This window comes from Morchella sextelata, assembly GCF_020137385.1.
Source record: "Morchella sextelata strain SCLS chromosome Unknown scls_28, whole genome shotgun sequence".
Taxonomy (NCBI): Eukaryota; Fungi; Ascomycota; class Pezizomycetes; order Pezizales; family Morchellaceae; genus Morchella; species Morchella sextelata.
In genome coordinates, this window is record NW_025408643.1 from 424,005 (window position 1) to 494,041 (window position 70,037).

Consider the following 70,037-nt stretch of genomic DNA (forward strand, 5'->3'; position numbering starts at 1 on the left):
TCATAGCCGAGATATCGCTTGAACCCCCATTGAAGGGATAAACATTTGAAGTCGGGGATGACCGAGGCCAAGATCATTGTCCCTGCTAGGGTTTGAGATTCAACCCAACCAGAGAGTACGTGCTGTGATCATGGCATATATTGCAATTAACTGGGACTCTTGAGGAAGTATCCACTCCACCCAGGAAACTTGCGTTCAAGGGGCCGATTTGAGGATACCCGTCCCGACCTGAAAGTCTAGCTAGATTCAAAGGTTGGAAGTGTGTGTAATGGGTTTTTTTTTTATATCAGAGTTTCATTTATTTCTGGGTACAAGAATATCGCATGGAGCCAAGGCTATGGTGTGAACAACACCCCTCCCCAACCTTACCGCTGAAAGAAAGTAAACAAAGGGAAGATATGAACATGAAGAAATAACTCAAAAGAAATCCTGACATTCCCTCCGCAGAAAAGCAAACTTAGAAATTCGGTCATCCTGTTCCTTGGGCCTTATACTTTCTTACCAGCTATGCATATTTTATGTCAGGACATAGGAAAAAAAAGAGGGGGACAATTTGGTTGTAATAGTTGTAGTTTTTACCGGCCTTGCAGTGTACCGCTGTTTATGTTGTAGAGGGGTCCGAGCTTGATGGGATCGAGGTGAGGTCAGAGTCGGATGAGAGATCGTATAGTGGAGATTTGGGGGGGCCATCCGGGAGGGGGAACACTGTCTTGGTGGCTCTGATATATGAGGAGAGGGCTGCAAGGGAGGTAGCAGGTAACCGCTGGTTGAGGTCTTCAAGTGATGTAGCGAATAGTAGTTGGGCGGCCCTTTGGGGGGCACGTTCAGGGCAGTAGAAGATGGCATACTCAAAGTCTTGGTCTTCGAAGAGGCATCTGGGGCAGGTAGAGGGGTGGTCTGGACATATTCATGAGGGGAGGGTGGCGAGGTAGCTTTTGTGATCGCGAATCTTGCATATATGGCCTCCGATGAAGCGATGTAGGGAGAGGTGGGAGTGGAGTGGAGTGTTGATCTCGAAGATGTAGTAGTCTGGGAGGGGGCTATTTCGCCAGAGCTGGAAGGTGTCTTTCTTAATGGACAGCCCTAAGCTTGAGTGGATGGTGTTGAGGTCCTAGCTGAATGTAGGGGAGTTAGTGAGAAGGGAGTTGCAAAGGTCATCGATGTGGAGACGGGCTACACCTCTTCTACTGGAGTTCCAGTTGACGGGTGAGTTGAGTTTTCCGCGCAGGAGGTGTCGGTGAGAGGGTTCCCTGTAGTTGGAGAAAGTGTGAAAGATTTCCGGGATGCGTGAAGTAATGGTATTGTAGGATGGTGATGCGGCTTGAATTCAGGTGGTGTATCGTAAGCGGAGGGAGGGAATGTATAAAGCGAGAGGCGGGAAGAATGCCTCTGCCTGTAGTACTATGAGTGGTGTGGATCTGAAAAAGTTCGTTACCATCTCGAGGAAGAAGTGCCAGGTGGTTTCAAGGCATTTAAGGGCTCGTGACGTAGGTATGAGAACTGATGCGCCGTAGGTGAGTATTGGGAGTATGGCCATGACTGCTAGTCTTCGGCAGTTGAGTGGTTTGAGGCCCTTGCCTGCTGAGGCGAACCCTCATATGATTGCGAAGGAAGCTTGGGCAGAGGAGCATATTTTGGAAAAGTGGTTGAAGGTGTTGAAGTTGTCAGTGAGTTGGAGTCTGAGCTATCTGATTTCTCGCTTGGGAGGGAGGGGGAGGCGGTTGAGGGTGATAGGAAGGTTTAAGAGGGTGCCTCTACCTGTGCTGGTGCGCCAGTGGATCAGGTCCATCTTGGAGAGTGAGAAGTGGATGTTTCGGGTGGAGCCTATAGTTGTTGCATCAACAAACCTGCAGCCTTCACCAGACGCCCGAGGCGCTCAGGGCACTCAGGGCGCTCGGTACATAAACTACCTCTCCAGAGATACGGCAAGTGCTCCTGGCGCAGTCTGGCGCGCATCTTTCCGCCCCGGCGCATCCTAGTTCGCCCCGGCATACACTAGCCCTCCGACCCCGCCTGGGCACTGAGCGCGAGCGCCCGGCGCTACCCCGACGCTAGTCCCCTCGCCTGAGAGCGCCAGTTGGGCGCTCGTATCTCCTGACTGCTCCTGGAGCACTCCTGACTGCTCCTGGAGCACCCCCGCAGCTCCTGGAATACTCTGACTGCTCCTGGAGCCTTCCTGACTGCTCCTGGAGCACTCCCGCAGCTCCTGGAGTACTCCGACTGCTCCAGCGGTGCCTGGGATCGGGTCTTTGAACCTGGCGCACCCCCGACGCCCTTTTCTCTCCAGGCATACCCTTACGATCTCTACTGTTTACAGAGCACTCGAGACTGTTTACAGACCACTCGAGACTGTTTACAGAGCACTCAAGACTGTGATCCCCTGTCTATTACTAAATACTAACGACAATACCTCCTTGAACTCCCTTACTGGATATAATACAAAATATCAATCGGAACAAATCTCCAGCTATCCCCGACGCACTCGGGAGTGTTCTCCCCACGCATTTGCGAGTATTCTCCCAAAGCACTCGCGAGTGTTCTAGACATCTTCCTCCCCGCCCCCTTCGCAATCCCCCGCTACTGGTAGTTCTTGCTCCTCTTCTTCCTCCTCTCCCTCCTCTTCACTATCAATGCCGCGAAGTTGGGCATGAATCACCTCGTCCTGGCCGTTGTCAGAACTTGAAGGACCTCCTGGAGCACCCCTGAGTGCTCTCCGAGTATCTCAGAATGCGGCAAGATCCGCAGCCAAAGCTTCATCGTCCGCTCTAAACCCATCCTCCGGTATCACCTCAATCGTTACACCCTTCTTTTCTCGTATCTATCAAGGTAAGTATTTAGAATAGAACACCCATTGCCTGCATACTAGCATACCTTTTCTCGAAGGTTATCCTTGATTACCTCCAAAGTTGCCTCCTAATTCTGTCTACTCCTCCCCTTCCATGTGTTACTCATCCTGTTGAACGTTTCTACTCGAGTGGTGATGTCAGCTCGGCAATTCAGTATAGCTCTGAAAGCATCCGTCACTGCTCTCAAAGCACTTGGGAGTCCGCAGAGTTCTGAGAGCATCCGTCACTGCTCCCAAAGCACCCGTCATACCAGTGAGGGCATTGGGCAATACTTACTAACAACGCTCTCATTCTGCGACTGAAAATGATCAGGCTTAACATAAGTCCCTGTCGACCACACCCGAATGCCGTGCCAGATCGCCGTCGATATCAAGCAAATAGGTGTAGGGGTTATCCGCTCTAGGAATTCGGGGTCCCTAACCCCTCGCATCCTGACGCCATCAAAGTATTTAAAATACAATATATCGACAATTTCCGGGGCAAGGAAGCGCAGTCGGTAGGTCTAGTATCTGTTAGCAGCTTTCCCGAGTGCTCTCTGAGCATTTCCGGGTGCTATGTGGGCATTCCAGGTGCTCTCTGGCCATTGATCATACCTCGTAATGCTGCTGGGGGCTCAAGAAACGATCATTCTTCAAAAGATATTCGACTTGAGCCGCCCTTGCCTCAGGCCCCACAAGATTTCCAAGCCCGTATATCGTAGAGTCCACCAGGCTCCCTTTCACCTCGTGCATCAAGTGGGAATGGACACGGGAGTGCAGACTTCTGACCTATCGTTCTCAATTATGCTTCCAGAGCACTCGTAATCGTTTCAGGGGCACTCACCTGTTTAATTACGACCTCATCAAAGTCTACTCTACACCCCACTCGGCGGCTTGCAGTTGCCCACATGCTCACTACCAGTATCGAAAGTCTTGCTGCAGGTGGAAACGGCTCATGTACAAGCGTATGCTCCCCGATTAATATGCTGCACTCTTTCTCAATCCTCTGTGCTTGCATTGAGAGTACATTTGCACTCCTCGAGTTGGGTAACAAAGACCTCTGAGTCAATTGGCTCGAAAGAATGTCGCCAGTGTTCTCAAAGACGTCGTGAGTGCTCTCTGGAATATGAACCTCGCGTTCCGCCATCAGAGCATTCTCGTTCTCCCTGGATGAGGGAAGATAGTCGATTTCGTAGACTCCTTGCGATCGAATTTGGCTGTGAGGTTGGGCTGAAGGAATTTGAGGGCTTGAAGGAATCCGAGGACTGCTCACAGAGCTCTCGCCAATTCCGTCAATAGGAGGTGAAGAACGATATGGCCGCTAAGTAGGTGAGGACTCCCCGTATCGAGAGCGCATTGAGGAAAGATCGATATGGCGCGTCGAAGAGCTGTAATCATGATAATAAACAGGTTCAGAAGGCCTAGACTGTGTAGGTATTGGCGGTGCTCTCTGGGATGCCGGGAGTGGTCTCTGAGATGCATTTTGGCTTGGTGCCGAAGTGGGTGCTCTCTGGGATGCCGGCAGTGCTCTCTGGGATGCCGGGAGTGCTCTCTGAGATGCATTCTCACTGGGTTCCGAAATGGGTGCTGCTCTACCCTGACCTTGTTTCCGGATTACATTTGTGCCCAGTCGAGCTCCCCTCTGAACCGTTAGCCTCCGAGTCTATTGAATAAAACCAATGAAATGAGCAGAATAGAGTCAAACCTATATCAAGTCCACTGACACGTCGGAGGAAGCAATTACCTCCGCTACTGCGCCAGTTGCTTTCCTCCGAGCATTGCCCAGTGCTTTGGCAGTAGTCGGCGGAGCTGTGCGAGGTCTCTTTCCGACAGTCTGAGACCTCTGAGTGGAGGCTTGAGGTTCATCCTCCGGTTCATCCTCATTCTCCTCAGAACTCTCGGACTCTTTCTCTGGAGAATCATCATACTCTGAGTGGCTGGTATCAACTATTTCCTCCACCTCTGACGCCTCTATTACTTGAGCCTGCTCCTGCGCTTCAACAAGGTCAGTATGGTCGCCGGGGAGATGAAATTCTACCCTTCTAGGACTGCTTCTTCCAGTGGGAGTTTCGGAAGAACGGAGAATGCCTTTACGAGCTATTTGGGCGGCGGTGGTCGATTGACTACTCCGAGTGCGGGCTGGCAGTGGAGTCAATGGTCGGCAAGGTATCTCAGACTCGTCAGTCAGTAAATCTTCATGTTCTTCAGGTCGTCTTGGGAGTCGTGGGTGCTTTGGGGCAAGAGGTGCTGAACCGGAGGAGCGCTTAGTGGGATCCATTCTGATGGCTAGCAGGAATATCCTCAGTGCTCTAGGAGCACTCGCGGTATCTTTGATTAGAAATCAATTCTTGGCGAGAAAATTTGCGCCGCTAATCAAGAAGAATTTGCACGGCTAATCCTCCTACGGCAGGGATCCGCTCAACCGCAACATTTGTAATCACTCGTTTTACTGCACTTTGCACTTTCTGAAGCAATACCGAGTGCTCTGAGAGCAATCTAGGAGTTTGAGTCGACTCTGAAATAAAAGCAATGCAATTACGACACGGAATAATCTAATCTCATCTAATCTCATCTAATCTCATCTAATACGACAAAACACATCCATTGATATATGCTCGCAAGATAAAGGAAATCCAAAACATCAAATCGTACAGCATGTCCATCTCAGTAGCACTCGCGAGTGCTCAGAGAGCACTCCATACTGCTATTCAAAAACCCATCAATTCATATATGCTCGCAAGACAAAGGAAATCCAAAACATAAAATCGTACCGCACTTCCTCCATCTCAGTAGCAGTCGCGAGTGCTCGGAGAGCAATCTGTACAGATTTTCAAAGGTTAGTAGTGAGAAATCCGCAGGAATAGTGGCGAGAGACTATACCAAAGGAGACTAATGATGCCCACCACCATCACCACCACCACCGCCTCCACCGCCTCCAGCTGGCCGACCACCTCCACCACCACCACCACCACCACCACCATCGCCTCCAGAAGGTCCACCACCACCACCACCACCACCACCGCCCGGAGGTCCACCCGGAGGAGGAGGAGGAGGAGGAGGAGGAGGAGGAGGAGGAGGAGGTCCGCCCGGAGGAGGATTACCACCACCACCACCACCACCACCACCGCCCGGAGGAGGATTACCACCACCACCACCACCACCACCGCCGCGCGGAGGAGGATTACCACCACCATCACCGCCCGGAGGAGGATTGCCACCACCACCACCACCACCACCACCACCTCCAGCAGCAGCCGCGAGTGCGTCAGCAGCTCTCTTGGCTGCTATCCCGGCAGGTGTCCAGATTACTCCCTGTGCAAAGTTTGCGTCAGCAACCCCTACACCCAGAGGATACTTCCTCAGGTATTTGGGGTCTAAGTCGTCGATAGCATCCTGCTGTCTATCGCGACGTCTAACAAGAGTCTGGATTAGCCTTTGATTACTGGCATCAGTTCTGAGCAAATATACCCTCAGTCCTTTAGCATTTATGCGGTGATTTCCCTCCTCGTAATCAGAGTCCTCTGCTGGAATATCGATCATGGTGTAATCGTCTTCCTCGATATGAGGGAATGCTCGTGTCAGCGGCGGTGTTTCAGCACCACCCAAATTAGCACCCGCACCCGCTCTGTGGAGGACCGCCAGTATCCCCCGAGGCCTGCCAACGCTATTCTTCAACCAACCCTCGACCTCTTCCGAATCAGTGATCTGCACCTCCATCGGCCGAACAGGAGGATTGGATGCCGGTGGAACGTTATCGAGTGCTCTCCAGATACTCCTGATTGCTCTGTCGGGTGGGGTGTGCTTCAGGATCAAATTGCAGAGCTCTGGAAACGTTATCTTGGTCAGAACTCCAATGAACGAATTCTGATTTCGTCGATGGTTCCAGTCATAGATAGGGGGCGGGGCAACCCTGGAGAATGCTCCTAGAGCATCCGGGTCTACCACCGTAACCATTATGGAAGGTCTATCGAGATCTGCAGACACTGGGTCCCGTTTACGCTTCTTAGAGCGTTGGGCGGGCAGACCACCGTCCTCATCATCATCGCTATCGTCAGCAACTTCTTTATACTCGCGATTTCCCTGCCCCCTTGATAGCTTTTCCTTCTGCCCAACATCAGCGATGAGCCACTTCAAAGCGTCCGCGAGTGCTCTGTGGGTTGCGGAATCGCCTCCGTTCCACATAGGCAGGAAACCACTGAGAGGGCGTATGTTCAACACATGGAGGCATAGAGCATTGAACGCTGCTGCTCCGGAAACGGTTTTGTTGACCCAACCGGTGTTCTGCATCTCCGCTTTGAGGCTGTTGCGGATGTTAGTGTACGATTTAGGGAGGTTGATCAAACCTAAAGCCATCTTTGCTGTATTTGCCTGAGTCATTTTCCCGGTGTATCGGGCTTGAGAGATTGGGGATGATGCTTCTGGAGCACTGGGGTATGCTTCTGGAGGACTGGCGTATGCTACCTGAGCACGTGGGGGAGTTTCTGGGGCACAAGGGGGAGTTTCTGGGGCACGATCTCTGCTGCTTTGCCTCTGCTCTGCCGGTAGAGGGGAACTAGGTATTGGTAGCCGACGGCGACGTCGGGATTGAGAGCTCTGTGAAGCACTGGCGACTGCTTCTGGAGCAGGGGTATGAACTGGGAGTACGGTTCTACGGACAGGGGCAGATGGTTGTGGCGGCGAGCTGCCCAATTCTGGGGAAGTGCTGGAGACTCGTTGAAGTGCTCGTCCTCTTTGGAGTCTTGGGCCTGCTGCTGGGCCTGCTGCTGTCCCTGCTGCTGGTCACTTTGCGGAGTGTGTTGCTGGGCCTGCTGGGCCTGCTGCTGTGCGTGCTGCGGAACCTTCGCTGTCGGACTCGACTTCAGATTGCACTGATTCCCACTCTTTTGGGAAGAGTCTCGAGTGCCGAGTGGGCGGTGACGAGTGCTGAAGAGACGGTGACGAGTGCTGAGGGGGCGGTGACGAGTGCTGTCGGGAGCTTGAAACCACTCGGGGATGCTTCCGGGAAGAGGATGACTGCGGCGGGGGTGTCTCTTCTATCTCTTCTGGGATAGGCTGGAGGCTTTTCATCTCTTTGCGAGACGAGGAAGGGGAGGACTTCTCGTTCTTCTTCTGCTCCTTCTTCTTCTCCTTCTTCTTCTCCTTCTTCTCCTTCTTCTTTTCCTTCTTCTTCTCCTTCCTTTCCTTCCTTCGGCGTTTTTTGCTATCTGATTCGTCGGTGTCTGGATTGCGATCTCGCTTCTTCTGTGAGCGCTCTGGAGTGCCCTGAGGGGAGGATGAAGGCTATAGTGAATATGTGATGAGTATGGTTCTGAAAGCAATAGGATTAAGGAGGATATACCATCTTATATATGATCGCTAGGTGTGCAGCTTGAAAGCTTGAACTTGAAACGAAACTTGAAACTTCAAGTTGAAGCCTAAACTTGAAACGTGAGCTGAATGCGCTTTCAAGAGGTATCTTGAGAGCTTAGATAGCAGGGAGGGGCTTGAAGTGATAGGTAGCGCTGGAAGATGGTTAGGAAGCTCTCACGATCTGGAAGGAGGAGAAGGGTGCTCTTACACCGAATACAATCAGCTATTCCAGGGCTCATCATGCTTCCGAGAGCACCCCCGTGTGCTATACGAGCATCCTCCGGATCCTCGGGTGCTGTACGAGCACCTCCGGGCGCTCCCACCAGTGCTGCATATGGTGCTCCAAGCCATGCTGAATGTTTGCTCCAATACATGACGTAGATCAATGCTCTAGGCGCACTCGAAGATTCTACTCTGGAGGTTTGATTCAATTGAATGACGTAGATGAATGCTCTAGGCGTACTCGGGAATGCTCTGACGGTAGTATCAACAGTGGTGTCGATTGGATTCCTATGTTGGGTTGGTGTTTGTGTTCTTGTTGGTGTCGGGCTCTGTGCGCTATGAAGCTGAGTCGGAGAGTGTGTATCCTCTGAGCGCATATCCGATATTAGTATCGAATTTGGCAGTGAGAATGGTCTCTCCATGATCTGAATAGCATCCGCGAGTGCTCAGAGAGAGAGAGCGAATGCTGAGAGGGTAGAACGGAGCATCGTTGGCGGCATGATTGTGGTGATTGTTGTTTCTTCTCGTTGTATGCTTGTGTTTGTGTTTGCATTATTCCGTTGGAGATGTATGACGTCAAAATCAGCCTCGATATGGTGGAGGTGCGAGCGCAAGGCTCACAATCACTTGGCGAGCGCTCTGCAGCGAGCACTCTGTAGAGCACTCTGCACAACCGCTTGGCGGCGAGAGCCTCATTGGATGACAAATCGTTCGTAGAGCACTCTGCACCGCCTGCAGGAAAGAGCCTCCGCCTTGGCAGACTGCAAATTCTCGAGTCCAATGAAATCGTCTTGCCCTTTTTGCAGCAAGAGGTACAGCTCCTCCGCGAATTTTGACAGACATCTTCGAACGATCCATCCTTTGGAAGCAGATGAATGGCTGGGAAATCAATATTCACTGCTGGAGCACGATCAACCTGCAGAGACCCCCGACAACACTGACGAGAGCCCAGAGTGCATTCCCGATTACTATTCAGACACGCATTACGATTCAGAGTCGGACATTTTCGACCAAGATTCGGGTAACAATTCGGACCTTGAATCCGAATCATATTTCGTGATGGAAGAGGCAGATGGCGATTCAAATGGGCATAGTAGGGCATCTACGACAGTTTACGAGGGTGCTGGGGAGCCACTTTACCGCTCGGAGGACCACGACGAGTGCTCACAGAGCCTTCTCCAATACCCATGGCACCCATTCCGGTCAGCATACGAGTTCAGAATGGCACGCTATTTCACACTGTCCAAAGCCTCACAGGGGAACATCGACAGCTTCTTTCTACACGCTCCGCCGAGTAGTGGCGAGTGCTCCTACAGCACTGGGCGGGGTTTTATCAAGAAGTTGGAGGAAATGAACGATATACTGGGAAAGGCGAGCTGGAATCATTCGGAGGTGGATATTGGGGGGGAGAAGATCTCTTACTACTACCGGGATCCAATGGTAGTCGTCCGATATCTTCTAGGGCAACGTGCCTTCCGGGAGTCATTGGTGTATTCGCCCGTGGTGGAGCATAATGAATTCGGCGAGCGAATGTACGGGGAAATGCATACGGGAGATTGGTGGTGGGAGATACAGGTCCGTAAACTTCACCCTGTCAACTTGAGGTGCTCTATGAGCTGTCGATGATGCTACAGGAGCAGTCGCTAATGTTTTCTCGACAGAATACGTTACCGGAGGGGTCCACTGTCGTACCAATTATCTGCGCGTCGGATGGAACACATCTGACAAATTTCAGCGGGGACAAGAAAGCCTGGCCAATCTATCTTACCATCGGGAACATCAAGTCGTCGGTGCGCAACAAGCCTACAGGGCATTCATTCATTCTCCTAGGGCTGCTACCAGTGCCACCGAAGCTCGGAAAGAATACAACACTCGTTAACTCCGTTTTAAGACGTCAGAGTCAAATGGCACTGCATCGTGCCCTTGGGGAGATCTTTCAAAGCATTCGCGAGTGCTCTCAGGAGGGCGAGCTAATCAAATGCGCCGACGGCTACGAACGACTATGCTTTCCGGTGCTCTCGGGCTGGATCGCTGATCAACCCGAGCATTCAAACTTGCAAAACATTAGCACTAGTGCTTGCCCGAGATGCGAGGTGGAGTTTCACAATCTTGGGAGCACTCGTCGAAGCTCTATGCGCAATCACAAGGACTACAGGGAGAGGGTACAGCTATTTGGCGAGAACCCGGGCAATCTAGAACCGGTAGAATACCTTATTGCGAGATCCGTCAAAACACTCTTCAATGCTTTCTGGGGTATGCCGAGGGTTAATCCGTACGATCTCAATAAACCGGACATACTGCACAATATTTACCTAGGGATGTTGAAGCACATGATGGAGTGGATTCAGGGTTTCTTGAAGAAGCATCATCGATTGGAGGAATTCGACAAAGCTTGGGCTTCGATTGCGCCTTACCCTGGACTAGCAGTACCAAACAAGGCATATCGTTCTACCACCCAATGGCAAGGGAAAGAGATGCGGAATCTGGGGCGGGTCATTCTAGAAGCACTCGCGGCTGCTCTGAGAAACCCGGGAGTGGCTGTCAGGAGCGACTTCGCAAAAGCTTTGAAATGCGTTCGAAGCCTAATAGACTTACACTTAATGGCGCAATATGGGAGTCATACAACGAGCACACTGGACTATATGGAGAGCTATCTCGAGGATTTCTATAAATACAAGGATATCTTTTTAGACTTCAGGGCGTACAAGAAGACGTTAAAGGATGCGAGAAATCGAACGAAAGCAATTAGTGGCTCCCAGAGCACCCAGCGAGGCTTGGAGGAGATCCGGGAGATTCGGGAAAGATCGCACTTCAACTTCATCAAATTGCACGTCTTAATGCACTACCGGTAGCACGTTGAGCGCTTTGGTAGCATTCCTCAATACTCCACGGATGTCAGCGAGCTTGCCCATGTACGGCAGGTAAAAGAAGCTTACAGAGCGTCCAACAAGGTTGATGCTGCGACGCAGATACTGGACTATGGAGGGAGACGATTGGCGTTAGAGATTCGAATTCTGAATCTGAAAGACATCGTCGGAGGTTCTGAGAGCACTGACGATATCCTCTGGAGCCATCGGGATAACCTCAAGGAGTTGCTCGACATTTTCAAGATCGAGGACCGCAAGAAAACGCCAAATGAACGCTCAATAGTAGAAAGCGGACTGCCCCTGAAGCGTCTTTGCAACCCCTCCGCGAAATCGGAAAGACTTTTCAACGTGGCAGACGGACTGCAAATGAGCCATATCACGCTATATCGCCTGATAAAGGAGTATGCCAAGGATACGGGATGCTCTCAGAGCTTTGCCGGAAGCTCTGAGAGCATGTTGGAGCGCCGGGTGGAGGTTTTCACATGCTTGCAGGTTCCGATACCAATCTTCCAAAGGCCTGACGTATACGAGGTTCACAACATCAGGTGTACGGGAACAGCATCTTTTAGGAAGGGGAAAATAAGAAAGGATTGGGCATGGGTATCGGTAGGTTCCTCAGAGCAGTGGGGAGTGTTTCGGGGACGCTTACCAGGACGTGTGGAGGCTCTGTTCAAGGTGCGGGATAGCACAGGGCACGCACATAGACTATGTGTAGTTGAGCTGCTTGAGGCGAAGGATCGTGGCATCGCTGATAGCTCACATGGGCTGCTGAAGGTCTGTAGGAGGAGGAGGAAGAGGATGTGGGTCGTGAATATTCGGAGTATGTTAGGAATGGCCCATTTGTTCGAGGTGGATGCTGGCAATTGGCTGGTAAATACTAGGATACATTTGCGTACGTGGAATGAATTCAGTTGAATGCTGTAAAGCATTCCCGAGTGCTATGCAGTGATATGGGAGGATTACCGAGTGCTATGCAGTGATGTGAGAGGATCACCGAGTGCTATCCAGTGATGTGAGAGGCTTACTGGGTGCTATCCAGTGAGAGCATTACCGAGTGCTATCCAGTGATATGAGAAGCTTACCGGGTGCTATCCAGTGAGAGCATTACCGAGTGCTATCCAGTGATTTGAGAGGATTACCGAGTGCTATGCAGTGATATGAGAGGATTACCGAGTGCTATCTAGTGATGTGAGCGGATTACCGAGTGCTATCCAGTGATATGAGAGGAATACCGACTGCTATCCAGTGATATGAGAGAAATACCGGGTGCTATTCAGTGAATGCTCTGAGGGCAGTGGTGAGTGCTCTACGAGTGGAATGTTAGACCCAATAGGACCGTCTAATTCAAAATTCGTGTCGTTCTGCTAGTACGCATGCGGATTGGAAGAGGGAGGTGAGTATCGGCCGCTCAGTATCTGAGTCTGACTATCCAGCAAGCCAGCTCCAGGAGGGCGCGGTAGGCAGGCATTGGTCTTCCGACCAGTAAAGTCATCCTGCACCTTTTTCCAGTCCATGTTTGCTGCTTATGCATGGATATTGAGCTTTTCAGACGAGTAGTACCATGGCCTCAACCTCAAGGCTTATGCCTTTCACGAATCGACAGATACATATACGTTCGTCAAAGGTTTGGTAGCCATCTCCAGTATACATGACAGTGCCCGTATCAGTATTCCGCAACTGACCGTTCAGCGGCGTGAAGAATACCCAAGTGAGATATCGTTTGAGAGACCGGCGATGCCTACCTTGCCTTTGAAGAAAGCGTATCGATTCATATGGGTCTAAGTGGGGGGTGTCCCACCTTGAATAGTATTATTAAAGATGTTTCCGCAGCTCTACGAGCATTGGTCAGTGCTATGGAAGCATTCGTGGTGCTCTCCGGACGTGAGCAATATCTCTTGGCAGTGCCTGGAAAAACTCGTTGTGATTTGATCTCCTGGTGCAGATATTACTGACGAGTGCTGTCAGCGCGCTGACGCTGTCTCCTGGCGGGCCCCGAGATGTCCGTGATTCGTTGCCAGTCCCTGGGCGGAAACTCATTAGTTGATCATTCTCCAGACGCAGGAGGCATACCCAGGCGTGTCATGGCGGAGAGAGCATCACCGGGTGCTCTCAGGACGAGCACCATATCGCCTGGAGGTGCATCCCGCGTGAAAGTGCACGACGCGCCTAGAGAAGATTGCGGAGAGAGCATTGCTGGGTGCTCTATGGATGTAGGTGATATGGCTCAGAGTACTCTGTAGACAGTGGCATTAGCGAGTGCAAAGAAGCTCATTAGGGAGTGCGAATATGCTGCTCTGACAGCGGACTGCTTGGAGCGAGTACTCTGCTTGGATCGAGTGCTCTGCTGGAGCGAGTGCTCGAGTTGCAGTCGTGAAAAGCTCTCTTCTCTGACGTCGTCAGATGATTGGCACTGCGCTCTGGCGGAGTGTATAGACGATTATGCACCCTGGTGCTGCCAGACAGAGAACATACTGCTCTGGGGGCATCGGGCTCGGATGCTAGCATCGCCTGGCGCGAGCACCCTGCTGTTGCGACGCCTGGTGCGAGCACCCTGCTGTGGCGACGCCTGGCGTGCCTGGCGCCCAGGGCGTAGGCACTGCGCCCTGAGGAATAGCAGAGTTTGCTGATGTGCTTGTAGTTAGGCAGCCTCAAGTGGGGTGATGTTCTGTTGGTAGGGCAGGGAGGCCACTGTGAAGGCGAATTCACCTATTTAGGAGAGAGTTATACCTAGGGATGGGTCGATGTTAATAGGGGGAACGTAGATGCAGAAAGGGATTGAGGAGATAGGGGAGCCCTGTAACGGCGTAGTACGAGTAAGGAAGAAGTTCAGGAAGGAGAGTGATTAGTAATCGGGATTTCATTTGTCATTTCTCTTTTGGGCTTTCGGTCACGTTTGGGTTTTTCTTTTTATGGTTTACATTATGCGAATTGGTTATCCGCTTCTGGAGGATATATGTATGGCTGTATTTTCCTTTTGTCCTCTCTTTCTGTTCTCGTTATCCGAACTTCTTGTTATATAGGAATATATTCTATTTTCTGTCTTCGAAACCCTATGAACTCAAGTCACGTAACCTAGTGGTTGGGCGCCTTGGTCCCTGTCCTAGTCCTCGCTCTCGCTTCGCGTAATGTGAAGCGTTTGATCCTGTTACTCTTTGTTTCCTTCGATATTCTATCATTAGGAAACTTTGTCTAGTACCTATCGGCATCAAGACAGATAATCCCAAACCCTGACCCTGACTCCACACGAGGCAAACGTTTTCACCTACGTGACTCTGACTCAGTTTCTACTGTTCTCTTACCGAACACTCTCGAACCCTGTTCTAGTTTCTCCGAGTCGGCCCGTAACAAGCCCTGAGGTACCCCTACTGCCACCGGCAAGGACGCCTTAGGGGATCCTGGGAAGAGGAGGGTGCATTTGCTGTCGGAGAGGAAGGAGAGGACCCATTGGATCATGTATGGGGGGGTATTTTTGCTGCGGAGGGTGTCTGCCAGGATGGATAGGACGATATGGTCGAAGCCTCCTTTGACGTCTAGGAAGAGGGAGGAGACTTTCAGGCCTGCTCTTCGGAGGAGTCTGGTTTCGTGAATGAGGGTGGTGGCGGCATCTGCCGTTGAGAGGCCTTTGATGGATCCGCATTGGTGGAGGTGTATGAGGCGTGAGGTGGAAGTGTGTGTAATGAGTACTGTCGCATAAATTGAATGGGTGCCGCAAAATCCTACCCTTCCATTGATTAGTTGCCGCTGAGCCTCATCGAGAGCTTGACTTTTGATCGCCTTGGCCAACGAGAATAGGAAATTTCAGTGCACTTCGATTCGTTATTCCCGAAGTTCTGCGGTAGTGCACGTGGAATGATTAATTAATTTGAGTACGAGAGGGTATTTCTGTGTTTGAACTAGAGTACTTGCTGTGAGAATAAGTTTCCACCAGCACTTTTGTATTGCAACCGCATTTCAAGTACACACTTGTTGGAAACTTATTCTTGCCGCAAGTAGGTGTTTAGTGGAAATATTTGATTGACTTTGAGATCGGCACCAGTCAGACGGTAATTACCGGAATATGGGACTGGCTCCATTCGCTAAAAGTCTCTTTTCTGGTAACTTTAGCGAAAGTTATCGTATTCGTTGCGCACAATATCCTCCAATTACATATATAAGTTATCCCTTAAGCTGTCGCGAAAATGCTGACCCACCAAAAAGAAGCAAATTTGGTGTGGCATTACTAATAGATCTCGTTATCTCTCTTATCAAATAATAGATCTCCCATACAAATCTAATTCCTCTGTTATGGGGGGTCAGCATCGACAGCTTAAGGAATAGCTAGATGTCTCTCATTACGAAACATCTCTACAAACTCGATCATAAGACCCTACTGCCTCCAAGCCTCACTAGTTGAATGAAGATCATTAAAATGTGACGTATCATTAAATATATCCAGGGCTTACAGCCCAGCTTTCGATGTCACTACATGTCAATTCGTGCGGAAGACAACCAAATTAGCCGGTATGTAGTAGATATCGCGAAGTCGTCGTATCTAGCGACAGTTTTCATTTAGATCCAGTTCATGAGTAAAATCTTTGAAATTGACATCCTTCGCTCGATAATATTGACGAATTTCATATGTTTTGATTATCCCGAAATTCGCACTGAGTTATCATTACGCTAGCAAGTAAAACTGGTTAGTGGCAACAGGGCATCCAGCGCCATACCTATCTCAACTCGAGTGGCTACTATTAGTGTATACAAGTGGTTTCCGGCCTTCGGCCGGTTAGGACAATGAAATCAGCTAGTCTCGTCCAAATGTGACAGGTCGTCTTGGAAATGTGATATATTGACAGAAAGTGATATATTACATGTACGCTAGGCTGACTGAGGACTAGCGTGCAGCATTGCTGGGTGAGGATCCCCAACTCCACCGCCACCTCTACCTCTACCTCTAGCTCTACCTCCACCTCTACCTCTACCTCTACCCTTACCCCTACCTCCACCTCCGCCCCTCCTACCTGCCTCCATATTGACACCTATGCTAATGTCTATATAGACTCCTAATTCGACACCTAATTCACGCCCAAATCGACGCCCAAATCGACGCCTAGGAGGCATCAAACCGAGCACTGCACCGAGCACCGCACCTAGCACCGCACCGAGCACCGCACCGAGCACCGTTTCGAGCACCTTTTCGAGCACCGTTTCGAGCACCGCACCGAGCACCGTTTCGAGCACCTTTTCGAGCACCGTTTCGAGCACCGTTTCGAGCACCTTTTCGAGCACCGTTTCGAGCACCGTTTCGAGCACCTTTTCGAGCACCGTTTCGAGCACCGTTTCGAGCACCGTATCGACCACTGGCGCAGGCGTAAGTAGAGGTACAGGCGCAGGCAGGAACCAGGCGCTGGGTGGTAGGCGCGGTGTTACAGGAAATACGAGTACTGTTCTCAGTCGAGGAAATAGGAAGAATACGAGTAATGGGTTGTGATGCGGGTACGGCCGGGTAGCGGAAGAACAAGCATAGAAAGGAACCGAGGGGTGTGGGAGCACCGGGTGCAACCACACGAGTATTAGGCTATTGTGAGGACACGCTTACTATTGGGTGTCTCACCCGAAACGGAATAGAAGCGGGGTTCATGGCTGCAGGCCATTCTACTTAAGGAAGTAGCTCTAGGACAATAGTATGATACAGCTCGGTTACTGGCAATTGCGGGGTTCATGGTTACTTGTTAAGATTAGAATGGAGGAACGGAACTATGCGGGGGCGCTTTTCTATCGGGGTTATCTTCGGGTTGATTGTCTTATTCTATTATCGTGGTATTAGTAGTATTAGAAAGCGGGCCTTGGCATAGGTTCCAATATGTATAAATAGGGAAGGATTCTGCCTCGTCTTAGTGGCATCATCAGTCAATCAGCGAGCGGAATCCGGTTTACAATATTACAAGTTTAAAAGCTATAGAATTATCGCTTAGCATTGGCATTTCCCCAAACACTATATTGTACCTTATCCACTACGCTATCATTTTATCGATCGCATATTATCAACGTCCCGATAAGACAACTACTTGCTTAGACCAATACTTGGGAGTATTTTGTGTGGCGGATAGTCACCGTGCGCTCAGGTAAAAGAATAAGAAAGTAGTCTATTAGAAGGGCTTTTTGATACCTTATGCATCCCCGAGTAGCAACAGCAGCTATCAACAACTTTACTTGCACTACTTCCTTCATCGTTCGCAGAGGCAGTGCCGAACATCTCTATTGCGGATACCTCGAGTACGCCGGGTTTTTTATCGAAGCAGGTACTACTTGCACGTTCGAAGAACACGACCCGGAGATCCTCAACTACCCTGAACTCTTCCCTATCAAAGTCACCCTCAGACAGCAATCCTACGGATTAGCTCACTCCGTCCCTTGGTTCGTCGTTCAACCCTGGTGCAGAAGACAGCCGCAGCTCAGAATCGAGCAACTTAGCAATGTCAAGGGGTCATCAGCAACGAGCGGAAGAAGACTACAACATGGAGAGTTCAATCACAGTGAGAGATCGAGGTATAGTCGAGACCCAGGCGAGACAGCGCCACAGGAGGGATCTGGACATGCCGATCAGCGACCTCTTCAGATCGACTCAGCCGGCCGAATCCTATGGCCAACCCCGCTCACGCAGGCAAGGGGACTATCGAGACTATTCCCAGTACAAAACGCCAATCAGAGAGAGGTCTTCTATTCCGAGGCCCTCGGTCCTCAGGGTAACGGACGAAGACGAAGACACGAATGTGGATGTGGAGGAACGCCGTATCGAGCACCCATTTGGAGAAATCATCGGGCAGGAAATCGAACGGAGAGGAGCCCCAGTAGTTCAGCAGCTGAGTCGCGGACTTGGAGATCTCGCTGTGAGCGTCCAAGACCTCCCTATAATCAGGGACATCACTCGGCAGCACTCCGCGCAGCTCGCCCAGCAACACGAAGAGCAGACCAAACTCATCGGCGAACTGCAGATGAAGTTCAATCAGGACCAAGAAGAACGGGAGCGCAAGGAAGGGTTTATCCTCGCGCAAGTGCGGGCAGAGACAGCCGCAACTACAGCGAATCTCGGCCAAGTCTTGGAGCAAATCGTCACCACTACTAGGGCCCACCAACAACGGCAGGAAGAGCAGGCCCAGCATATAACCATGCTGGCCGACTGGATCCAAAGGTTGCCGAAAGAAGGCCCAGCCCAAGTCCCAGAAGGTGTAGCAGCCACGCTAGCACAATTGGAGAGGACCATGCAGCAGCAGGCCTCACTAGTAGATGGGTTCTCCGGAACAAAGACGGCTCTAGAAGAAATGATAGAGCAAATGAAGGAAACAGCCCATAAAACGGCTGCGGAATGACCATTGGCCCCAGAGACAGGTGGCGGCGGATCAGGCCCACCTCCCCAACCACCTCCCCAAACACCAGTCACCCCTCCAGCTGGCTCCGAATCCAGTGAAGACCCCGAAGACCAAAGCCTAGCATCAAAAAGCAACCCTAAGCGTAGTAGCCAACAAGGGAAGCAAGGAGGTCAAGGAGCACAAGGGGGAGGTAATGGGAATGGTAATAAGGGGGGTAATGCCCCTGGTGGACCGGAATCTCCAGGATCATCCTCATCGGACTCCTCAGATTTAGAAAATGAACGTCGCAGGCGGCTGGAACGTAAAAAACGAAAAAAAGAAAGAAGGCGCCAACGAGAAGTAGAACTCTCACACCCCCTTCATGCCACCGTAGGTGATGCACCAAAAAAGGCCAACATTCCCTTCTCCGGAAAAGCCGATCAAGACGTAAGACTCTGGATCGACCAGATGGAGATCCTAATCAGTCTCCAGAAGAAGGTTCAATGGGATAATGGCACTAAGATTATGTGGGCATCCCTCGAGTTTACCGGTAGTGCGGCGAATTTTTGGCGGAATTTTACGGAGAGGTTAGCCTTGGACAGCAGCATCGGAATCTGGGAACGGTTCAAGCAAGAACTCCGTACCTAATATGGCAACCGAACGAGTCAGGAACAGGCCAAGCAGAAGATGGATAAACTCCGGCAAACTGGCCCGATCGACGACTATATCAATGAAATGCAGAACCTAGAATGGGATGCACGAGTTGGACCAGTTGTCATGAGATCCATGATCCTAACAGGAATAAACTCCTCGCTGGAACAACGGCTCTCCAATGCGATTGAGGAACCTGGGGATTTCGTGGACTGGTTAGCCTGGGTACAAAAAGTCGGACGTAAGGACCACGAGGTGAAGGCTCGGAAAGAAATCCTGCGAGGTAAAGATACGGTTAAACCTCGCGAGGAGAAAACGGAACGGCGGAAATCGCGCAACAACGCAAATCCTCGGAAAACTTTCCTCACATCAGCCAACCACTCCAAGACCTCGGATGACTTAGGTGTCACCAAGGAAGAGAAGGAGAAATGGCAGAAGGAAGGAAAATGTTTCCGTTGTGGTAGAGATAACCACTTCGTGAAGGATTGCGTGGCAACGAGTAAGGTCAGGTTAACGAACCTGAAGAGGAAAGAGCCTCCTTCCGGGAGAAAGGACCTCGGAAGGGAGGGTGATAAGAAACGGAAATTGGGGCCACAAAATGAGGCATTTAGGGCAAGGATTACGAATTTGGAGGACTAAAAATTGATTGGGTATTTCTATGTTTACGGTTGTTTATTACATGTTGTGTTATGGGTTTTTCCATGTTTGCTTTTTATAAGGAATCGGGTTATGCTCTATCGGTTGTTATTTCGCGCAATTTAATTCTCTTTACACACACTCCGAGAAACGGGGTCACACCCCGAAACGCCTGGCGCGTAAGTGTTGTACTATGATCTTCATCAACGCTCGAATTTTCTATATAAGCCCCCTCGCTCCGCGATCAAAACAAGAACCACCAACGTCAAAACTTACTCATATCTGAAAAACAACATACCTTTACCTTATACATACGAATATGTCTTTACACAACCAAGAAACCCGCCTCGAGATTGAGATCTCCTGGGCACATCCTGCAACTAGTACTCTCTATGCAGAAATGGTCAATGCACTCCTAGACAGCGGAACAGAGGACTGGGTTATGTCCTGGAACTGTATCCATCGTCTCAAGATCCCAACTCAACCTCGACCTAAGCCTCTCATCATCAGACAGGCCGATGGTACCCCTATGCCTAACTCCGGAACCCACATCACTCAATCTCTTACCCTCCGCATCGGCAACCATCTAGACAGAGACATCGTCTGTGAGGTTGGCTCGTTTGCAGAAGAAGACCTCGTCATACCACATCGATGGCTCAAGGAGCATCAACCTACCATACATTGGGGACAGAATAAGGTCACCTTCGACAACATTCATTGTCAGATTAAGGGATGCTTCATGACCATGTATGATACATACGAGGAAGACCCAGAAGAGCTCATCATCAGGCTGTTGAGGTCGTCAACCCAGACACAGATGATGATCGAGGAACACCCATTCTGGGCAAGAGCATTGGTAAACGAGGCTCTCGTTAGTGCTATACCAATGGAGTATCAGGACTTTGTCAACGTCTTCTCCAAGGAGGGAGCCGATCGATTACCTGATCACTCTGAATGGGACCACACCATTCCCCTTATGGAAGGAAAGCAGCCTCCATGGGGACCGATCTATGCGCTCTCCCCAGTGGAACAGAAGGCACTCCGGGAGTACTTGGACGAAATGCTAGCCTCTGGCAAAATAGTGCCCTCCACTAGCCCGGCAGCAGCACCCATTCTGTTCGTTCGCAAGGCCAACGGGAAATTAAGGTTATGCGTAGACTTTCGTGGCTTAAACGCCATCAAAGTCAAGAATCGCTATCCTCTCCCACTTATGACAGAGTTGGCCGATGCGACGAAAGGAGCAGAGCACTTCACCAAATTAGACCTGAAAAATGGCTACAATTTGATTAGAATCGCTGCTGGCGAGGAATGGAAAACAGATTTCAGAACGAAATACGGCCACTTCGAATATCGGGTAATGCCTTTTGGCTTAACCAATGCACCAGCGTCGTTCCAGGTCATGGTTAATACCATATTCAAGGATCTATTGGATCAAGGCGTAGTAGTCTACTTGGATGATATCCTAATATATTCAAAGACTAGAGAAGAGCATACGACTCTTGTGCGAAAAGTATTGTAGCGACTGCAACAAAACCACCTATACGGGAACCTCGAGAAAACGGAGTGGTACAAACAGGAGGTAGAATTCCTGGGATTTGTACTATCAGGAAAAGGGAACCAGGTGTCGCCTAAAAAGGTGAAAGTAATCACAGAATGGTTGGCACCCACCAAGGTTAAGGAACTTCAATGTTCCCTCGGGTTCGCCAATTTCCTACGACGGTTCATCCACAGGTACTCTGAAATTTGTCGACCAATGACCGACCTCTTGAAGAAGGGTTCCATATGGCGATGGAGCAGGGAACAGCAAAGCGCTTTCGACGAACTCAAGAAGAGATTTACGTCTGCTCCAATACTACGACACTATGACGAACACCACGAAGCAATCATAGAAACTGATGCGAGTGACTGGGCCGAGGCCGCAGTACTCTCTCAGGTGTTCGAGGACGGTATTCTACACCCGGTAGCTTACCACTCTCGCAAGTTCAACGAGGCAGAGGTTAACTACGAGATCTATGACAAGGAGATGCTCGCTATAGTTTCTGCTCTCTTGGCTTGGAGACATTGGCTGGAAGGAACGGACATTCCTATCTAGATATATTCGGATCATCAGAACCTACAGTATTTCACAACGACCAAGAAGTTGTCGAGAAGACAAGCCAGATGGGCCGAAAGATAGCACCTTTTCGCTTCAGGATCCATTACCGCCCAGGCGAAAAGAATGGCAAGCCAGATGCACTTACAAGGCGCCCAGAGTTCGCTATGGAAGGGGGAGTGATGCGTGAACAACCCGTAAAACAGTTGCTCAGCAGCAGAACAGTTTGTCCGAAAATCACGGACCAGTGTAGAAACTGGACCTGAAATTATCGACAGCCCCGAAGAAGGATGGACTCCGTTGGATCAGTGGTACGACATACCAGGCGTAGAGTTGCCTCAGCTACTACAAGACTGGTATGAACAGGACAGACAATGGGTTCGGAGAGTGTTCCGGGATGAACCTCTCCCTGATACAAACCTTGAAGTCTTCGGGTCAGCAGAAGCTGCTGCCGTAGTAGCAGAGCGGACTACTGAATGGACCCCGGGATCGAATGAGGCCACCCACGATGGTCGTTGGGTAGTGCCAGGATACGCGGTCAAGCAAGTCATTGAGGATCATCATGACAGACCCGTAGCGGGGCATCTAGGAAGGGATAAAACCCTCGAGTTGATCGATAGGAACTACTGGTGGCCAGGAATGTCCACGGATGTAGCCAACTTCGTCAAGACTTGCGATGTATGCCAGAGAGCCAAACAACGTCGGAGATACTTGTCACTCCCTCAACCCCTAGAGTTAGCCACCACCCCTTGGACTGATATCTCAATGGATTTTGTGGTAGAAATGCCAAAGGAGAAATCAGGATTCCGTAACGTATTGGTAGTCGTGGACCGTTTTACGGAAATGGCTCACTTCATTCCAATGACGGGAATCAATGCGGAACAGACCGCTAACGCATTTGTCAAAGACATCTGGCGTTTTCACGGACTTCCCAGGAGCATTGTCTCTGACAGAGGAACACAGTTCGTATCGGCATTCTGGACGGCGGTTACAGAACGACTTGGGATTCGTAGAAGACTCTCAACCTCGTTCCACCCGCAGACAGATGGCCAAACGGAAAAAACCAACCAGCACCTCGAATTCTACCTTCGAGCCTACACCGCAGGTACAGGGAAGAAATGGAAGGACCTGCTACCAATCTGCGAGTATGCCTATAACAATGCGAAACACTCATCTACAGGACAATCGCCGTTCTATAGTAACTACGGTTTCCACCCACGAACGGATTGGCCAACAGATGTGGATATCGATCGGCTGGACGTCAATGGGAACAACTACTTGGACAACCTCCTTCAAGCTCACGAGTCAGCGAGAGATACGCTGCAGAAGACCTTTGACAGAATGGCGTCAAGACCAGGGCCAGCAGTTCAGCGGTTCGCAATCGGTCAAAAGGTCTTGCTGGATACTCGGAACCTCGGGGGATACGACAACTGGTCGGATAAGTTCACTGGACCCTTTGAAGTCGCCGCAGCTATAGGAAATAGGGCTTATCGGTTGAATCTTCCGGTAGAATGGAAGGTTCACGATGTATTCTACGAAATGCTGCTACGACCTTATCGAGAGGACCCTAATCCAGGTAGACAACAGAATACCCGGAAACGACTCGCAACACCCGATCCTCAAGAAGCGCTCTTAGATGAGAACTTCAAACCAAGTACGAATACTCGACCCCATAGGCGGAGTCAAGGGCCAGTCACCGATTCGAGACGGCCTCCAAAGCGACAACGGACTGGGAAAGACTAGCTCGATACCTTTCCTACTCTATGACTTTTCCCACAGGGTTTTTATCATAGAGAGGTTTTTACGGTCGAGGGCGACGTCTAGGAAGGGGGAGTAGTGTTACAGGAAATACGAGTACTGTTCTAAGTCGAGGAAATAGGAAGAATACGAGTAATGGGTTGTGATGCGGGTACGGCCGGGTAGCGGAAGAACAAGCATAGAAAGGAACCGAGGGGTGTGGGAGCACCGGGTGCAACCACACGGGTATTAGGCTATTGTGAGGACACGCTTACTATTGGGTGTCTCACCCGAAACGGAATAGAAGCGGGGTTTATGGCTGCAGGCCATTCTACTTAAGGAAGTAGCTCTAGGACAATAGTATGATACAGCTCGGTTACTGGCAATTGCGGGGTTCATGGTTACGTGTCGAAATTAGAATGGAGGAACGGAACTATGCGGGGGCGCTTTTCTATCGGGGTTATCTTCGGGTTGATTGTCTTATTCTATTATCGTGGTATTAGTAGTATTAGAAAGCGGGCCTTGGCATAGGTTCCAATATGGATAAATAGGGAAGGATTCTGCCTCGTCTTAGTGGCATCATCAGTCACTCAGCGAGCGGAATCCGGTTTACAATATTACAAGTTTAAAAGCTATAGAATTATCGCTTAGCATTGGCATTTCCCCAAACACGCGGGTGCGGGCGCGGGTGCGGGGGCGGGTGTAGACATATGTACATAGCATTATATTACTATTATTACTCCGCATGGTTCTTATTCAGTGCTGTCATTGGTGATAGCGGGTGAGAATCCTAGGAGGGTAGCGATTGACATTGAAAGATTCTTAGGAGGACAACGATGGACATTGGGAGGACAACGATGGACATTGGGAGGCCTCTGAGAGGGCAGCGAAGAGTGCTTAAAGGATAGTGAGAGGTATTGTTAGGGCTCTGATAGGCAATAAGAGAATTCTATGAGGGTAGCGATGGACATTCGGAGATTCATGGGAGGATAGCGATGGACATTGGGTGTTCCAGGGTGTAACGGAGCCATTTCAACTGTCTGGTGTATGAGTACACACAGGGCCCGGTTACATGCTGAGAGTTATTGTTAGAAGGCAGTTGCACGGTGATATGCAAGTACCGGCAGTGTGGTTAGCTACCAGCTGTTAGAGTAACTACATTCCGGGCGCTAGGAAGGGGATCTATTCACGGGAGCAATGACTGACGAGTCTATGCCTCGCCAGTGACTAGAAGACCGGCCAGAGTGAAGCTCTGATAGCCCGGTGATCCTCTGTATCCTCTAAGCATTATGAGCCCGCCGAAAGGCAGGGACTTGGCTAGGGAAATCTACAATAAGCGAAGGCTCTACAGCAATAATTAAGCTTACACCTGAGCAGCAGCTCATTCATGCAGGTCCTCGGTTGTGTGGCAACCAAGGCTGCAGGTGTTACAAAGGCTTTGACTAAGGGTGGTTGCCTTGGGTATCGGAAACACCTGCTGACGCTTAGAGAAAAGTGGGGTAGTGGTGGTATTGTTTCCGGCACCGAGGAAAGGGCCCACCGAATCTTAGTAAGGAGTTAGGAGCAGAGAATAGAGGCCTTCGGAGTATAAGTACTCAGGTTCATTCTCGCCCTTCAGTCCAATTCTCTCCAGTCTTCATCAGAAAGAAAACCAAGTTCTTATCGGTAGCAGAGTCCTTAAAGATTATTGAGTTCTAGCGATAGTATCTTTGAATAATCTGCAACCTGATTGTCTATCTTGCACGGCCGTCTCTAATCTATCCAATTCTATTTCTCTTAGAAAGGACCCCCGTTACACAGGGTGCGTAGATGCTGGGGCTGGAAGCGGATGCTGGGGCTGGAAGCGGGTGTTGGTAGCGGATGCTGGTGCTGGGAGCGGGCGCTGGGGTGACGCGGATGCTGGGGCTGGGAGCGGGTGCGGGCGCGGGCGTTGGGGTGACGCGGATGCTGGGGCTGGGAGCGGGTGCGGGCGCGGGCGTTGGGGTGACGTGGATGCAGGAGCTGGAAGCGGGTGCTGGTAGCGGATGTTGGGGCTGGGAGCGGGTGCAGGCGCGGGCGCTGGGGTGACGCGGATGCTGGTGCTGGAAGCGGGTACTTGAAGCGGATGCTGGTAGCGGATGCTGGTGCTGAGAGCAGGTGCTGGTGCTGGTAGCGGGTGCGGGCACTGGGGTGACGCGGATGCTGGGGCTGGAAGCGGGTGCGGGCGCTGGGGTGACGCGGATGCTGGTGTTGGAATCGGATGCTGAAAGCGGATGCTGGGGCTGGGAGCGGGTGCGGGCCCGGGCGCTGGGGTGACGCGGATGCTGGGGCTGGAAGCGGGTGCTGGTAGCGGATGCTGGGGCTGGGAGCGGGTGCGGGCGCGGGCGCTGGGGTGATGCGGATGCTGGGGCTGGAACCGGGTGCTGGTAGCGGATGCTGGTGCTGGGAGCAGGTGCTGGTGCTGGGAGCGGGTGCGGGCACTGGGGTGACGCGGATGCTGGGGCTGGAAGCGGGTGCTGGTAGCGGATGCTGGTGCTAGGAGCGGGTGCTGTTGCTGAGAGCAAGTGCTGGTTCAGGTAGGGTAAGGCTGCTAATATTCGGGCTCGTCGCTGTCGTTGCGTTTCCCCTCTTCCCCTCTTCCCCTTTTCCCTTGCACAACAACACTTCATAACATCATTCGCTTGCGAGTTCAAACACACAACACATGAGAGAGAGTTCAAATAAGATAGAAAGTCAAATATTTAGGTGCTTTGCCCTTGATATCCTTCTATACTTAGGAGTACAATCACTTGTTGTTGTTGTTGTTGTTGTTGTTGTTGTTGTTGATATCCTGACTCACCTACAGCTTCTACAAACCCGATCCACAAAAATGCCTCCTATCCGATCCAAAAGAATACCACCCCCCAAAGCGTACAAAAAGGCCATCAATGAAATTGCTATATATATAGCTAGCAAACCCTCTCTTCTGCAGAAAATCAGAGATAATAAAATTGATTCTCTTGTTTCTTCTATTAAGAGAGAGTTCTGTAATGTTGCCGATGGAGTTAACGATGGCATTTTCAATGATCTTGCTGCCTTCCTCAACCACCCCAAACAAATGAAGGAGCCGAATAGCTATGCAGAATTAAGAGAATCGATGAAGCAGAGGAAGGAGGAGAAGGAAAGAATTAAAAGAATTAAAGCTTTATTTGTGGAGGAGTGTAACCTCAAGGAGGACGATGCAAGGAGAGACAAATATTTGGAACAGTTTACGATTGTGGAGGTAACCCGATATCAAACACCTTACCGTCCACCCAGTAATTGGGTGTATGAGTCCGAGCAAATTCATGACATTTGGCAAGACCACCTACAGCTTGGTAAACCAAAGAACAAAAGACTAAAAGTACCACCCATGCTACTTTTGGAACCACAATATCTCCAGCTAGATGTTGACGAGGACCAAAACTGCATTTTTATCGATTCCAAAACCAAAGAGATTGTTGGGTTGGTTGCTAGGAATTGGATGGCCGAGGACAGAAAAGAAACTCTAGATTGGGTAAATGAGATTATTATCAAGGAATGTCAGATCAGGAAATCAATCCGGGTAAGTATTATTTCTCTTCAAATTTTATTCTTGCGAGTACTAATTATTTCTTAGCTTGAAGATACTGGCAAACTTTGTCAAATGGGGTACTCAGCTGGTTCCAGAAGCAAAGCCAGTTTCGATTGGGTTAGAAATATCACCTCCAAGAAAAACCGAATGGAAGACTTTGAGCACTTGGGCAGCTATATTTTTGCTCTTCTTTGGAACATGAGTAAGGGTAGATTGCCGAAGCCGATTATTGAGGATATAACTGGGTTTTGTAATTCTACCTTAATTCCGAGAATGAATTATGCTGCTAAAGACAGAGCTACTTCTCAAATCTGCGGGAACTATACTGTGAGGGTGCAGGACGATGACATTGAGTTTGACTGTGTTCTGATGGCACCTCCTTCTGGATTTATGGCATATAATTATGCAAGGTAATATTCACTCCGAGTACTTATTTATCATTATTACTAATTAATAATAGGGGTACTCATAATGAAAAGTGCCCTCATAAGTATGCATTGTTCTGGACTACAGCTAGGACATATGGGTCCGAGGAGGGGGGACACTTCTTCATTGCCGATTATGGAATCAGAATCAAACAATCAGCCAACTCAGTAGTAGTTTGGAAGCCGACTGACTTTCATGGGACTACTTTATCAGTAAAGGGTCCCACCAATGAGTCTGATTCCCATCAAATTGGTATGAGTATTGTCACTCCTGTCCAATTGATAAAGTTGTGGGAAAAATATCAACAGGATCAAATTACTGCCGATAATATTGAAGCTATTTTGGTTGAGTCCGATGAATCCGAGGAGGAATAAATTGTTATTTCCTATATTATGTAGTATTATTATTGATGTTACTAAAAATCTCCACTCCTGTATTAAGTACCGATAGTTATTTCAGCTGCCAGTTAGCAATAATAACTATCAATTATTGTGTACCGATTGTTTTAAAAAATAGCTTTAAAAATAAAAAAAAATAAGAAAAAAATTTTTATAACAAAAGGCTTCTATATACAATATTTTTAACTTTGTTTTTATCCCCAATATCACTAATTGAAATATCATGATCCAATAAACACCTAATATTGTCTCTATTTCTGACTCGGGAAATACTTGTATACAGTTGACCATGTGCAAATACAGGAGTTCTGAGATCGATGACAGCTCTATCGAGTGTTAAGCCTTGATAACTATTGAAGGTTGTCGAGTATGCTAGCCGTAAAGGGAATTGTCTTCTCTGTACTGTCCAAGAGCAATATTTTGGTTGAAACTCAAATACGATTCGGGGGAGACAGAAAACAGTTGTATCTCGTCGAATATTTTCTGCAGTAGATATCAATTCAACTTTGACAAATCTTTCATGTAGCTCTTTAATAACTACTCGGGAATTCTTAACCAAGCCATTCTCCAGTGATAGATTTCGCATAATCGAACAAACACACCCGACCTTCAAAATCAATTTGTGTGTAGGCACACCAGGCTCCTTCAACATAGATAGAAAATCTAGAATCTCCCCTGATGGTAGAATGTTGATAGCCGAGGATGTGAAGTTAGGGTCCTCTTTGATACAATCATGGCTGTAGTATATTCTTTCTGTAATAAATAATTATATCAGTATATTATAATTTTTAATTGGAAGGAAAATAAATATACATACCCTCCATTGTCGGGAATCTTTCAAGAATCGCAAGGTTAAATTGATCTACATTGATATTCAAAGGACTAAGGAAAGCATGATGGGAAACAATCGCTGGATTTTGCAATACTTCTGTGGGAAATAGAAAGTCAATTGCCTCTTCGATTGAGTCTAAAGACTCAATTAAATCCAGATTGACAAACGATTCATTTGATTCTTGACAGCCATCTCCAATTTGATCTACCCACTCGGCATATTCCAAATCAGAGGCATTTCTTATAGCTGTATCCAATCGTAAAATTTTGAATTGTTCCCAAAGATAGGATGATCGTATAGATGCTTCGAGTGTAGCTGTTGGTCCTGCAGATTTAACCACTGGTGCTACCTGTCGAAAGTCCCCTAAGCCAAGAAATACTTTGCCACCAAATGGTTTGCCATTTGCAAGCACGAGTTGCAAGAACTCATCTGCACATTCAATTGCTGCTTTGTTGGCCATAGGCATCTCCTCCCATATAATTAAGCTTGACTTCGATAGTAATTTGGCCCGATCTGATCTGATACTCAAAGTCGATTGTAGCTCCATATTATTCTAATATCGTAATGTCAGTAGCTGTCTTTACTAAAACCCCCTCATAGGATAGCTTTACTTCAACGACAGGAATACCAAATGCAGAATATGCAGTATGACCTCTCTCATATAGTGTAACACTCAAAGCTGTCAAACCAGTAATAACAACAATGTCTCCTTGCCCTCTTAGATAATTTACGATCGTATTTACAACATATGTTTTGCCCCGACCAGCTTTTCCATCCAGAAAGAAACATGTATGTTCAGGAATCTCTCCGATAGCTATTTTATCGATATTATTCATGATAGTATCAAAAGCATCTAGCTGTTGGGGTAATAACTGTTCCTGAGATGCTATTGCCATCTCAGTAAGTTTGGTTCTACGATGATCAAATGCAAGAGCCTCCATAGATATTTCATCTATGGGGTTTTGAGGTTGAGGTAATCCAAAATCAGTCAACCTACTGCCTTGAGCAGCAAGGTGTTTTGCAATCCCCTCCAAACATTTATTCATAACCATTATCGGAGAATCGTATTGGTCAAGATAATCTGCCGAAAGAGCCTCCTGATATTCCTCGAACAACTCAATAGCTGTAACTGGAATATTCATCAGGAGATGTGCAAACAGGAATCGTAGCTGATTAGGACTGCAAAAGCTTTGGACTGCTTCTGCCATAATTTCTTTACCTTCCGACTGGTTTTCGAAGAGACCTAATGCTGCTGCTGCCTCTTGAAATGTTGAGTATGTAATTCGATTGACAGTTTTTAGGTCCCCGAAACTATAAGCTGATCGATGCAGTAGGAGAGCTCATAGGTAGAATAATTCTCCAGTTCTAGGGGAGACTGTATCGATCCGGGCTATTGCTTCATTTCTTCTCCTAGCTCTTACAATAAACTGTGGATAACTATTGCATATCTCTTCAAGGAAATCGTTATCTTTGAAAATGGTTGACGACTTCGAGTAGGGAATCCACTTCTCGTAGTATTGAACATATGTCAAATCTTGGAATACTGTATTTCGGGGCCTAGAGAAATATCTAAGCAAAGTCGATGCTGTAGATTCCCCACCATCCTTTCGGTACATTTGATGCATGTTTCTTCCAGGTAGATGAACTGTAAGCGATTTGACTGCAGGCGATCGTTCTGTTATATGGTATTGCAGGATCCTCCATGCTGCCTCCGAGGCACACAGATACCTCGCATTGATATAGTCATTGATCTCGTCAACCTCATGCTGTCCTTCAACATTGAAAGAAAATAATGTTCGATCGGGTCCTTTAAACAAATACTTATACAGATACATGAAAATATTAACTGTAAAACATATATCGACATTAACATGACATTCTAGTAGCTTAGTAAGAAATGGCATATATGATGCTATCCATCGATCTTCTTCCTTTCTTCTTCTATACTGTACTTGACCATATTGATTAAGCTCTGTAGTTTCCTGAATCGCTTGTGGGTATCCCCAAATACAGGATCCATTTTTGTTACACCGACTGTTGAGAGAATTTAAATGTGTTTGGGGGTGTTGATTGAATCGTAGAACCAATTCTCGCAGGACAGGATCTTCCTCTTCTGTAGGTACTTCGGCAGAGACGATGGAATCAATACCTGAGAAAGGTAACTCGGGATTCACCTAATAATTTTTAGCATCAACCTCAATTGGGTTTTCGATTATCTTACTTTAATAACAATATGTGCATGTGGTAACCCCCTCTTTTGGAATTCTATAACCCGAACAATGTAAACCATCGTTCCTAAATGGCTCCGAATTTTGGCAATAGCATTCTCTAGCTTTGCTTTAAATACCCGACAAACAATAATTGGTATATCTGAAGCATTCTGTCCTGGATTCAACGGTACTTTAATTTCTGGCCAGTTAGGATTTGTTGTAATCGTGATAAAAAATGAGGGTTTGCCTCTTGACCGACAGATAGCAAGAGAGTCGGCAACCTCATTTGATGCCCATGCTCGGGAACCTAGGAAAGAGTTGGGTAGTGTCGTGCCTTTCTCGATAGGTAAATCTCCTTCTGCCTCTGCATTTGCAAATTGCTGAATGTATTGTCTCTCTCGCCCTTTTCATATATAGTCCAATCTTTCATCTTCCACTCTCGAGTGCATATCCACCAAGTATTCTCCACACAATCTACCAAACCTCATAAATCGGTTCTCTGTTGTGAGTCTGGCTCTATACCATCGAATTTGACTGATATCGGATTTGCAGTCCCAACCAGGTGTACCATGAGGAAAGAAAACAGGATATTGTAATGGCTCGTAAAGGGGACTTAATATACTGATAGCTTTTGGACGATCGAGGATATTGTTGTAAACCAATACACTCCGAGGATAGACTTTCTGTATATTATTGGCATGTATAATCGCACCAATTTCCCCACCACTTGTTGGTGTATATAACTCTAGTGCAAGTGGGGTATCTGTTGCAGTGGTAAATGCTGCTCGGAGATGGTAAACAAAAGGATTGATGTCTTCTAGTAGGTTTCGAAAGCTGTTAACTAGGGAGGAGGGTACACCAAGCTCAAAAGCTAGTGAGTCTCTTGAATCCTCATCGTGAAGGAACCATCGAATTGAATGTTGACCTCGATTGGAATCCAATAACTGATGGTATACTCGTCCTGTTATAGCAACATTTGAAGGTGTCGGTAACTGTCGAAATCCACCTGTAACTCCCAAAATTGAAAATGAAAAAATGTTATTGAGCTTGCGGCTGATCCTACTCAACTGAGAGTCATATTGCTCAAATTCAGTTTCAGTATCGGGTGGATATACTGGTAGGGGGGGTAATCGATATTTTCCATTAGTGCAACACCAACCATTATTTTCACTAGTTAATAAGGCTGCACAACAATAAGTGCATTGTTTTGACCAACTAATAATATATGGGCGGAGATGGGTTGTTTTTGTAGGTAAAATATCCCACCAATTGTTAGATATTGAATTTGTTTCTATATTGCTTTGGTTTTGTGTAGTTTGTCGGCGATTTGTGATTTCATGTTCAGCTCGGGAATTTAATCGCATCTCAATTCAGTCTAATTGTGAGCTGGAGGCTTGGGAGTTTCTATTTCTTCTTGCTCGGATCCGACTCGAAATCCTGAAATCGTCGGTTGATTGTCTGGAATTGGTTCTTGGCATTTTTGCAATAAAAATTGTATTTAATATAGAAATCTGTTCGATAAATTTCTAAAGAGAATACCCGATAGTTATATATATCCTTGGTAATAATACACTCTCCCGACTAAAATAAAATAGCTAACAATGACTCAGAAACCTATATATCTAATACTAAACTTATTCTACTCAGAACCAACATCCCCAATAATGTCATCCCCAATCTCTTCAAACTCGTCATCGACAGAACAGTCATTAGATACACTCAAAGCTTTCTTTTTGGCTGGTGTAGTAGGTTTGGAAATAGAAGATAAGCTAACAGTAATTTTTGGAGGGGGGGGAGAACTTGAATACAAACTTGAATCATCCATCGCAGATCTTTTCTGATCCCGAGCACCCCAAGATCTTCCAACATTTTTAGACTCCGATCTACTTGAGGTTTCTCCAACAGACCCACCCCCCAATCCCGATTGCATTACTGAAATATAATTTAATGACGACACTATACAACCAAGAAAAGAATGTGACGATGCATTATCAACGATGACTCTACCAACTAATTTCCCAGTGATTTGGATTACACTATCGATTTGGGGTAATTTTGTGCTCTCCCACCTCTTTCCTGCTGGTATGTACCACCTAATAACAAAATACTTTCGGGAAGCTGATTTGGAGGCAGCCTCTAAATCGTAATAGGAGGATCGTAAATCAAAGGATCTCCAACCAATAGGGAGAGACTTGATAGTACCCTTAGGTTGTCCTACAACCTTTCCGACTGAGTATATAGTGGCACAGGAGGGTGCAGGGGCTATATCATCAAATCGTGGATGTGTCGGGTCACCAGCAAATCTAAGTGGAAAATTATTAGTTCTAATATATTAGACAGTACATCAATTACTTACTCGCTCTTATTCAGTAAAGAAATAACAACTGGTTTGTCTTTACCCATATCGCAGAATCTGCCTGAACATATTCCAAAAGAGTTTTCGGTGGATTCTGTAAGAGAATCGCTGACAAAACAAATAATTCGGCATGGTATATCTTCCTCGTCGATTACTGAATTTGGTAGATCTTCGCTCCAGCAAAATAAAGTAGAATCGTAAATTTTGAGATAGCCAGTTTTGTCTGACTTGTTAGTGAATTCAAGCATGCAGTGAATTTCGGTAGAGGCATTCTCGTTGAATATTTGAGGCATCGTATCATAAAATATTGTAGGCAGAGAGTTTTGGAATTGATTGATTAAGCTAAAAAATAATGTGCGATCAAGAGTAACTTTAAACTAAAACTCTAACAATCAAACCTTTGACTAACCCTAATATCAATACCAACATTTAATAATATTTTGATTTGTTATCAATACCAATTCACGCACAAAGTAAATTTGCAGGAATCATTAAAAGAAAAAAGCAAAGTTCCCGATTTCAATAGAAAGAATAAGCAAAATACCCGAATCGCCACTAACATCATTAGCGGGAAGAAGCAATCGCCACTAACATCAATAGGGGGAAGAAGCAATATCTCCAAATTCAATAGAAGGAAAAAGTAAGGTCCTTGAATCGCCACTAACAATAATAGAGGGAAAAGAAAGATTCCCGAATCGCCACTAACATCAATAAGGGGAAGAAGCAATGTCTCCGAATTCAATAGAAGGAAAAAGTAAGGTCCTTGAATCGCCACTAACAATAATGGAGGGAAAAGCAAGATTCCCGAATCGCCACTAACATCAATAGGGGGAAGAAGCAATGTCTCCGATTTCAATAGAAGGAAAAAGTAAGGTCCTTGAATCGGCACTAACAATAATAGAGGGAAAAGCAAGATTCCCGAATCGCCACTAACATCAATAAGGGGAAGAAGCAATGTCTCCGAATTCAATAGAAGGAAAAAGTAAGGTCCTTGAATCGCCACTAACATCAATAGGGGGAAGAAGCAATGTCTCCGAATTCAATAGAAGGAAAAAGTAAGGTCCCCGAATCGCAAATTACATCAATACAGAAAAAAAAAATCTGGTCCCCGATTTGTTGCTTATATCAACAAAAAATATTATCAAAATATTACTAATCAAAATATTACTAATCAAAATATTACTAATCAAAATATTACTAATCAAACTACCAAGAAAAAGCAATCTAATACCTGGCCAATCAAAACCTTTAAATAACACATTGCATATCGGTATATCTATATACTTATTAGCTAACCGTAAATCATGAACCCTGACCAATAGGACCGAAAACAGTCAGATTGGCTATAAAATAATGCCCCCAATCAAACCCTCAGAACCAAAAATAGTGAAATTAGCTATTCAATAATGCCCCTAATCAACCCCATAGGACTAAAAACAGTGTGATTAGGTATTCAATAATGCCCCTAGTCAACCCCGCCCATGATGTTGGTTCAGACTTCATTATCTTTGCGAGCCCCGCTGTTTCCCTCGCTGGCCTGGATGATAACCGGTGATATATCACTTATACTTCACCTTCATAATAGGAGTAGCGTACCTACATTAGGCCTTCTGCTGCTCACCTCGTACATCCCCTTCTGTTGAGCTATTCGCTTCCGTTTCAGTTTCCTTCAGGTATAATCGAAATATTCTGCCTCTGTCAACCTTGAGCTGAATAACCTACATGCGTCCGTATCTCAACCAAACACCGCCGTAACGACCCTCGAAAATGAAGACATATCGTATATTCAATATTCCCAGGCAGTTAGAGGAGAATGACCTTAAAGACCTCCTTGGAGAACATACGATCGTCGATGTATTGGCGCCAGCTGCAAATATTACGGGCGCGGAAACAAAGAAGGTAGCGTTGGTATCGTTTGGGCATTCTCATGATCCTCTGTTGGACAAAAGGTTGATCGCACTTCCAAACGCACTTTTGACCAAGATTGGGTTAGACAGGTGGGATCTTGGGATAGATACTGACTTTCTGGTGTAAAAATATGGCATTGCGACATCGGTTATGTATGGTAATTACTCATGTATAAGGGATGACTCATAGTTGGAATAAGGAGGCTTAGCGCTAGGATTATGTAATCAGGGGATCACGTGGTACTAAGAACTATCTGTATATAAGGAGTAACAAACTCCCAACAACTGTCGCTGGAACTCAGCGGCGCAATAGTATCTTCTTTGCACTATAAACATATTCCTCACAAAGGTCACGTGTTCAAACCCTCCTCAAGTCGTCTATTCTCCCACACTCCAATTCACAGGTTATGAGCCCGGGTTCTGCCAAATAAGAATCCGCACTACACCATCGCCACCTCGCTTAACTCAACAACACTTCATACAACATCATGTCTACACATGGAGAATCGTCATCCAAGGCTGATGAGACTAAACCCTCAGAAACCACAGCCACCAGTAACATTCGTCTCAAGTTTGATGGACTTCCTAAACTACAAGGGCAATCCAACTACCAAACTTGGGCGAGTGCCTGGAGGATAACGTTCGATGCTGTAGACTGGTGGGAAGCGTTGAGCATCGAGAACCCTGACGAGAATGACACCGAACTCAGCAAAACCGAGATAAAGAAAGCTCGTAAACAAATGCACAGCCTTCTCATCTCTGCTGTATGTGAAGAAATACAACCAACAGTCGTCTCCGCCGAAAATGCATTCTACGCATGGAAGGCGCTCAAAGACCTCTACGATCGTGTCTCACCCAACACCACGATCACCCTCCTCAGCCGCGTCCTAGACACGAAGATGCAAGAAGGCGGATCACTGACCGAGCATCTCGCAAACTTCGATGCGAACTGGAATACTCTCAAGTCCAGATGCCAAAGCGCAGACCACAAACTCGCTCAGGCCCTCCTACCCCTCACCAAATCTAACGAAGCCATGGCGGCATTCCTCCTAAGCTCGCTACCCAAATCGATGAGCAACGTTGTCGACAACATCCAGACCAAACAGGATGTTACCTACGAAGACGTTCGCCAACGACTACAGAACCTGGATGAGGTAGCCCCTCAAACAGGAAACAAAGTGCTCCATACCAGGAGTACTACAAGCGACAAGGAATGCACCTGGTGCAAGAAAAGGGGTCAGCCTTACAAAGGCCACGAGTACACGGAGTGCAGAAAGCTCAAGGAACAGAACAAGAACAGGAAGGGAAGAAGAAAGGACAACTCGGCATCGGTTGTAGTAAATGACACTACAACCACTATCTGTATGGTACGCCACGACAACTCCCAACCCCTTACTTGGATCCTTGATTCTGGAGCAACCTCTCACGTCACACCCTTCCAAGACCAACTCATCAACATCCAACCTCACACCGGCAATGTCCGAACAGCTGATCGAACCAACCACGCTGTCACCGGAATGGGAAGCGCTAGTTTCAGCTGCCACCTTCCCGATGGAAGCAGATCTTCCATACTCCTCACCGATGTGCTGTTGGTCCCAACCTTGGGAAATGTGGGATTGGTCTCCGAAACCGTGCTCGACAAAAAGGGATTTAGAACGGAGTCAGGAGGAGGAAGCAAGTTGGTTACAAAAGAAAAGAAAGGAATAATTTGGGCAAAATTGGAGAAGGGACTTTGGAATGTACAAGTAGTTAGCAATACAGTTCGTTTGACCACTTATGATGAATGGCATCAAGCGTTAGGCCACCCTGCGACACTAGAAAACTTGTATCACGACATTCAAAGGCTGCCTCCCAAACCAGAAATTTTCCACTGCAGTCAATGTGCACTATCAAAGAGCGTACATAAGAACCCTGCACCAATTAGTACTAGATCCAAACGACCATTCGAACTGATCCACTCAGATCTATCTGGAAAGTTCAGCATACAGTCACAAGGAAAAGCTCAGTACTATATGTCCTTCATCGATGATTTCACCCGCTTCGCTTGGATATATCTCCTGAAACAGAAAGAAGACGCAAAGAAGGCCATCAAGGACTACGTTACCAGAATCGAGAAACAGTATAGTACAACAATACTGAGATTCAGAACGGATGGTGGTGGTGAATACATCAACAAGGACATAACGAACTACTTCGACACACAAGGAATAGTTCATGAACAGACTCCCCCATACACTCCTGAGTCTAATGGAGTTGCAGAACGATTCAACAGGACGGTAACCACAATGGTCAGGTGCATGATCATGGACCATCCTAAGTCGTTATGGGGAGAAGCATACACAACAGCTGTCTACCTTAAAAACAGGCTACCACACAGTACGCTTAAGGGAAAGACCCCCTTTGAAGCCCTGAAAGGAACCAAGCCAAGTATACAACACCTTCAACCATTCGGTAAAAAATGCTATGTCCACATCCCAGAAAACTCTAGGCCAGCAGGAAGCAAACTAGCACCCCGAGCGTATGAAGGAATTATAGTTGGATACTCAGACAGTAGTAAAATATACCGTATCTGGATAGGAACACAACATAGGGTAATTGAAAGTCGGGACGTCACATTCCCCCCTCCTGAATCAGGGGAAGTCTCAGTAAAACTCGACTTCATCCCCAGCCTGAAACCAGAAACGGCAAATGCACCATCAGACGACGGATACGAATCAGAAGACAGGTCTGATCCAGAACCCGAGTCAAATGCAATTGAAGAGAACCGTACAGAAATGCCAGGATTGTTCCCGGAATCACCGGAACAGGTTAGACAACCACCACCGGCTAAACCACACAAGGGAAAAGAACCTGCCATACCTATGGGACAACCGCGAGACCCAAGAGATAACTGGGAGACAATTCCAGCACCAGTTATACCATTCAAAGGTTTCAAAGGAAAACCACTTGCGTCAACGACACCCAAAGGTACACCACCACAACCTCCAAGACGATCGAATCGCGTCCGTAAGAAAATAGATTATGAACTTGATAAGGAAATAAGAAGGAAGGAATACAACAACAAGGTAATACAGCTACAGGAGCAACAAAAGGGGTACATTGAATCAGTAAGAGAGGACGGTCCAATGGATGAAGGCGAATGTCAAGCAATGATTGAAGAATTCAAAGCCGACATTATAAAAGCCAGAAAGGATCTGGACCTAGAATACCAAGATGTATCCAATGAACCTGCGATCTACCGTGTACACCTTGTAACCGAACCTTCAACCTATCATCAAGCCATGAACAGCGACGATCAACACCTATGGAAAAAGGCGATACAGACTGAGAAAGACGCGCTTCACAAAGCCCATACCTGGGACATTGTCAACCGACCATCCAACCGAGCAGTAGTCCAAGGGAAATGGGTATTCAAAGTGAAACACAATGCGGACGGAACAATCGAGCGGTACAAAGCAAGGTACGTTGCTAAAGGCTTCACCCAAGTACAGTACCAAGACTACCATGAGACCTTCGCCCCCGTTGCACGATATGATTCTCTACGACTCCTACTGGCACTAGCTGCACACAACGGTTGGATACCACAACAAATGGACGTCAAGTCAGCCTTCCTGTATGGTGTACTCAAGGAGGAAATCTACATGGAACTGCCTGAAGGCTACAGGCAGGACAACAAGGTTTGTAAACTTCGAAAATGCATATAAGGACTAAAGCAATCACCCCGTGAATGGTATGCTTGCCTAGCAGACTCCCTTCAACGGAAAGGATTCGTCCCAGCCAAATTCAACCCATGCATCTTCATACATAAGGATCACCATCTATATATATCGGTGTATTTAGACGATATCATGATATTCGGACCCGACTCCCCATTCAGAAAAGAAATCAGACAACTACTCAAGGCAGATTTCGAATGTACGGATCTCGGTAACTCGAAGTTCATACTGGGAATAGAAATAACGGTAACCAACAACGGTATCACGCTATCGCAACGCGCATACATCAACAAGATCCTGGATAAATTTGGAATGAGTAACTGTAAACCAGTTGGCACACCTCTCGAACCGAACCTCAACCTTCACAAAGGCGAACCGGAAGACCAAATCGAGAAACCAACTGAGTACCAATCCATAATAGGATCACTGATGTACGCGAGTATAGCTACCAGACCTGATATCACCCATGCCGTTACCGCTCTCTCTCAGTACTCCTCATGCCCAACCGAGGACCACCTATGAGCAGCCAAGCGAACTCTCCGATATCTCAACGGAACCAAAGATTGGAACCTGTTCTACCCGAAGGGGAATACTAGAACACTCGACGGATTCTCAGACAGTTCCTACGCTTCAGACCTAGATGACAGAAAATCGTTCTCAGGATACGTGTTCAGACTAGGGAAGTCAGCCATTAGCTGGAGAAGCCGGAAGCAGAAATCAGTCGCAGTCTCAACAACAGAAGCCGAATACATGGCCCTGTCCCTCGCAGCTCGACAACTGGTATAGATTCGTAATGCCTTGCACGAACTCCAACAACAATACCAGTACTTCATACACGCCGACAATACAGGTTCTATTGAACTCTGTCGGAACCCACTATAACGTGGGTCTATGAACGATGAACTATAGTGCCAAGGAATACAACCGAGACGAAGACGTAGTAGAAGATGTTCGTGACTATGGACTATGGGACGGCTCTGTTTGGGTCTGATAACAAAACTGAATCCCATGACGTAGCGTAGAACAAGAATAATATTCGTGGAGTAGAATACAGAGGTTGCGTAAAGAAAGAAGGAAAGAGAGAAAACAAATAAAGACACAAGACAACGCCTCCTTATATATCCAATCATAGTCCAACGATGACTAATACCTTCGCATAACAGAAACTAAAGGAACATAACAGAAATCCCAATTACAAATCCTAATCACACTGCGCAATACCTCCCCTTCCCGTTCCAATTCGTCACCTAACCGAAATCCATAGTTGCCGTTACACCCACTCATCCACGACCGGTCCAAGCACATCGACGTTCACTATCACTACACACGTGAACAACTCGAAGCCGGAACCTTCGAAATCCTCTACGTCCCTACCGAAGACAATGTCGCGGACATAATGACCAAAGGACTACCAAAACCAGCTCACCAAAAATTGTCAGAATTGATACGATGTGGCAAGTGAGGGGAAGTGTAAAAATATGGCATTGCGACATCGGTTATGTATGGTAATTACTCATGTATAAGGGATGACTCATAGTTGGAATAAGGAGGCTTAGCGCTAGGATTATGTAATCAGGGGATCACGTGGTACTAAGAACTATCTGTATATAAGGAGTAACAAACTCCCAACAACTGTCGCTGGAACTCAGCGGCGCAATAGTATCTTCTTTGCACTATAAACATATTCCTCACAAAGGTCACGTGTTCAAACCCTCCTCAAGTCGTCTATTCTCCCACACTCCAATTCACATCTGGGACTCACCCCCTTGAACGTTCCCGGAGAGACCGTATCAATGGAGTAGGTAGTTCTCATCTGAATGTGCAAATGTTTTGATCCGTAGTTTCTAATAGATGATGCAGTGTTGTAGCTGTTACTGGACTAGGCGGACATGCCTTTGGTTCGTGGAAGGCCAAGGAGAGTGATTTCATGTGGCTGAGAGACGCTCTGCCGAAGGACGTTAGCGGTCTTAGGGTTCTGACATATGGTTTTGAATCCGGTCTTGTGGGAAGCACATCTTTTGCCAGCATAGGAAGCTATGCAAAGGAGCTTCTTCGGGACTTGATAGGTGCTCGATCCCATGTTGATGTAAGTATAGTTGCTTCGTCTTTCTCTCTTCGCCCAGTGATATCCAGGTCTCAAAGCCCCTACGGATTGCTGATTTGTGACATTTATTACGTAGGTGACGCAGCGCCCACTCGTCTTTATTTGTCACAGTCTCGGTGGTCTGGTTGTTAAACAGGTAACAATCCTTTCAACCACGCTCAACCGTTCAATCTATCGCGGTATGATATTAACCGTCTCCATTAGACTCTTGTTGCTGCAGCTACAGCACGAAGACCCGGAACAGATGACATATTGGATCCCGAAAATGATATACTTAAATCGACAGCCGGTTTACTCTTGTATGGTGTTCCAAATAGGGGCCTTAGCGTAGCGAGCCTGGTGCCCATGGTTCGCGGTCAACCCAACTCAGAACTAGTCGAGGCTCTGAAGCCAGAGTCCACTTATCTTGATCTGCTGCATCAGAACTTTTGCACACATTTCACATTCATGGACGCCGAAATAATCTCATTTTGGGAAACTAAGCTATCGCCAACTGCTGAGGTGAGCAAGAGATCTACCAACCCCTGATCAATATCTAACTTTCTTCGTAGTTGCAAAAGGACGGAACATGGAAAATGACTGGTCCTATGGAGGCTTTGGTGTCCAAGTCTTCAGCAACAAGTAGCAGACCAAACGAGGAAAATTCCCCTATCAACAGCTCGCACTCGGAGATGGTCAAATTCAAAACGTGGACGGACAGGGACTACACCTTTCTTCGCGACAAGCTCAAACAGTTGCGTGATGAAGCACCTGGTATAATTTTGAAGAGGTTCTCATTGATCGGCACAGTCACGGAGGAAGACGAATTATTGGGTAGGAAGTATCGGTGGACACCGCTCATTCTTGCAAGCCACAAGGGGGACGTCCAAAGGGTCAAGCGACTGTTGCGGGAGGGGGCATCTGTGAACGAAACGGCAGACAGCGATGACACTGCTCTTCACCAGGCTGCCTCAAAAGGCTCCGAAGTTCTTGTACGGCTCCTTCTGGATAGCGGTGCCAGGATAGATGCAAAGAACAACTTGGAGCAGACGCCTTTATCCAAGGCTGCCGAAGAGGGGTGTGATAACGTAGTTCGTCTTCTCCTCGAGAGAGGTGCATACATATCAACAACAGGAAGGTTTGGTTTCACTCCTTTACATCTCGCTTCGGCAAACGGGAAAGAGCTGGTAGCAAAAGTATTATTAGATCACAAACCAAGTACTATCATTGAAGACCTGGACATCGCCAACAGAACCCCGCTGCACATAGCCGCATTGAAAGGTCAAACCCAACTTACAAAGCTATTACTCACCCGGAACGCCCAGCAGGAAGCGATAGATCGCGAGGGTGACACAGCGCTGCATCTGGCATGCGGGAATGGACACAAGGAGGTGATTAGAGAACTGTTACTTGTGGGAGCGAACATTGAGGCAAGAAATCACATGGAATTGACACCGCTCCATATTGCATCAATTACAGGACAGAAAGCAGTCGTTGAGATGCTGCTAAGCAGAGGAGCGAAGATTGAGGCGAGATCGACGCTTGGGTTCACACCGCTCCATTGTGCGACTAATGAAGGCCATGATTCTATTGTGAGGGTGTTACTAGAGCGTTCCGCGTCTTCGGAGGCTACTCGTCCTAATGGTGATACCGCTCTGCATATAGCGTCAGCATGTGGGAAGGACACCGTAATTACTTCATTGTTGGATCTCGGTGCATGCATTGAGGCAAAAAACACAGAAATTAGGGCAACACCTTTGCATCTTGCCGTAATCAACAATCAGGTAGGGGCAGCCAGCCTTCTACTAAATCGCGGGGCAGATATCCGGGCCAGATTGATTGATAGAAGGATGCCTATTCATATTGCAACCCTTCTCGGATTCGATCGTATGGCATCTCTCCTGCTGGATCGTGGGTCGGATATCGAGGCCAAATATGATGATACGTTACGGACGCCTCCGATGTTTCTTGATGTGCAAGTTTCAGAGAGTTATACTCTCGCAACACCCCTCATACTGGCTGCATCTTGCGGGCACACTTCACTTTGTAAGCTGCTGATTTCTCGCGGAGCAAACGTGGAAGCGGGGGCAGGACATTGCACGCCACTGCACGTTGCCTCGAGCAGAAATGTCGCCGTCATTTCTACGTTGCTTGAAGCACAAGCAGATATTGAGTCCATTGGCCGTGCCAACACTACCCCTTTGCACTGGGCATCGGTCTGCGTATCCGACGATAGTGTTCGTGCTTTACTCGACCGAGGGGCAGATATCGAGGCCAAAACAGATTTTGGATGGACAGCCCTACATTATGCATCGAGTTTGGGGCTTGATCAAAATGTACGAGCCCTAATAGGCTGGGGTGCAGATGTTAACGCCACAGACCGTTCAAGGCGAACGCCATTAAGCCTTGCAAAGGATGGAAAGCATTGGGGTGTCATTCAGCTGCTAACGGAGCACGGCGCAAGGGAAAGTGTTTGGTGGAGACGTTCACCAGGTTCGGTACCCCATGTGTCCCCTATCGTGTGAGCAATATATCTATACGCATACTAAATAGTTATGATTAAGGCCCTACCATTTCTAGCAGTTCGAAAAATAGGATACAGCCTAAAGGGAGTTCGTCTGAACGAGGAAGGAAACCTGCCTCTGGTGGTACCTATAATACTGCGGTGCCCAATCAGTATCTCGCTATTCCGCAGCCTTCGGTCCTCACCGGTGAGACTCTAATGGTGAATAATGCAGGATCATCTAAGAGAAAGAGAGATGAATTCGGATTGGATGAGGAGATAAATGGAAGTAAGAGAAGAAGGGAGTATAACGAGCAGCAGCATGAAGGAGGGAAGGAGAGCGACGACGAACAGGGTGCAGTTGGATGGGCCCTATCTAAGCTGGGTATCAAGTGGTGGTGAAAGTACACTAAGTGCACGGTGATCTTTGTATCTAGACTTAATATACAGTTTTCTGGGGCGGGGGTGCCAACACGTGTACTCTAGCTACGTTACCGCAGGTATGTTCTGATCCATTGACCAAGGCGTCAATTTGGCCAAGTGCGCGCACAATTCGTCAAGATTGATGGGTAGGGCGATCCGTTCAGAAGGCCCATATTATGCTGAATAGGCTGCTTCATCCATCAAACTCAGGTAGTATCTTTACTCCAGTCATCAAGTAATCTGTAGGTTAACCTGCTAGATTTAATTGAAGGTTACTGGTAGATCGAAATAGGATGTCTATGACAAATTATAAAAACTGAGGACAACCTACACAAAGCGGCCCAATTTACTAAACCTGGGACCTGACATGAAATGACCAAGGCCAGGCCTTGAGGTCCCGAGACCCTTGAGGTCCAGAGATCCTTGAGGTCCAGAGATATCCTTGAGGTGCAACATCCCGGAGTCCTGAGGCGGCTCGACATATATGGAAGTCTCCTCCTGGCTTTGCTTGTTTGAACTCGTTGGCATAATTTGATCAGAGATCGATTCATTTTGTCAGAGGGAAATAGCGTAAAGCGTATGTCAGGGGATACCATTTGATCATTAGATCAACTATCTATCAAGACGCCCATTTGGCCAATGGATCGCCCCGTCTGTAATGTTGCTCGATAGGGCTTAAACCTGAGCTTGGTGGGCGCTGGCTCGCCCCTGGGAGCTAACAGTGAGCTTGATGGGCGCTGGCTTGTTCTCTGAAGCTACACCTGTGCTTGGTGGGTGCTGGCTCGCCCCCACAGGGCCGAGGGCTCCTCCTGGCCTTGGTGGCCGCTGGCTCGCTCCCCTGAAGCTCCTGCTGCCGCAGATACGTCTCCTATTACCCCTCCTGGCTCTGGCTAGCCTCTTGATGCTCCTGCTGGCACTGGCCAGTCTTCAGTAGCTCTTGCTGACTATTGTCGGCGTCGGTTCACACCCCGAAACTCATCCTCACCTTACTGAGTGCTGGATCGCCTCAGGTTGCTAATGGTGAGTTATAATTAGGGTTGTTCTTTCCCATTCGCGTTCGCGGATGCTACCTATTCACCAGAGATTTTGATGTATCCTACTAATATAAGAATTTTAGAACTGTGACATGGATTTAAACGTCCTCAGTTAAACTGGGAAATGAAGATAAAGTGAAACCTACAAAAATTCCACAATGTAAACTGTCTTCACATATCAAAGGTCAGCGAGAACTATCGTTGCTCAAAGTTGGAAAGATAGTAGTGTGGTCCACGAGGACACTCGAGGCAAGGTTTGGGGTTATCCTCGAGGTGTCTTGTCCTCGTTGACTTGTGCCCTTGTCTGTCCTCGAGGTCCGGCGCTGTTGTCCTCGTGGTCTGGCAGTATTGTCCTGGAGGTGCCTCGAGGCAAGCCTGGCAAGGACACATATTGTCCTTGAGGTTCCGTGTCCTTTTGGACCAATGTCCTTGCGTGTCATAGAGGACAAGTCACCAAGGCAAGGACACAAGGACGCTCGTCCTCGCGGACCACAGTGAAAGATAGTGAGATCAACTGTTCATGTCCACAGTCATCTTTTTACCTCACGGTATCTCGAGGGCAAGAATGGAAACTACAACATCGCAATTGGGTCGAGCATTAGAGCGATTTGGCCAACGACTTCTGAACCTAAATATTTAATTCTTGGCGACAGTTTTTGGTGTGAAAATCCCGCCAAGACCTCAAAATTTGAGCTCAAAATTTGAAAAACAGGGATTGGCCAAATCGCTCTATTACAATCAGGACAGTATGGATTTGGAGAGACACTCCAGTGTATCAATTTTTTTTTTTATGTTTAATTCATAGTCGCATGCAGGCCGTAGTCTATGGCGGCGCACCATCTTCTCCAAGCAACCAGTGCAGGGCTTCACCTTTATGAGATGTTAGCCTCAGGTGTGGAATACCTCAACCGACATCTAAGCCAAGCACCTTCGCTTAGTCACACCGCTCCACATCTCCAAATGCGCCATTTGCGCGCCGGGTGCTTGAAAAACTCCACATAATACATGCTAACCATATGTGGTTAACAGTAGTCATTTAGTTCCGCCTGACGGTTTAAGAGATAAATGCAGCATTTGTTTTCAAGTGCAGTTTTACTCCCTCATTATAGACAATACGTATTTGTGATTATGCAGTATTTCTAAAAGAATGTGTTGTTGAAACAATACCATCTTCTGAGCAATCTAGTATTACTATTGTTCCCTGACCGCATTGGCTCAATGTCTCTTTGCTGAAATACCATTGTGCTGCTGTTTTACTGCCGTATCTTTAGCAATGCGGCAGTTGGTAGAATGCAGCAGCACTACCACAGTACAATGATCTTGTCCAGAAAACTTCTTCTGGCTAGTCCCGCATTTCTAGCATAGTGCTATCATATTCTTAGCACCGCAGCACTTGTCAGAGTATGGCAGCACTACTGCAGCATAACGGTATTGTCCAGAATACCACTTCTAGTTAATGCAGTATTCCTATCATAATACTGTTATATCCTTGGTACTGCAGCATTTCTGACACAACCGAAGTCTTACAACTTAGCCTACCACTGTGTTACCGTATCAGCAAGCTTGCGTATCACCCTAGGTGCAGCCTCTTCATCCTAGTGAACATTCCGTGCCATGAGCGCCTCACGCTTCTGGCACCACCAGTGTATACTGCTCGAGCGCGACTCTGCTTCAGTAGCGCCTACCCTTCCAGCACCGCCAGGAAATATGGCTCACATCTGGAGGGCATTCGCCAATGCTCTCACAGTTTTTTTCAATGCTTTTACGGTACGATGAATGCTCTTACAGAAAGGCGATTTTTATCACGTCACCGCGAATGCTCCCGTGAATGCTCCCCCCAATGCTCCCGCGAAAGCTCCTACGAATGCTTCCGCGAATGCCCACGGGAATGCTCAAGCGAATGCTCACCCGAGTGCTCCCACGAGTGCTACCAAAGCACTGACCAATGCTCACAGAGCACTCACAAATGCTCATAGAGCACTCATCAATGCTAACAGAGCACTCACCAATGCTCACAGAGCACTCACCAATGCTCACAGAACTGAGGCATTCGTCATACCCACTCAAAATAAGACAACTCTCACTTTACCCCCTTTGTATTGATAGGTTATTGTCAAAGGATAGGAAGGCACCAGTTCCTCAAATGATATCTAACGTGGGTATCCTCAACACCGCTGTATAGTCAGTCACGGGATAACGATACGAGCACTGCCTATATACTGATGACGACTAGTCAATCTTTGATAGAGGCGTGTGCTTCTGTCGATTCGTGAAAGGCATAATTAGCCTTGAGGTCGAGGCCATGGTACGGCTAATCTGAAAAGCTCAATATCCATTCATAAGCAGCAAACATGGACTGGCATTGCCCTCCTGGAGCGAGCTTGCTGGATCGTCAGACTCAGATACTGAGCGGCTGAAACCTTACCTCCTTCTTCCAATCCGCATGTATAGCAGAACGACTCGAATTTTGAATTAGAGAGTCCAATTGGATCTAACGTTCCCAGAGCACTCACACATGCTCTCATGGCTTTGCAAGCATTCAACTAAATTCGTTTCACATACGCAAGTCTATCCTAGTATTTACCAACCAATTACCAGTCTCCGCCTCAAACAAATGGGCCATTCCCAATATACTCCGATTATTAACGACCCAGATCCTCTTTCTTCTTCTCCTACAAACATTCAGGAGCCCATGTAAGGTATCATCAATACCACGATTCTTTGCCTTGACTAGCTCCACTATACATAGTCTCTATGCTCGCCTCCGACTGTCCTGCAGCTTGAACAAAGCCTTTACACGTACTGGTAAGCGTACCCGAAACACTCCCCACTCCTCTGAAAACGCTACCGATACCGATACCTAATCATTTCTTGTTTTGCCTTTCCCACAAGCCGGGTCTCCCATACACCTAATATTGTGAACCTCGTACACCTCAAGTCTTTGTAACATTGGTATCGGAACCTGCAAATATGTTAACATCTCCACCCGATGCTCTAAAATGCTCTCATAGCTTCCAGGATAGCTCTGAGAGCATTACGCATGCTCTGTATACTCCTTTATCAGGCGATATAAGGTGGTATGGCTTATTTGCAGTCCATCCGCAATATTAAAAAGTCTTTCCGATTTCGTGGTGGAGTTGCAAAGACGCTTTAGAGGCAACCCTCCTTCTACTATGGATCGTTCATTTCAAGTTTTTTTCCCGTCTTCGATTTTAAAAATCTCAAGTAACTCCTTCAGGTTATCTCAATGGCTCCAAAGGATATCGTCAGTGCTCTCAGGACCTCCAACAATATCTTTCAGATTCAGAATTCGAATCTCTTACCCAACCGCCGCCTCCCATAGTACAGTATCTGCATTACAGCATCAATCTTGTTGGATGCTCCGTATCACTCTTTTATCTGATGTATATGGGCGAGTTTGCTGATGTCGGTAGAGTACTGGGGAATGCTCCCAAAGCTGTTACGAACTATATCGTTATGTTTAATGTATGAGTCATTAGGAAGTCTGGAAGGTTCCGTGGGATTAGTAATCGGTTCTCATCTCCTTACTATAAAGAGTTGCTTGTGTCTTCTGTTATCTTTCTTCCTTTTTTCCTTACGCAACATCTTGTATTCTACTTTGGGTTATTACTTTGGGGGATTCACTTCGCTTCAATACATTACTTTACTCTCAGTCCACGTTACGTCTGCTGTCCCTCATGCCCTGTGCATCCGCTGCTATGATCTTCGCCGCCTCTCTATTCCTCACCTCGTCCCTCTCGGTGAACATGCCGACCGTCGTTATCTCCATCCTCGTACGAACTTCTACCTCTGCCCTCTTACATACCCTCGTCGCTGTCCTGTCCTCTGTCTTTGCACAGACCTCTGTCCCGGCCTTCGGGTATACCACTGCACCATCCCTCGTCCTCGCGCGAGGCCTGCCCCTTCCCTTTGGGTACCCAACCATGTCCCTCGACCCCTCAGCTCCTACCTCGCCCATGGTTCTTTACAAAAGCGCTCGACATGTGCCCAATAGTGCAATAATACGTGCAATTTGATGAAGTTGAAGTGAAACCTTTCTCGTATCTCGCGAATCTCCTCTAAGCCTCGCTGAATGCTCTGGGAGCCTGAGATGTTTAACGCTTTTGTCTGATTTCTCGCATCCTTAACCGTGCTCTTGTATTCCTAGAATTCTAAAAAAATATTCTTGTGCTTATGGAAATTCTCGAGATAGCTCTCAATATAATTCAGTGTGCTCATCGTATGACTCCAATACTGCGCCATTAATTGGAAGTCAAGTAAGCCTCGTACATATTTCAATGCCTTTGCAAAATCGCCCCTGACAGCCATTCTTGGGTTTCTCAAACCAGGCGTGAATGCTACAAGAAGGACCTACTCCAGATTTCTCATCTCCTTGCCTTGCCATTGGGTTGTAGCACAATATGCCTTGTTCGGTCCTATCACTCCAGTGTAAGGCGCAATCAAGGCCCCAGTCTTGTCAAATTCCTCCAATCGATCGTGCTTCTTGAAGAAAGCCTGAATCCACTCCATCATGTGCTTCAACATCCCTAGATAGATATTGTGCAGAATGTCCGGTTTGTTGAGATCATATGGATTAACCCTTGGTATACTCCAGAAAGCATTGAAGAGTGTCTTCACTGATCTCGCGACAAGGTATTCCATCAGTCTCAGGTTTCCCAAGTTCTCCCTGAATAACTTTATCCTCTCCCGGTAATCCTCGTGATTGCGCATAGGGCTCTGGCCAGTGCTCACAAGACTGTCGAATTCCACCTTGCATCTTGTACAAGAACTAGTACTAATATTTTGTAAGTTTGCATGCTCAGGTTAATCAGCGATCCAATCGGAGAACACCGGAAAGCAGAGACATTCGTCCCCGTCGCTGCATGCAATTAGTTCTCCTTCCTGAGAGCACTTCCGAATGCTCTGGAAGATCTCCCCAAGGGTGCAATGCAGCGCCATTTGACTCTGACGTCGTAAAGCGGAATTACTGAGTGAGTTATTCCCGAGCTTAGGTGGGACTGGCAGTAGCTATAGGAAAATTAACGGATGCCCGGTGGGCTTGCTCTGCACCGATGACTTGATTTTCCCGATGGTAAGATAAATTGACCAGGCTTTCTCGTTTTCACTAAAATTTGTCAAATGTGCGCCATCTGACGTGCATATAATTGGTACTGTAAAGGGGGTTCTTTCTAAGAGAAATAGAATCGGATAGAATAGAGACGGCCGTGCAAGATAGACAATTAGGTTGCAGATTATTCAAAGATACTATCGCTAGAACTCAATAATCTTTAAGGGCTCTGCTACCGATAAGAACTTGGTTTTCTTTCTGATGAAGACTGGAGAGAACAGGACTGAAGGGCGAGAATGAACCTGAGTACTTATACTCCGAAGGCCTCTATTCTCTGCTCCTAACTCCTTACTAAGTTCCGGTGAGGCCTTTCCTCGGTGCCGGAAACAATACCACCGCTACCCCGCTTTTCTCTAAGCGTCAGCAGGTGTTTCCGATACCCAAGGCAACCACCCTTAGTCAAAGCCTTTGTAACACCTGCAGCCTTGGTTGCCACACAACCGAGGGCCTGCATGAATGAGCTGCCGCTCATATGTAAGCTTAATCATTGCTGTAGAGCTTTCGCTTATTGTAGACTTCCCTAGCATAGTCCCTGCCCCTTCGGCGGACATACAATGCTCAGAGGACACAGAGGATCACCGGGCAATCAGTGCTTCACTCTGGCCGGTCTTCTAGTCACTGGCGAGGCATAGACTCGTCAGTCATTGCTCCCATGAATAGATCCCCTTCCTAGCGCCCGGAATCTAGTTACTCTAACAGCTGGTAGCTAACCACACTGCCGGTACTTGCATATCACCGTGCAACTGGCTTCTAACAATAACTCTCAGCACGTAACCGGGCCCTGTGTGTACTCATACACCAGACAGTTGAAATGGCTCCGTTACACCACTCCCCTCTTCCTGGATCTTGGTCTCCGAGATCTATAACCATTCTATTACCATCCATTCTATGTGACAAGAGATTCCGTAATGCAAGGAATGAAAACCTAAAGAAGAAAACTACACCCCAACGACCCGCTTGTCCTTGGGTTTCTTAGGATACCTCATATGGAAATCCTGAAGGGCTCCTTCAGCACTCTTCTTGAGATGCTCCCAAGGTTCCCATGTAGCATCCTCATTCTCATAACCTTCCCATAGCACTAGGTATTCCACTCGTCTCCTTTTCTTATTGACCCGGCTATCAGCTACCTCTCGGACAACCCAGTTCTGTTCTCCTTCAATCTCTTCAGGTTCCGGTGGTGGAACTCTTCTCTCAGGATCTACCGGTGCTCTGTAAGGTTCGAGAAGAGAGACATGAAAGACCGGGTGGATTCCCATTTGAGGGGGAAGAGAGAGCTTGTAGGCACAGGTACCAATAGCTTCTAAGACCTTGAAGGGTCCCATCTTCTTCTGATCCAGTTTTCCCAAAGGCCGCTTTGTTTGCACATTGCACCGGTCAACATTACTTCATCTCCGGGCTTGATTTCGGGCGGTGCCAGGGCATGAACATCATACCACCGGGCCATCCTTAATCTAGCTTTACCCAAGCTGGCATTCATAGCCTGCCAGATAGATTCCCATTGAGATATCATGACCTCACTTGCTGGATTGTTCCATTCTACTCCTTCCTTTGGGGCTGGCCAGTTGGTCCTGGGTTCATAACCATAGTTGGCATAAAAAGCCGATACTTTGGTAGACACAGAGACCGCCGAGTTATATGCATACTCTGCCAAAGGCAAGAGTTCTGCCCAGTCATCCTGTTGATATGAACAATAACTTCGCAAGTAATGTTCCAGGGTCTGGTTAACTCTTTCTGTTTGACCGTCCGTTTGGGGGTGGAAAGATGTGGACATCTTCAGCTTCACATTGAGGAGACTCATGAGAGATTGCCAAAAGTGAGAGATGAACCTGCTATCTCTGTCCGAGACTATGTCATCAGGTAAACCATGGAGTCTCCAAACTTCCTTCAAGAACAACTTAGCCAAATATTCCTTTTTATTGAGTGTAGGAAGAGGGATGTAGTGTGCCATCTTCGAAAAACGGTCCACTATTACCCAGATCTTTGTAAACCCACTAGATTTCGGCAATCCCACAATGAAGTCCATAGAGATGGAAGTCCATGGCCGATAGGGTATCTCCAATGATTGGAGCATACCAAACTTCTTATGTCTGGAGGTCTTATTCCTCTGGCAGCTATCACAGCTCCGGACATATTCCTCAACATCCTTATCCATGTTGGGCCAAAAGAAGTTATTTTTCAGCCGCTCTAGTGTCTTAAATTGGCCAAAATGACCAGCCACCTTAGAGTCATGGGTATCCGACAGTATTTCCATCTGAAGCTTCTTGTCTTTGGGTATATACCATCTATTCTTATAGAAGATGAGACCGTTCTTGACCGACAAGTTCTGGTCCAAATTTGGTTTCCTTTCAACCAGGGAGCGGTGCAGTTCCTGCCAGAAACTATCCTCTTTAACAGCCGCATATAGGTGTTCTAAGAATGTATTCTGCAATTGATTCACCCTGACAGCCGCTAGCTTTGCAGGATCCAAAACCAATTGACCTAGCCTAAAAAAGATCTGTGGCTCGGGCTGCAAAGTTTCACCTCCCTCTCCAAGACGGTGATCCCAGCGCCTAGATAGCACATCAGTCTTGCCATTCTTTTCTCCCGGTCTGTAGACAACTTTGAAATTGTAGCCTGCGAGGTCTTCAGACCATCCAGCTTGCCACCTAGTGAGAACCTTGGTAGAATTAAAATACTCCAAGTTCTTGTGGTCTGTAAAAACCGTGATCTCCTGCTAACAAGATTTGAGCATGTGTTCCCATTCCCGGAAAGAGGCTACAATAGCTCCCATTTCCTTATCATGAATGTCATAGTTGATCTCAGCAGGGGAGAACTTCTTAGAATAGAATGCCACCGGATGTAGCTTTCCATCCTCCCCATACTGAGAGAGCACCGCTCCCTTGGCAAAATCACTGGCATCTGTCTCAACAACCGTTCTCCTACTAGGGTCAAAATGAAGAAGGATTGGAGCGCTTGTGAACAGCCTCTTGAGTTCTTCAAAGGCCTGCTCATGTGCTGCCGTCCAATACCATTTCTTGACTTTCTGCAAGAGGTCAGTTAATGGCTTGCAAACCTGACTAAAGCCTTCAATGAAGCGGCGATAGAAGTTTGTATATCCGAGGAATACCTGTACTGCCTTAATATTCTCAGGGCCGGGCCATTCCTTAACTGCCTCCACCTTGTCTTCTGACATAGATACTCCCTTTTCTGAGATATGATAGCCTAGGTACTCTACTTCTCGGACATGGAAGGATGTCTTACTGATCGAAGCACAGAGCTCAGCTTCCCTAAGCTTCTGTAATACCTTCTTGACCAGTAGCTCATGCTCTTCCTCATTTTCCGAGTAGATGAGGATATCGTCAATATAGACAACCACTCCTTCATCCAGTAGTTCCTTTCGCACATCATTGATCATTGCCTGGAAGGCAGAGGGAGCATTGCATAGACAAAACGGCATCACATTATACTGATACAGTCCATAGCGGGTTCTGAAAGCGGTTTTCCACTCATCACCTTCGGCGATCCTGATCAAATTGAAGCCGTTCTTCAGGTCTATCTTTGTGAAGATCTTGGCCTTGAACAACCTGTGTCTGAGCTCACTCATGATAGGCAGTGGGTACTTGTCCTTGACAGTAACCTTGTTCAAACCTCTGTAATCCACACAAATCCGCAATGTCCCATCCTTCTTAGGAATGAACAATATGGGCACCGCAGCAGGGCTGTTAGATCTAGAGATCTTTCCTGAACCCAATTCTTTGTCCAGGTACTCTCGGAGGGCCTTCAACTCTGGAGCGGAACAAGGGTATAGCGGACCAAATGGGGGAGCGGTGCCAGGCAAGAGTTTGATCTTCAAATCATTATGGGAATGCGGCGGCATTTCCCCAATCTTCTCTTGCCTGAACACATCGGCCCATTCCCGGTATAGGTGGTGTATTTTATCAGCAATATCACCTCCATCCTCATCATACCATACTGAAGCAACCAATTGATAGACTGTCTCTTCTTCTTCCAGCATCTGGTATGGAGAGATCAGTTCAATCTTGGTGGCCGCTGGGAGACAGTTCTGCTTGCAGTAGTCACTCCTCCAGCTCATGGTGTTGAGTTCCCAATTGATGTCCGGGTTATGCTTTCTTGTTATAGGAAATATGAGCACTGCCCTAAGTCGAGGAAATAGGAAGAATACGAGTAATGGGTTGTGATGCGGGTACGGTCGGGTAGCGGAAGAACAAGCATAGAAAGGTACCGAGGGGTGTGGGAGCACCGGGTGCAACCACACTAGTATTAGGCTATTGTGAGGACACGCTTACTATTGGGTGTCTCACCCGGAACGGAATAGAAGCGGGGTTGATGGCTGCAGGCCATTCTACTTAAGGAAGTAGCTATAGGACAATAGTATGATACAGCTCGGTTACTGGCAATTGCAGGGTTTATGGTTACGTGTTAAGATTAGAATGGAGGAACGGAACTATGCGGGGGCGCTTTTCTATCGGGGTTATCTTCGGGTTGATTGTCTTATTCTATTATCGTGGTATTAGTAGTATTAGAAAGCGGGCCTTGGCATAGGTTCCAATATGGATAAATAGGGAAGGATTCTGCCTCGTCTTAGTGGCATCATCAGTCACTCAGTGAGCGGAATCCGGTTTACAATATTACAAGTTTAAAAGCTATAGAATTATCGCTTAGCATTGGCATTTCCCCAAACATTTCTAGCCCAACTAATTGGCAGATAACCGGTCATTCCTTCTTCCAATGTAGCCACCTCCCATCGGAGTGTCTCCTTATGATCTCCCATAGTCATGCGGACCGGGTGAGTGTAATACTCGCCTCCTCCCATCATGACATCTCCTTGAGCATCAAACATTGTCAGAGGTTGATCCCGCCGCACTAAGGCAATTCCATGTTTTCTGACAAAACTCTGGTTGAGGATAGCTCCTGTGCAACCGGTGTCAAACAGGAAAGACCCTTGGGCGCCTTCATCCTTTCCTTTGACCGTCCATGACAGTCCTGCCTTCAGTATAGGTCTTTTTCCATGTACTGGTAAGGAGGGAAGCCTCTGTTTCAACCTTCTTTGCTTAACAGCGGGTTCTGAACTCGTTTCTCTTTGTCTTTTCAACATAGCTAAGAGCTTCGGGCACTACTAAAATCAAAGATCCTTTGGTTCTATTCCCAAGTGAAATATAGCAGGTATGATGTATAGTAGTTTTTTGGCAGCGGTTTGGGAGTGTCTTGGTAGCAAATGTAACTTTGGTAGAGCACTGACAGACCAGTCTGTTTCGGGTCTTAAACCCATCCTCAGAGTGCTTGGAGCAATCAAATAGGGAGAAACACAATCATAGTTTATTCAAGAGAAAAATAGATACCGAAAAACCCATATAAAAGAAAACTAGTAAACATAGACTCAAACAGACACTTTTCTACCAGATGATTTCATTGTCCGAGTCTTGCTCAGGCTGAAAAACAAAATCTTCTGTAACCTCCGGGAGTACAACCAGTGGATCCTCTGCTACTACAGCAGCCACTTTAGCCTTCTTCTGAGAGTTGGACTTGCCATTCCCTCTTTTCCGCTTTTGTACTCTCACTGCTGCCACTCGGACAACAGTAGGTTCCTTGGACCAACAATCAGTCCATTTGTGTCTGGACTTGCCGCACTATTGCACAAGTCAGTCTATGCACTCTATCAATAGGGAGTACCGAAAGGTCATACCTTCAAGCATACTTCTCCTTTCCTTCTTTCTTCTAGAATATCCCCCGGGATACCCTTCAGTTCCACCGCTCTGTCCTTAGGTCCGGTGGCCTTCTGAGGTCTGGAAGAGCTTGCAGCTTCTCTCTTCCTCTTGAGCTGCTGGTCCTTCTGAGCGGGAGGATCCTTCTTGGTCTGAGGGGGTGCTTTCTCAGCTGCCAACCCTTGATACCTCTCATGTGTGTGCCCTAACTCTCTTAGAGCAGCTATCCGCTCCATCAAAGACTTTGGCTTGGGGTTAAAAAGAGCCCAACTCATGCCTAGGTCTGGAAGGAGGGAATTATTGATTTTATCATCCACCAACTGACCCTCATAGCCAGTCTTCCACATCACCTGAATGATAGTATTCAGGAAGAGATCAATTCCTCCTCGAGCCGTGTAGGTAAGAGTATTCCAATGGGCTACAGCATCATCTCTGGAGATGGCTTCACCGAAGGCTGCTCTAAAAGCATCCACAAAGGAATCCCAGCGCTTCCATCTCTGATCCAACATCACCGGCATTCCAGCAAGACGGTTGGCAGAGGTTTGATCAATTGAGTTGTGGTATGCCTCATACCATCGGATCGCTGCCTCCCCTTCCATCAAATTGCCTGCATATCGGATCTTAACTTCCTCAGAAGTAAATGACAGGCTCTCAATGGAGAACACATTCTCACATTGCCGGATGAAGGTCTCCACTTGCTCCGCCTTGCCTTGGAACTTTGAGGGAGGCGGTGCCTTTGGTTCTCGGGCCCTAGTAGAAGCAGTAGGGGGAGAGGCGGCTGGAGGTCGGTACTGCTGGGACATCATAGCTAACAAATCCCTTTTGTAAAGAACCATGAGCGAGGTAGAAGCTGAGGGGTCGAGGGACATGGTTAGGTTCCCAGAGGGAAGGGTCCGGCCTCGCACGAAGGCGAGGGATGGTATAGTGGTATACCCGAAGGCAGGGACAGAGGTCGGTACTATGACAGAGGTAATGGTCCGTACGAGGACGGAGATAACGGCGGTCAGCAGGTTAACCGAGAAGAACGAGGCGAGGAGTAGGAAGGCGGCGAAGATCATGACAGTGAAGGCACCCGGCATGAGGGACAGCAGACGTAAAGTGAACGGAGGGTAAAGTAATGTATTGAAGCGAAGTAAATCCCCCAAAGTAATAACCCAAAGTAGAATACAAGATGTTGCGTAAGGAAAGAGAAGGAAAGACAACAGAAAACACCAACAACTCTTTATAGCAAGAAAATAACAACCGATTACTAATCCCACAGAACCTTCCAGACTTCCTAATGACTCATACCTTTAATATAACGGTATAGTTCATAACAGTTTAGCTCCTCCCCCCAAAGGGCGAGCTCCTGCGAGCAGACAGGCAAAAACAATATAAGAAAGAAAAAGAAAAGAAAAGAAAGGAAAAGAAATGAACAACTTAACTAAGCAAAATAGAAAAGACCAACACCGGAAAACGTAAAGTAGAACCATTTCATTTACTAAAGAAACCAAAGCAACTTATACCTTCCCACGGGGGATCCTCTTAGGGACTAAGGCGGGTTTGGTGGGGTACAGGGAGTGAAAACGTTGCAGCGACCCCAACTCCGCATCAAGGTTCCGAGCGGGTTCCCAGGTGGGTTGTTCGTAGCCTGTCTATTTAACCAGATATTGTAGTTGCCGATGACGTATTCTCGAGTCTAGCACCTCCTGCACTTCAAACTCCTCTTCCCCTTCGACAATTACCGGCGGCGGGGGTGGTTGTATGTGGCCAGGAAGAGGCTGCGTTTGGGCGGGTTCTAGTAGGGAGAGGTGAAACACTGGATGGGACTTCATCGATGGGGGAAGCTCTAGTCGGTAGGCATGAGATCCAATGCGCTCGAGTATTTTGAATTTCCCTGAGCGTTTATGGTCCAATTTGTCCGATGGTCGAGTAGTTCGTATATGTTTTAGCGACAACCATACCAAATCCCCTACTTCTAGTCGTGGTTCAGGAAGTCGGGTAGTGTTGGCGCTATCGGCAGCGGCGGCTTGGGCGTACAGGATCTCGGATCGCAATGCGGTCTGTAGAGTGGTGATCGAGTTGGCAAATTCTACTACTTCCTTCGGCGTGGATTCATGTCTTTCTTCGGCGGGTAGGATGTCCAGTTGTGGATTATACCCATAGTTGGCGAGGAAGGGACTAACCCCTAAGGGCTCCGTGGTGGCATTATTGTGCGCGAACTCTGCCAGCGGGAGGAATTCTGCCCAGCTGTCCTGTTGATAGTTGACGTATCCCCGCAAGTACTGTTCCATAATTGCATTTATTCTTTCGGTCTGTCCATCGGTTTGTGGGTGGAAGGCGGTACTGAATCGAGGTTTGATGTCCAATTGGTTGCACAGTGCTTTCCAGAACTGCGAGGTAAAGGTCGTGCCCCTGTCCGATACTATGTCCTTTGGCAGTCCATGAGATTTCCAGACATATTGTAAGAATAAGCGGGCCAGTTCAGGGGCATCAGCCGTATCTCTAGTAGGGATATAGTGGGCCATTTTAGTGAGTCTGTCGACAACCACGAGGATAGCGTTGGATCCTTGGGACTCTGGTAGGCCGGTGACGTGGTCCATTGACAACGAGGACCAGGGTTTAACTGGGGGAACGAGAGGTTTGAGGAGGCCATAAGGAGCGTGTCGGGCCGGCTTGATCCGGGTACAAGTGTCGCAGTGGTACACGTGGCGGGCAACGTACTTTCGCATTTGGGGCCAGTAGTAGTTTCGTGACAGGAGTTCCAGCGTGCGGGCGCGTCCAGGGTGTCCGGCCGAAGGTGCATCGTGGTTGGTGCAGAGGATCTCCAGCTTAATGGTAGCATCATCGGGGATATATAGTAGGCCCTGATAGTACAGTAACCCATCCTTGATTGCACATTCCCCGATAGGAAGAAAACGAGAGTGTTTCTTCTTGGCGATGATATCCTTCATCAATTGTTTGGACAGCGGGTCATTGGCTAAAGCAGCCTGCAGTTCATCGTGACGGGCGGGTGATACCTTGGCGGGTTTGGGGACCTCTAGTACGGCGGCTAGACGGAGGTTCTTTGGCTTGAGTATAACCTGATGCTGTTGGGTCAGTCTTTCATCCCCTTCCTTAGGGAGATCTCCAGATCGACGTGTGAGGGCATCAGGTTTTCCATTCTTCGTACCCGGTCGGTAGGTAACCACAAAGTTGAAGGAAGACAGCGTTAGGGACCAACGAGCTTGGCGACGGTTAAGAATCTTCGTGGACATGAAGTGTTCCAGGTTCTTGTGGTCGCAGTATACCGTGATCTCCTGGTTGCTTGGTCCCAGGTACTTTCACCATACCTCAAACGCACGGACAATCGCCAGCAGCTCCTTGTCATAGATATCATAGTTGCATTCGGCTGGCGTCATCTTATGAGAGTAGAATGCCACTGAGTGTAGGATTCCTTGGTCATCTTTCTGGGAGAGCACGGCGGCCGCGACAAAATCAGAGGCATCGGTTTCCAATATACAGGCCCGTTCGGGGTCGAAATGCTTCAGTATTGGTGCCGTGGTGAAAGCTTCTTTTAGTTGATTAAAGGCATGGTCCGCGGGGGTGGTCCATACAAACTGGGCATCCTTCTTTAGCAGGTTTGTCATCGGGGACACCACTTTGGAATAATCGCGGATGAATCTCCGGTAGAAATTTGCGAATCCCAAAAAGACCTGTATGTCGTGTACCGAGGTAGGTGTTTTCCACTCCTGTATCGCCTTGGTTTTATCGGTAGCCATGGTCACCCCTTTGCCCGATATGATATACCCTAAGTACTCCGTACGATCGACGTGGAACTCGCACTTCTCAGGTTTGCAGTGGAGCCCCGCCGCTTGTGATTTGTCCAGGATGGTGTTGACATGTCGCTGGTGTTCCTCCTCCGTATTCGAGTAGATCAGGATGTCGTCGAGGTACACCGTTCAGAAGTCGTCGAGGTAGGTCCGGAGGGTGTCGTTCATGAAGGCTTGGAAGGTGGCGGGTGCATTGGTGAGTCCGAAGGCCAAATATTCAAACAGTCCATACCGAGTCCGGAAAGCGGTTTTCCATTCCTCCCCTTCCTTTATCCTTATCTGATTGTACCCATTGCGGAGATCCAGCTTAGTATAGATCTTGGCGTCCTTGAGTCTATCCAGGGTGTCGTTGATCAGTGGCAGTGGGTAGCGGTTCTTGACCGTGAGGGCATTGAGGGCGCGATAATCCACACATAGTCATAGGGAGCCATCCTTTTTCTTAATGAATAGGACGGGGGCTCCGGTGGGAGAGGAAGAAGAGCGGATGTAACCTCGAGTCAGTTCTTCATCAAGGTATTCCCGAAGGGTCTTCAACTCTTCTGACGACATGCCGTATAATGGGCCAAATGGCGGTTGCTTGCCTTCTTGCAACGGGATCTCGTGATCGATATACCGATGCATAGGGAGCGCTTGGGCCTCTGACTCTTGGAACAGGTGGAGGTACTGGTGGTAGGCGGTAGGAACCAATTCTTCGGTGGAGTTGGACGGCGTTGGGTTCGGACCGGCGGGACGAGCAGCCAGGAGGAAGAGGTGGTTTTCGGGTTGTTTTGCCTCCCTACGGAAGCGGGCCGCCGACAGGGTAATGGTACGGCGAGGAGCGGTGGGCCTTGGGGGTATCGGGGGTGGTGGTGAGGCGGCGGCGGCGGTAAATCTCAGAGGTATCGGTGGTGGTGGCAGGGTGGCGGCGGCGGCAGTCAGCGGGGAGGAAGCGAGGGTGGAGGTCCATAAGGCAGCTGTATGTTGTCTGCATCGATCGGCGTGGAAGGAGATAGATCGGTCGGCAAATTGAATTCTGGCGGCGTGGTGTTGGAGCCAGGGGAGACCCAGTACTCTTTTATCGTCACCTAATTGGGTGACAAATAAGGAGATCCCTTCCACGTGGGCGCCTATTTCGAGGCGGAGCTTACAGGAATGAGTGATATCTCCGGAAGCGATAGGTCGGCCGTCGATTACCTGTAACTGCCTAGGCGTGGGAAGCTGCTCGGTGATATAGCCGCGGGAGTGGGCAAACGAGGCATCGATAAATCCATACCCGGTGGCTCCTGTGTCGACTAGGGCGTGGAGATTGTCCTTGTCCCTAAACAGCAGTATCGGTATCTCGAATGGTTCACAGTCACCGGGGTGGTGGAGTTGCCCTATCTTAAGTTTGGCACCTATCCGTCTTGACCGTAGTAGTCGCAGGGCCATATGGGGACCGGGGCCGTCCTCGACATTGGCTGTGCCCCAGTGGAGGGTGACGAGCGCGGGGAGTAGTGGGGCTCCTAGCTGGTGGAGGGTGTTCAAGACTTTAACCGGTGATGGGTAAGGTCCTAATCCGGTGAGGTACGGCCGGAAGGGTAAGGGGGCTAGTCTCAAAAAGCACCAGCCCGGGTCATTCCCTGTCGGCTGTCCCCAAGGGATGGAACGTCGGCGAAGGCGGCATTGTAGGCGGCGAGTACGCCGGGGTGGCTTTAGTGGTGGGATGTGGTCGGCGAGTGGTTCCTTCATGGCCTGCATGTAGAGTCTACTGAGAAAGTAGGCTGTAGTCCAGGCTAGAAGGAGGAGTGCGGCGTTCGTGAACATTAGGATGGTGTCTGTGGTCTCCGCAGAGAGCGAGGGTATCGACGGCCGCATCAGCGAGGCGAGTTGGTGGATGTCAGTCGACCCTAACCGACGCAACATAGTGTAAAGAACCATGGGCGAGGTAGAAGCTGAGGGGTCGAGGGACATGGTTAGTTCCCAGAGGGAAGGGTCCGGCCTCGCACGAAGGCGAGGGATGGTATAGTGGTATACCCGAAGGCAGGGACAGAGGTCGGTACTATGACAGAGGTAATGGTCCGTACGAGGACGGAGATAACGGCGGTCGGCAGGTTAACCGAGAAGAACGAGGCGAGGAGTAGGAAGGCGGCGAAGATCATGACAGTGAAGGCACCCGGCATGAGGGACAGCAGACGTAAAGTGAACGGAGGGTAAAGTAATGTATTGAAGCGAAGTAAATCCCCCAAAGTAATAACCCAAAGTAGAATACAAGATGTTGCGTAAGGAAAGAGAAGGAAAGACAAGAGAAAACACCAACAACTCTTTATAGCAAGAAAATAACAACCGATTACTAATCCCACAGAACCTTCCAGACTTCCTAATGACTCATACCTTTAATATAACGGTATAGTTCATAACACCTTTGTTGCTTCTCCAACTTCTTCTTAAGGTATCTCCGCCAGCCTTTTCTGTCACCACCTTCTGGTTCCGAGTCTGAACTGTCAGAACCATCTGGATCTCCAAGAGCGGGAGCGCGGGCCGCGGGAGGTGGAGGGTTCTAATTTCCACCGCTTCCACCCTGTGCATTAGCAGGAGGGGGAGCGGCGGCCGTAGCAGGAGGGGCCACAGGTGCTACTGGTGCCGGGTTGCTGGCCAATGGTGAGGTTGGTGCTGCTTGAGTGGCCCCAGACATGGTGAACCTTCCCGGGTTCCTAGCTAGTGGACTAGGAGGTCCTCGGCCTGCACCTGGGAAAAGCTCTCCTTCATAGTCAAAGGATCGGTCGGCTCCTCCAAGGAATGGGAGTGCTCCACTAAAGCGGCTGGGAGGTAAGGGAGATGCTCCCACTGCTGGCTGCACAATAGGGATAACTCTCCTAGAGGATCGGACTGGAAATGCTGCGAAGGGACTGGTCTTTCGCTGCATTGTTCTGGTGGCTGCCCTAGAAGAGGACCTGGAGTGAGGATTTGGTGCCAGAGTTCCTGGTCTACCCACCACCAGCCTTCCTTCATCGAGGGCTCACTGTATTTTGGCAACAAAGTCTAGTGGGGTGGCCGGATTTGTCCACTCGATCTCCATGGCATCAGCATCCAGTTCATCTCTTTCCGCATACCTCCGGAGTTCTTCCTGAACAGAGTTGACCTCCATCTTCATGTACTCGAGAGCTTCTGCCATAAGAGCATTCTGTGCTGCCTGGCGCTCTTGTACAATGAGTAGTGCTTCACTGCCCCGGGTCAACTGATTATGCAGGCTGTGCTGGAGATAGGTCTGGAGCTCTGTGAAGAACTGTTGAAGGGAAACCTCGTCGGTATCCTGCCAAGCAGGCTCACAACCGGGTATGTAGGTCTGTAGAGCGGTCCTGGGCTTCTTGACAAGCTGTGTCTGCCCGGTGGCATCAAGCTGGAGGGGCACCGGCTGCCATTCAATCTGAAGGGGCATATCCGGAGCTGGGAGGGCGGACATTTTGTATAGAGGAAGAATAATCTGAAGGTGACTTGAGCCTTAAAGATTATCTGTAACGGGGGTCCTTTCTAAGAGAAATAGAATCGGATAGAATAGAGACGGCCGTTCAAGATAGACAATCAGGTTGCAGATTATTCAAAGATACTATCACTAGAACTCAATAATCTTTAAGGGCTCTGCTACCGGTAAGAACTTGGTTTTCTTTCTGATGAAGACTGGAGAGAACAGGACTGAAGGGCGAGAATGAACCTGAGTACTTATTCTCCGAAGGCCTCTATTCTCTGCTCCTAACTCCTTACTGAATTCCGGTGAGGCCTTTCCTCGGTGCCGGAAACAATACCACCGCTACCCCGCTTTTCTCTAAGCGTCAGCAGGTGTTTCCGATACCCAAGGCACCACCCTTAGTCAAAGCCTTTGTAACACCTGCAGCCTTGGTTGCCACACAACCGAGGGCCTGCATGAATGAGCAGCCACTCAGATGTAAGCTTAATCATTGCTGTAGAGCTTTCGCTTATTGTAGACTTCCCTAGCATAGTCCCTGCCCCTTCGGGGGACATACAATGCTCAGAGGACACAAAGGATCACCGGGCAATCAGTGCTTCACTCTGGCCGGTCTTCTAGTCACTGGCGAGGCATAGACTCGTCAGTCATTACTCCCATGAATAGATCCCCTTCCTAGCGCTCGGAATGTAGTTACTCTAACAGCTGGTAGCTAACCACACTGCCGGTACTTGCATATCACCGTGCAACTGGCTTCTAACAATAACTCTCAGCACGTAACCGGGCCCTGTGTGTACTCATACACCAGACAGTTGAAATGGCTCCATTACAGGTACCACAGTCGACCCCTCCGGTAAGGTATTCTGTCCTGAAAGTATTAGCGACTGCTTATAGAGCACTTGTGAGGCTTACCGGTCCTGCGTCTCCCACCACCAATCTTCCGTATGCATTTCCCCGTACATTCTTTCGCCAGATTCCTTATTCTCTACCTCTGGCACGTACACCAATGACTCCCGAAGAACCTGTTGGCGTAGAAGATATCGAACAATTACCATTAGATCCCAGTAATAGTAAGGGATTTTCGCCCCCTCAATATCCACCTCCGAATGATGCCAGCTCGCCTTTCCCAATATGTCATTCATTTCTTCTAATCTCTTTATAAAACCTCGCACAGTCCTGTAGGAGCATTCACAACTGCTTGACGGAGCGTGTAGAAAGTAACTGTCGATATTTCATTGCGAGGCCTTCGAAAGTACGAAATAACGTGCCATTCTAAACTCGTATGCTGAGTTGAATAGGTTCTATGGGTATTGGAGAAGGTTTTGTGAGCCTTCGTTGTAGTCCTCTGAGCGGTTGAGATGCTCTTCAGTACCGTCGTAAATCGTTGTCACTGCCTCATGCCTATTTCCATCTCCATCTGCCTCTTCCATCATAAAATATGATTCGGATTCCAGATCTGAATTATCATCGGTATCTTGGTAATGATAATTGATACTGTTGCTCTCCGAACTATTCGAGTCATTATGGGCATCTGAATAGTAACCGTGAATGCCTTCCGGGGTATCGTGAGTGTCATTGGGTATCGCTTGATCACGCTCCAGGAGTAAAAACTGGTTTCCCAGCCATTTATCTGCTTCAAATTGATGTGTAGTTTGAAGATGTTTATCGCAGTTCGTGGAGGAGCTATATTGCTTCCTGCAAAAAGGGCAAGACGATTTCATTAAATTCTCACTATGCTACAAAAACACTCCCAAGTGCTCTGAAGATTTGTTTTCTGCTGCAGAGTGCTCGAATGATTTGATTTGCCAGCCAATGAGGCTATCACCTGCACCCCATTGGCAAAGCTGACTTTCAGTATGAGTTTGATGTCATACATCAACTCAATACAAATACAAACACGAACACGAAGAAACACCCACCACCCCAATTAGGTGGCCAGTTACGCTAGATTCTATCGCTCTGAGCATCTGCACTCTCTCCATGAGCACTCGCGGAGTCTATTGAGATCGAGAAAATATTCTCAGCGCCAAATTCAACACTAATATCGACTACGAACTCAAAGAATACATTCTCTCCGAATCAGCTTACTAGAGGACAGAGCACCAACACCAGAATGTTATCACCATCACCATTGGTACCGTCCGAGCATCCCCGAGAGTGCCTGGAGCATTTGGAGCAACATTATATATTGAAACAAACATTGATTAAGAGCACCCTTGAGTGCTCTCAGAAGCGTGATAAGCTCAAGAAAAAATCGGATCGTACTCAGTATAAGACCACCCGTCACCCCCCCCAAGTTCGTGAGAAGTTTCTAACCACCTTCAAGTTCTTCTCTACCTATTATTTCAAGTTCTCCATTGCTTTCAACATTACATGTTGAAATCTCATCCTTCAAGTTCCTCTGTATTCAAGCGATTCAATCTTTCCAATCTTTATAAATAAGATGGTATTTCTCTCTCCTAATGCGATTAATTTCAGAACCATACTCACCACAGTGATACATTGTCATTATCAAATTCTAAGCATGACTCAGAGTACTCTCTGTAGCTCCAGGAACACAAATCAACTTTCCAATAAGAAGCACTTGCGTGACATAGACGAAGACGATAACGAAAAAACCCACCGAAAAATCCAGAGACACAAATCGTCCCGAAAACATAAGAAACACCGAAGTTCCTCACTGTAACGGGGGTCTTTTCTTAGAAAAATAGAATAGGATAGAATAGAGACTCCCGTTACAGATAATCTTTAAGGCTCAAATCACCTTCAGATTATTCTTCCTCTATACAAAATGTCCGCCCTCCCAGCTCCGGATATGCCCCTTCAGATTGAATGTCTCAAGGAGGCGAGTGGCGAGTATTCCGCAGGGTACAAAGAGGATAGTAGAGGCCGATGTGGGGACTCGCAATAGGGGTCCTAAGGGACTCTAGCGTCGGTAAGGGTCAACGAGACAGGGGGGAAGCAAAGCGGTGGTCTTCTCGAGTAGAGAAGAGGAAGATAATATTGTATAGTGATAGACAGCGTAGATACAGAAGACGTTGCGTAGTAAAAGAAAGAAAAGAAGAAGAACAAGAAACGGAGACAAAACCTCCTTAATATACCCAAGGAAATCCTAGCGATGACAAATCCAAAGTGACTCACATGCTTACAACCCACAGAACCCGATAGAACCAAATAAAACCGTTCTGACTAATCCAACTCCTCGTAACCCAATGTATTAACCAGTCGATCCATGAAAGAATGGCAGTCGGTGCTCCTCCAGCTCGATGCAAGTGGGCAGACACAGCTTGTCAAGAAGCTCAGAACCACTCTACAGACCTACATCCCCGATTGTGAGCTTGCCTAGCAAGACACAAACGAGTTTTCCCTTCAACGGTTCTTTAAACAGCTCCAGACCTACTTCCAGGATAGCCTGCAGAATCAGTTGACCCGGAGCAGTCGGGCTCCCCTCATTTTTCAAGAGCACCAGGAAGCACAGAATGCCCTCATGAGAGAAGCACTCGAGTATATGGGGACGGAGGTCAACTCTGTCCAGAAAGAACTCCGGAGGTATGCGGAAAGGGATGAACTGGACGACGATGCTATGGAGATTGAGTGGGCAAATCCAGCCACTCCACCAGACTTTGTTGCCAAAATAAAGTGAGCTCATGGTGAAGGAATGCTGGTAGTAGGCAGAGCAGGAACTCCAGGCCCAAATCCTCACTCCAGGTCTGATTCTACTGCAGCCACCAGACCAATGCAGCAAAGAAATGGTCTCTTTGCAGCATTCCCGGTCCGATCCACTAGGAGAGTCATCCCTATTGTGCAGCCAGCAGTGGGAGCCTCTCCCTTATCACCCAACCGCCCTAGTAGATTTCATGGATCGATTAGTGAATACACTGGGTTACGAGGAGTTGGATTAGTCAGAAAGGTTCTGTTGGGTTCTATCGGGTTCTGTTGATTGTAAGCGTATGAGTCACTTTGGATTTGTCATGACGAGGATTTCCTTGGGTATATTAGGAGGATTCGCCCTCGTTTCTTGTTCTTTTTCTCTTGTTTCCTTCTTTACGCAACGTCTTCTGTACCTACGCTGTCTGTTACGATAAAATATTACTTTCTCTTCTTTACTCAAGAAGACCACTCTCAAGAGGGCGAGTAGCGAGTATTCCGCAGGGTACGAAAGGGGTAGTGGAGGTCGGTGTGGGAACTTGCAATAGGAGTCCTGAGGGACTCTAGCGTCGGTAAGGGTCAACGGGACAAGGGGGCAGTGAACGATGGTCTTCCTGAGTAAAGAAGAGAGAAATAATATTGTAAAGTAATAGACACCGTAGGTACAGAAGACGTTGCGTAGTAAAAGAAAGAAAGGAAAGAGAACAAGAAACGAGAACGAAACCGGCTAATATACCCAAGGAAATCCAAGCGATGACAAATCCAAAGTGACTCATACACTTACGACCCGCAGAACCCGATAGAACCTAATAGAACCTTTCTGACTAATCCAACTCCTAGTAACCCAGTGTACTAACTAATCGATCCATGAAAACCAACATGCCGCTGCTTCCTTTGTCCAATTGACCCGCACCAATGCTAGAATCTCTCGGGACCCCTATTACGGGCTCCCATACCGACCTCTACTACCCCCTTGGTACCCTGCGGAATTCTCGCTACTCGTCCCCTTGAGATTACATTGCGTCGTCATCCGGACCGTACGATATGTCCACCTCTGACCCCCCTACATGGGTCCCATCCAACAACATAGAAGAATTCAAGCGGCAGTATGAGGTCAACATCAGTAAAAAATGGGTTTCCCCAAGACGAATTCCGGCACCCAGATGCCCAAATTCGTCTTTTGCCCCCAAAACCTCGTCTTTTGGCTCTGAGATCTCGTCGTATGTCCCGCTATTTTTGGCCGCTCGTCATTCGACCACAAAACGTTGTCCATTTAGAGCTCCAATTACGAAACCGGTCGTGCGACCTCATTAGCTCGTCTTTTGAATCAATCTATCCTAGGCTCGTCTTATGCCAAATATCCCCGTCTTCACTACCCGTCAAAAGACGAAGATGGCTCAATTGGGAAATCCTCGTCATTTGACTCGGACATAATTCTGTCCAAAATCCAAGTCGAATAATCACTTCATCTAAAATACAAACTCTAATGACCCCCGGGCCCGTCTAATAACTTCAACCTAATATGTACAATACAATCTAGTGCGTCGAATATCCACTGTTTAACATGTCTAACGACTCCCGCCTAATTCCCCTTTGTCTTCCCCGTTCGTCATAATCCCCCCTGCCCAAAACCTATCGTCAGAAGTCCACCTGTCTAAAGTCTCTTGTCTGGTGTTCATGTCGTCAGTATCATTATAAAAAACTCAGTCCAACATCCCGTCTTACTTCAGTAAATTGATCCGTATATCGATAGATCGATCGTACTATTGATAAACCATCTATTGTTCATAGATGACGTCGTCTCAGGCACCAAATGAGCGGCGTCCAAAATGCTTTTTATGTTTACTACCCATATATCGTCAGGAGAGCTTGAGCAGCGTGATACCCTTATTAGCCCGTGGTCGACGTTGGGGTTTCCATTGAAGTCCGGCTTCAATGGTTGTATCGCAGCCAGAAGTTTGGCCCTCCTTCGTCTTGGGTCCCTGAGCTTAAAGACCGCCAGCAGCCTTGCTGGGCATAAACCCTGCAAAGCGTCCAGGTCAGCCGGCTTTTGACGAAACCAGACCCAGTCGTTGCGCGCGTTTCCCCGTCTATAACCTGACGTTCCCGTCGTACGAAGTGTGTGAATTGTTCTCTCGTCGCCCTCGCCGTGCAAAAGGACGGGTACGTTGAGCTGTTTGAATGTGTTTACCCGCCAGCTATCGATGTCTTCGGGCATATCTTCGTATACAAGACATAGCTCCCTCCTGAAATACCGCAGGATGTAATACCCCAGTCTCTTTGTAGCACCTGTGATATCTACACTACCGATATTTGTTAATTTGACCGGGCATTTGACCCACCTCTTCTCCACCCTGGTGTCGCTTGGTAAATAGACCAATGGCGCGATATCCTACGCTTGAAACGCTGAGTCGTCCTAAAGGTCTCTAAGATCCCGTTTTGCAGCTTGCATCCTCCTCCTCAGACGTGGCTCTAAGACGTCGAGATTGCCGACAAGCTCAGTGGTCGAAACACCGTCCCGGGCAATTTGTAGAAGATTTAATTCGCAAATGGAAAACGTATAATCACGGTTAAACGTCCGAAGTATCTGCATTGCGGGATCAACGCGATTGCTCCGACGATACGGTATTTTGATCTGATCCCTGTGGGCTGACTCGCAAGACTCTGTCGAATAGTCCGGAATATTGCCGTATTGACGAATGTGCTCTGTAAAATGGCCCATGAGGTGTATCTTGGGGAAGTTGAAGTAGGATTCTGCTCACAAGATCTCGTCGGTTTCCGCCTGGAGATTTAGCCTTTGGTCTGCGATAACCCTTCGTCTTTGGCCTAAAGAGTCGTTTAGGCCTGCTAACTTGACGTCGTATTCCCCGCACAATTCCCTCCGTCGTTCCGCCACAAGTCTGTCAGTCTCTCTAGTCGTGCGATATTTCCTGAAGATATCCTTCGTCCTATGGAAAGCCTTTAGGTAACTATCCAACATGTCTATCGTCAGCTCATTATGAAAACGATGCTGGGCGACTAGTGCCCAGTCGACCAATGCCCGGACGCATTGAAAGGCTTTCTTGAATGGCTCTGCCTGGGCAGATGACGGATTCCTGAGGGCAGACGCCAGGGCTGGTAAGATTATTTTCTGAAAATTACGCATCTCCTTCCCTTGCCATTCACTGACCGCTTGATAAGGCTTC

The 70,037-nt window shown here is 47.9% G+C and overlaps 13 protein-coding genes across 13 annotated transcripts; 4 read left to right on the forward strand and 9 right to left on the reverse strand.

The window, feature by feature from the left end:
- Positions 1-2,539: 2,539 nt before the first annotated feature.
- Positions 2,540-5,102, reverse strand: H6S33_008803 (uncharacterized protein; the record flags this gene model as incomplete). The annotated part of the gene is made up of 9 exons (XM_044840144.1): positions 2,540-2,662; positions 2,732-2,818; positions 2,872-2,913; positions 2,971-3,056; positions 3,123-3,348; positions 3,440-3,613; positions 3,669-4,145; positions 4,233-4,466; positions 4,569-5,102. The coding sequence occupies 9 exons, from the start codon at positions 5,100-5,102 to the stop codon at positions 2,540-2,542; spliced, it is 1,983 nt and encodes a 660-aa protein (XP_044687659.1).
- Positions 5,103-5,713: 611 nt separating this feature from the next.
- H6S33_008804 (uncharacterized protein) lies at positions 5,714-8,817 on the reverse strand (the record flags this gene model as incomplete). Its single annotated transcript, XM_044840145.1, has 4 exons — positions 5,714-7,599; positions 7,663-8,104; positions 8,207-8,325; positions 8,382-8,817. 4 exons carry the CDS (start codon positions 8,815-8,817, stop codon positions 5,714-5,716), a joined length of 2,883 nt encoding a protein of 960 aa, XP_044687660.1.
- A 358-nt stretch (positions 8,818-9,175) lies between these two features.
- Positions 9,176-12,177, forward strand: H6S33_008805 (uncharacterized protein; the record flags this gene model as incomplete). Its single annotated transcript, XM_044840146.1, has 3 exons — positions 9,176-9,970; positions 10,057-11,243; positions 11,295-12,177. 3 exons carry the CDS (start codon positions 9,176-9,178, stop codon positions 12,175-12,177), a joined length of 2,865 nt encoding a protein of 954 aa, XP_044687661.1.
- A 13,286-nt stretch (positions 12,178-25,463) lies between these two features.
- On the reverse strand, positions 25,464-26,354 carry H6S33_008806 (uncharacterized protein; the record flags this gene model as incomplete). The annotated part of the gene is made up of 1 exon (XM_044840147.1): positions 25,464-26,354. The coding sequence occupies one exon, from the start codon at positions 26,352-26,354 to the stop codon at positions 25,464-25,466; it is 891 nt and encodes a 296-aa protein (XP_044687662.1).
- Positions 26,355-26,554: 200 nt separating this feature from the next.
- On the forward strand, positions 26,555-28,077 carry H6S33_008807 (uncharacterized protein; the record flags this gene model as incomplete). The annotated part of the gene is made up of 3 exons (XM_044840148.1): positions 26,555-27,268; positions 27,323-27,687; positions 27,738-28,077. The coding sequence occupies 3 exons, from the start codon at positions 26,555-26,557 to the stop codon at positions 28,075-28,077; spliced, it is 1,419 nt and encodes a 472-aa protein (XP_044687663.1).
- A 554-nt stretch (positions 28,078-28,631) lies between these two features.
- H6S33_008808 (uncharacterized protein) lies at positions 28,632-30,141 on the reverse strand (the record flags this gene model as incomplete). Its single annotated transcript, XM_044840149.1, has 4 exons — positions 28,632-28,638; positions 28,704-28,854; positions 28,919-29,486; positions 29,545-30,141. The coding sequence occupies 4 exons, from the start codon at positions 30,139-30,141 to the stop codon at positions 28,632-28,634; spliced, it is 1,323 nt and encodes a 440-aa protein (XP_044687664.1).
- Positions 30,142-32,782: 2,641 nt separating this feature from the next.
- On the reverse strand, positions 32,783-33,446 carry H6S33_008809 (uncharacterized protein; the record flags this gene model as incomplete). Its single annotated transcript, XM_044840150.1, has 1 exon — positions 32,783-33,446. A coding segment is annotated over one exon (664 nt), but the record flags the coding sequence as incomplete, so codon positions are not given.
- A 2,448-nt stretch (positions 33,447-35,894) lies between these two features.
- H6S33_008810 (uncharacterized protein) lies at positions 35,895-44,110 on the forward strand (the record flags this gene model as incomplete). Its single annotated transcript, XM_044840152.1, has 9 exons — positions 35,895-39,083; positions 39,120-39,561; positions 39,649-39,902; positions 40,387-40,580; positions 40,983-41,208; positions 41,303-41,362; positions 41,431-41,727; positions 41,778-43,698; positions 43,770-44,110. The coding sequence occupies 9 exons, from the start codon at positions 35,895-35,897 to the stop codon at positions 44,108-44,110; spliced, it is 6,924 nt and encodes a 2,307-aa protein (XP_044687666.1).
- Positions 44,111-48,835: 4,725 nt separating this feature from the next.
- H6S33_008811 (uncharacterized protein) lies at positions 48,836-49,144 on the reverse strand (the record flags this gene model as incomplete). The annotated part of the gene is made up of 1 exon (XM_044840153.1): positions 48,836-49,144. One exon carries the CDS (start codon positions 49,142-49,144, stop codon positions 48,836-48,838), a length of 309 nt encoding a protein of 102 aa, XP_044687667.1.
- A 392-nt stretch (positions 49,145-49,536) lies between these two features.
- On the reverse strand, positions 49,537-49,896 carry H6S33_008812 (uncharacterized protein; the record flags this gene model as incomplete). Its single annotated transcript, XM_044840154.1, has 1 exon — positions 49,537-49,896. One exon carries the CDS (start codon positions 49,894-49,896, stop codon positions 49,537-49,539), a length of 360 nt encoding a protein of 119 aa, XP_044687668.1.
- Positions 49,897-54,944: 5,048 nt separating this feature from the next.
- On the reverse strand, positions 54,945-55,388 carry H6S33_008813 (uncharacterized protein; the record flags this gene model as incomplete). Its single annotated transcript, XM_044840155.1, has 1 exon — positions 54,945-55,388. The coding sequence occupies one exon, from the start codon at positions 55,386-55,388 to the stop codon at positions 54,945-54,947; it is 444 nt and encodes a 147-aa protein (XP_044687669.1).
- A 2,106-nt stretch (positions 55,389-57,494) lies between these two features.
- On the reverse strand, positions 57,495-59,735 carry H6S33_008814 (uncharacterized protein; the record flags this gene model as incomplete). The annotated part of the gene is made up of 3 exons (XM_044840156.1): positions 57,495-57,629; positions 57,681-59,246; positions 59,307-59,735. 3 exons carry the CDS (start codon positions 59,733-59,735, stop codon positions 57,495-57,497), a joined length of 2,130 nt encoding a protein of 709 aa, XP_044687670.1.
- Positions 59,736-67,896: 8,161 nt separating this feature from the next.
- On the forward strand, positions 67,897-68,166 carry H6S33_008815 (uncharacterized protein; the record flags this gene model as incomplete). Its single annotated transcript, XM_044840157.1, has 1 exon — positions 67,897-68,166. The coding sequence occupies one exon, from the start codon at positions 67,897-67,899 to the stop codon at positions 68,164-68,166; it is 270 nt and encodes an 89-aa protein (XP_044687671.1).
- Between the last annotated feature and the right edge of the window lie 1,871 nt (positions 68,167-70,037).